At 42.5% G+C, this 72089-nt stretch overlaps 1 protein-coding gene across 1 annotated transcript; it reads left to right on the top strand.

Annotated features, from left to right (window-relative positions):
- The first annotated feature begins 16005 nt into the window (after nt 1-16005).
- On the top strand, nt 16006-63460 carry TMEM178A (transmembrane protein 178A). Its single transcript, XM_066372396.1, has 4 exons — nt 16006-16933; nt 49931-50044; nt 53079-53216; nt 62495-63460. The coding sequence occupies exons 1-4, from the start codon at nt 16534-16536 to the stop codon at nt 62734-62736; spliced, it is 894 nt and encodes a 297-aa protein (XP_066228493.1). The 5' UTR covers nt 16006-16533; the 3' UTR covers nt 62737-63460.
- The last annotated feature ends 8629 nt before the right edge of the window (nt 63461-72089 follow it).

Here is a 72089-nt window from a genome sequence, read left to right as displayed (position 1 = left end):
GCTCCCGGAGATTGTCCATCTGTACTATCTCAGGTGGGCATGGCCCGCCAGAGGCGAATTGTGGTTCTTCTTTCCTGGCCTTGGTAATTTCAGCTCTTCATATAAGGATTCATTTGAATTAGAGTTGAGAGATGGTTCTGATCTAGCTGGTACATGGTAGTTCTAAAACGTTTGCTAAATAACTGAATTTTCAGTGTGAATATTTGGCAATGGGTAAGTTGAGTAAAAAAAAAAAAAGATTCTATTATGTCATCACCTTGGCTTTTTTTAGTACCATCTCTCAAGCAACTGAATTGTAATCTTTGACTAATCCAACTAATTTTCTTGAACCTACACCCACAGAGCTATGTTTTAAGATGTAGGTTTTGTTTTTACTCATGTATGGTAAGGCTTATAGATCAAGGGATGACTGGCATTAAAAAGATAGTTTGTTACCGTTCCCAAGGGGAGGCCTAGGCCATGCCTTGGGGTGGGTGTGGGGCCTACAGGGAAGCACAGGGTCACTCAGAAAGCAGATGGAGCAAAGGGAAAGCATGAGGAAGAGGCCTTACTGTGGCTTCCAGGGAAGAAACAGGTGAGGCAGGGGTACAAGCTTAGGATTGGCTAGTTTGAATAATAGCAGGTATAGCAGATTCTGGGGAGGAGGGACTGTCTAGTTGTGGCACAGGGCCCTAGGGTGATTAGAGCAGGGGGACAGTGGCTCAGCAGTGACAGCCCAATAAAGGAGGTGGTAGGTCCGGTCTCTGCATTGCCTGGTTTGCATATAAAAGATGTGCTCCCAGGGGAGTTAGTTCTACATTATTTCTACGAATTGGCTAGCTCTGCGAGGGGCAGTCCCTCCAGAGTCAACAAGACCCTAGAAGTCAAAACATCAGAATAAAAAGACATGCTTAATACAGGCTGATATAAATTAGGTTAGGACTTAAAAAAAAGCAAAAAATTGGCAAGCAGGAGTATTAATAAAAATTGGATGTATAACCTATCACTGTATAATATTCTGTGTATTAATATATTACACTTTCATTGTAGACCACTGGTTTGGCATTCATAAGTATGAGAAAGGCTTATATGTCATTTTTTCTTCCAAGACCACTAGATTACTTTGTCATTGGAGATAGTTTATTTCTTCAGTTTTCCTGCAATTAAGCTATACAACTTAAGTACCAGGTGACAGTGGGTTCTTAATGGTGGGATTTTCTAACCCCTCCCATCACTCTTATATACATAAACATTATATTAACTCACTTGTCAAGGTGAGAGGTGGTATATATTTATAAGTATGTATGAGTGCAAGTTGATATAAACACACAACTTCCACTGTCTACCTTTTTTCTTTTTCTTTTTTTTTCATTTTTCCTAAGCTGGAAACGGGGAGGCAGTCAGACTCCCGCATGCGCCCTACCGGGATCCATCCGGCACGCCCACCAGGGGCGATGCTCTGCCCCTCTGGGGCATCGCTCTGTTGCATCCAGAGCCATTCTAGTGCCTGAGGCAGAGGCCACAGAGCAATCCTCAGTGCCTGTGCCAACTTTGCTCCAATGGAGCCCTGGCTGCGGGAAGGGAAGAGAGAGACAGAGAGGAAGGAGAGGGGGAGGGGTGGAGAAGCAGACGGGCGCTTCTCCTGTGTGCCCTGGCCAGGAATCGGACCCGGGACCCCTGCATGCCAGGTCGACACTCTACCGCTGAGCCAACTGGCCAGGGCCTGTCTACCTTTTTTCAAGGCACAGGAAGGTACCATAGAATCTCAACAAAAAATGATTCTAAAAGTTGAAAAAGCCCTGGCCGGTTGGCTCAGCAGTAGAGCGTCGGCCTGGTGTGCGGGGGACCCGGGTTCGATTCCCGGCCAGGGCACATAGGAGAAGCGCCCATTTGCTTCTCCACCCCTGCCCCCCCCCCTTCCTCTCTGTCTCTCTCTTCCCCTCCCGCAGCGAGGCTACATTGGAGCAAAGATGGCCCGGGCGCTGGGGATGGCTCCTTGGCCTCTGCCCCAGGCGCTAGAGTGGCTCTGGTCGCGGCAGAGCTACGCCCCGGAGGGGCAGAGCATCGCCCCCTGGTGGGCAGAGCGTCGCCCCCTGGTGGGTGTGCCGGGTGGATCCCGGTCAGGCGCATGCGGGAGTCTGTCTGACTGTCTCTCCCCGTTTCCAGCTTCAGAAAGAAAAAAAAAAAAAAAAAAAAAAGTTGAAAAAGATATATCACATTATTGCCCCTCCTCCCCAATGCCTGCCCTTTTCCTTGTCTGGTTAGAGAGAAAAGGTCCCTGAGAGATGTACAGATAAGCATACATTTTCTTTATTTTTTCAGGAATCATTTACATTCAGATACCAAGATCAATAGATTTGTTGGTTGTCGTACCCTTAAGCAAATCTTCACCAAAAAGCGGTCCACCTATAAACAACTGCACATTGGTTTTGTTTTTGCAGGGAATGATGAGTGCCTGAGTGCCGCTGACTCTGTTCTCTTCCATGTGCACCCGCTGGGGCGGGGTCACCCTCCTGAACACCAGCGAGACAGGGCAAGCCACAGGCTGCCACCAGCGCTTTGTTCTCAGGCTGGACTCCAAAAAGCACGACGACATTGAACTGCTTCCTGGCCTATGTGCCGAAGATCTCCTCCCATGCAGGAGGAACCAGAAAAGACTTACATACAAACACATTTGTTAATGCCTACACCCATTTGTTTGTTCAACCAGAGAAGCAACAGGTCTCCGGGCCAGAACTTCTGCTGCAAACGTCCAAATTAAGCTTTCGACATAATTAATTTCTTTCTCCCATGGCCTTATTCACGGCTGCACAACTGTCCTTCCTCCAAACCTCTACTCAGATCTCCTCTCAGAATGGTGCTGATTAGACACATATAGCTCAGCTTCTGATAACTAACTAGTGCGCTTTTTTCTATCAGAACGTCATTAGCAAGGGAAGTAAGTCCCAGTGTGAGGGCAATAGATACCAGGGCAGGTGCCATTCAACTTCAGCTGAACTCTCTGCATTCTGTGCCTCAACCTCAGCTGTGTTCTTGGCAGCTGTGCCTTCTATGGTGTTATGAATATAAATGTCTTTCAGTTTCTCCTTTTTAAAAAAAATTTTTATTTTTGACTCTTTCTCCATGAACATTCATCATGACCTCTCCCTATTCCCCCAAATTCATTAGTTTAGCTCCTTTTATTTCTACTAGTTAGCCTTGATGTCTTTTCTTCCTCCCGTATAATAAATTCCTCCTCTGATCAATACTGCTCACTCAGTATGTACCTGCCTCATAAGTGACTCGCAGAAAAGTTGGGGTTTTTGTTTTGTTTTGTTTTGTCAGAGTCCATCTTCTGAGTCCAAAGGCAATCTCTAGGGCTTTGAGAACTTGGGTTCAGATAATTAGGGCTATGGCTACATATACTCCATTCTGTGAAACACCAGGTGGAGAGTCGTTCTGATTGAATTCAAAGTGAAATTGAAAGAAAAAAAATCTTCTAAACTCTTTGTTATAGGAAACAGCTCATGGTTCTGCAGGAACCTGAAGAACTCACAGGGCACATCTTTGCTGTGACTGTAACAGACACGATTGTTTGCGCTCAGGCTTCCCTGTGGCTTTCTGGAGCATCCACTACAATCATTTCTATTCCTGGATGGCAGACAGAGTAGCACCTTGGGCAGGGAATGAGTGCTCAGCTGAAATAAACGCCTGAAGAGAAAGGATGCCTGGAGCTCAGGAGGACTGGCTCAGACATGCACTCACCAGCTGTTAGGAATTTTAATTGTCATATCTTCTGGACTTCAGTAGACCCTTGGAGCATGATTAAAGAGTCGTGGTGAGCTGTGGGCTACGTGTCTGGGAAAGGAAGCAGTTTAACCACTGTATTTGTTTCCGATTGCTGCTATAACAAATTACCAACACCTGAAGGACTTAAAACAAGACCATTTATTATCTTACAGTTCTGTGGGTCAGAAGTTCAGAATCAGTCTCACAGGGCTGAAGCCAAAGCATTGGCAGGGCTGAATTCCTTTCTAAATACCCTAGGGGAGAATCTGTTTCCTTGCCCTTTTCGGTTTCTAGAGGCTTCCTGTATTCCTTGGCTCACTTCCTCTTCCTTCAAGGCCAGCAACAATGAATTGCTACCCGTTTGTCCACTGTACGCCTCCTTCTGACTATAGTCAGAAAGGTTTTCTGGTTATAAGAATGCATGGGATACCAGATACTCGCCTTATTTTAAAATCCTTCATCACAGCTGCGAAGTTCCTTTTACCTTGTAAGGTAGCATTTTTATAGGTTCAAAGAAGGGAGACAAGAATTATTCTATCCTACCACAACCACAAAGTTGATAGAAACTGAGATAGAAAAGAGAAGCTTTTACCTTTAGACCTATCATTTTTGTCTCCCTCAGATCTAAAGGGATATCCATAGATTAAAAAAAAATTCTATTATAGGCAAACAATAACAATTTTAATGATGCCATAATTTTTATTTATTCAAATTATCACTTTGATTTCAGTTTTAGGAGTAACGTTGGCCCTCCTTCTCTGTGTCTCTGCTTCAAACCTTTCTCTGCCTTTAAAACATATTGATTCCTGCCCTCTCTGGCTATAGAATAATTCCTCTCCCTCTTTTGACTGTCAAAGTTCTCCAAGACTTAATAGAAATGTATTCCCTAATTTTTCCCTCAGAGGCTGAAAGTTTGATGTGCCCTAATCTCTATTGACACAGACCTGAGGAAGGCCCCAGGGGTCATGTCACTGAGTCACTTTCTCTCTCTTCTGCAGGCAGTTGGATGTTCCTGCAATTCTCAATACATTGACCAGGCCCACCTTGAGAGCCCCCATGGCTGGCTTGTGTGGCCCTCCCGATTCATTCACAACGTGCTGCCAGCCCCTGGGTCCTCATCCTCCACTTAGTCCTAGCTCCACACACCCATGACCTCTGCTCTCCTTTTCTACCCTAAATCTCAAGGCTTCTCAATGCAGTTGTCTCTACGTGGATACTTGACAAATCTCCTTTTCTCACTATCTGGTGGGCATTTTTATACAAATATCCTCTGTTCTCTCAAACAAATGGCGAGAGCTTAAATTTCCAAATTTGTCCTTTCTCCTGATTTATTTATCTACTTGCTTATATAAGGTTATCTATTTTTGTCTACAGACCCATCATCGTCTTAGTCATGTTGGCTTGAATCTCCAGCATTTGTATCTGACTTTTCCTCCCCATTAGTTGACCTATTCACTATTTTCATTCAGGCTGTTTCTGGCATCTCTTCCTTTGCTTCCAATGTCACCATCATGACTGTCATCAACTAGCCCAGGTGATCCATAGGTTTTCTCGCTAATTACCTTATCACCACTGCTAGATTGATACCTAATCTCTCCTCTTATGTCATTCTTCTTTTCTCTATTACCTAAGACCTCACTGTTATTTAAACTCTCTGCAAACTGAATCTAATCAGTATTTTCAAATTTATCCTAAACTTTTCCATTTTTTCAAGCAAACCCTCCATGCTCACTGTCTTGTGAACAAAACTGCCCATTACTATCTCTGGGTTTCCCATTGTTTCCCATCCTGAAACATTCTCTTCCTCTCTAACAATTTATTCTCATAGAACTTTCAAAGCTCAAGTTCCAATTTCTCCATCAATCCTTTTTTGGCCATCTCTATTTATAAGATTTCTCCTTCCTCTGAACACATTAACATTTGCTGAACCCATTATAAACAAGCAGAGAATTTCTATGAAGTCCAGTCATCCACCCACCCATCTTCTCAATTCTTTCCACTGTGATTACAGAGAAACTCTGCATGCACCTACCTGAGATAACTTCTCCACTAGACTACCAGACCCTTCTCTCTTGCCCATTCACCAAAGACCTCCACCTTGCTAAATCCAAAGCTCAATTTTCATGTCCTGTCTTGCTTGACCAATGAGAAACTTTAAGACCTTGATGACTCTCTCTTATTTGAAACACTTTCTTCCCTTGGCTCCAAGACTCTACACTCTTCTATCTCTCTGGCCACTACCCTCAGCTCTGTTTGTTGGTTCTGATTCATCTCCTAGACCTCAGCTTACTGCAGTTTTCCATAGCTCAGCTGTCTATCAACACTTACTCCCTGGGTGACATCATCTAGGCTCATGGTTTAAGGTACCATCATCTATATGTGGATCCTGTTGGCTCTCAAATTTATATCTCTAGCCTCAACACCTCCCCTGCTCACTCAGCATCACCACTTAGATATCTAATAGACACCTTAAATCTATTGCACACAAACAGAGTCCCTGAACTTTTAACAGCCTCCCTCATGTCCACTGGTGACACCTCCAACCAGTCCCCTTTTTTATAACTCACCACATCAGAAAACCCTATTGGCTCTACTTTTCAGTATTGTCCAGAATCCAAACCACTCTTGTCACTCTAGTGTTATCACCTGATCTCTGTCATCTCTCCATAAACGATGTGAATAACAGGAGGAGTGCAGTTCCTGGAGTGACACCCTGCAAGCTTCAATCCGGGCTCTGCCACTTCTTAAAAGTATAACCTTGGGGTAGGTTATTCACCCTCTCTCTGCTTCAGTTTCCTCATTTGTAAAATAATAATAACAGTACTGCTACTACAATTATTACAAGGATTACAAGAGAAAAACATAAAGTGCTTCGCAGAGTGCCTGGCAAATAGTACTATGTGATTAACAAATGTTAGCTATATACTATTATTCTATAAAGCTATAAAAACTCTGTGGCAATAGATGGAAAGTAGTAGGCAAGAAGATCAGGAAGGAAATGTGGAAATGGCTCTTCTACTAAGCATAAGCCATACAAATCTTTTAATACCCAAACCCACACTGAATCAGGCTGCAGAATTATTGTACCATCCCACTTTGACCTGTGCCTACTGCTTAGTATGCTGTTTATTTTGCACAGCTGTTCCCTACAGATTTAGAGAATAATACAGTTGATCTTGGAAGAACCCCAGGGTTAGGTACCAACTCCCATGCAGTCCAAAATCCATATCTAACTTGACTCCCCCACCAGTGATTAGCTCCAGGAGCCTGGTGGATTCCCAAGCCTGCAGATGCTCAAGTCCCTTATATAGAATGGCAGAGCAATGCATACCATTGGCCTTCTTCATCTACAGACTCCTAACTGTGGATAGAAAATATATACTATTTTTTTAAATTTTATTTATTTATTTATTTTTTAGAGAGAGAGGAAGGAGAGAGGAGGAAGAGAGAGAAGGGGGGAGGAGCAGGAACCATCATCTCCCATATGTGTCTTAACCAGGCAAGCCCGGGGTTTCGAACCGGAAACCTCAGTGTTCCAGATTGAGGATTTATCCATTGTGCCACCATAGGTCAGGCCGGAAAGTACTATTTTTAATCTGTGATTGTTTGAACCTGCAGATGCAAGAACCAAGGGTACAGAGAGCCCACTGTATATTCATTGAAAAAAAATTGCGTAAAAAAGTGAACCCATGCAGTTCAAACTTGTGTTATTCCAGGGTCAACTGTAGTGTAACTAACATTTCTTGATCATATATTATTTCCCATTGTCACCTCTTTTTCCTTTGTCTTATGAGTAATTTCTGTAGCTCCTCTTCTCCAAACTTCCCTTCATGTCCCAGAAACCTCAGTCTTAGTCCTGATTCTGGCTGTATTCTGGCTTTACCTCTCCCTTTCAGGACTCAATATTGAGTTCGCTGTCATTGCTACATATGTGATATTTAAATGCGCGCTCTGTAAACCCAGTTAATGATACTGCTGTGAGAGCTGTTCTTCAGTTATTATTTTATTGACACAGAGGAACTGGGATTCCTGGCAAAATTGGTTGACATAGAATAGAGAAGAGTAAACTGCTGAGGATGGAAAAAAACAAATAATAAAAACCATGCCCACAAAATTCAGGACACAAAGAGTCAGACAGTTTTCAGAAAAGGAAATTGAGAAACGAAAGAATTCCCCTAAATTTCCAGAAAGTAACCTCTTGAAATAGAATTAAACTTCAGTGTTTAAAATTGGTGATGGAAGATGTGACCCCGATGGGGAATGTGCCATACAGTGTATACGGATGATGTATTATGGAATGGTACACCCGAAACCTATGCAATTTTATTAATCAATGTCACCACAATAAATTCAATTTTAATGTTAAAAAAGAAAGAAAGAAAAATAGCATTTAACATTGTAGAAGAAAACAAAACCCTAAATTCTCTGAATTGCATTTGACTTAATGGAAAAAAAAAACTTACTGTTTTGAAATGCAGATGTACTCAACATATTTTCTTTTTAAGTATTAAATAAACAAAGCACTCATCAAAAAAAAAACAAACCCAAAACTTTGGGGATTTCTTTTGGATAAATACAAGGATTCTTAAGAGAAAATTTCTTTTTGTTGTGCTTTTGTTTCAGCAGGATTCTCCAGGGCACATGGTGACCTGGTTGGAAAACACTAAGAGACATCTCCCCCACTGCCAATCCCCTCCTTGACTTGCCACTCACATAGTCTACGGCTCTTGATCACATACAGATTGCAGACACCAGATAAATTAGGCAGATGGAACTCATGCATCAAAGCCACCTACTTGGATTCGTTTTGGGCTATTGGTGCATTTCCTTACTCTCTCTTTTTTAATTAGCCTCATAAATCTGACCCTGACAAGGTCCTACCTCTCCATACCAATAGTCGGAGGTGAGATGGTAATTTGTCCTCGGGCTTTCATTTACTTCTCCACTTGAATGACTGTCAGTGCCACGTGGCACCCATTCATTATAGGGGCTCAGGTGCGGCTGTTGGGGAGGTGTATGCCAAGTCCTGCCAAACTGGATACTCCTTCCAAAAGAGCAGGATGGTTCTCCAAGCCCTGTGCACATCAATCAGATCATCATACCCTGCACTGCCTGCTGAAATCTTGGCATGCTGAGTGCTGTAAAGGCTACAACCATTGATATGCATTCTTCAGAGTATCTAATTCATAATAGCTATTCATGTACTGGCTACTGATTACCTGGATTTAAGTAATTCTTCAAGAGGTTTATCCAAATCAAGAATGGAAGATACAAGCAGAGTTGTCCAGGGTGGGGGCCATGCTCTCTGAGGTGGGGGACCATTATTTTCAGGGACATCTGACTCAATCTCTGTCTTCTGATCTTGACAAGGTAAATCTGGAATATTGACCTTGCTCCTGCGGGCAAAGTTTGAATTTCTCATCCTTCATAGAGAGCTGCCTTCTGGCTTCCAGTAGCTGCATCTTGGCTGAGTCTTGGGTCCTTCCTGAGTCTTACCTTCTTCTCTTGTCCCTTCTAAGATAGGGACCTTCTCCTGTCATCCAGAATCTCTCCATAGCTGGTTTAATGTCCCTTTGTCCTCTCAACCCCTTGCATGGGGCGGGCAGGTCCAGGCACTCCCCATATTCCCCTAACATGATTTTTACTCCCCAAAAGGCAGTAACTACGAACAGTCATTTTCTGAAGAGGCTTTTCTATCTAGTCCATTTAAAGTCCTTGAGAAATGGAGATACCTTATCGTACTCTGACAGCTTATTTCGGCGATTCACAAAGCAGCGTTAAACCTCTTTTATGGGCTCATAACAGACTAACGTATTGAGAAAGTGTAATTATCTCTCATACTTTTGAATGCCCACCATTCTGCCAATACTATAGACAGTTTATGTTTTTAGGGGCTTTATGTTAGGCTTCCGTGCTTTAGGGCACAATTCTTGGAAGAATAATGTTCTTTACTGCACTTAAGATCATGGCTTGCAAATGTGAACAGTCACCAAATATTGTTGGTGATGATAAACAACAGTGATGACAGCTGCCACTCATATCTGGAGTACTTATATGCCAGCCTTTACAGTCATAGTGTTGCTAAATGCTGTATATTCACCATTTGATTTTCATAGCAACCCTAAGAAGGATATTATTACTTCTAGCCCCATTTCACAGATGAGGAAGCAGAGGCTTGGAGAGATTAAGTAAATCACTCTTCCCTGCCACACGCATTCACACACACACACACTAGAAATGAACCAAATTCTTTATGACTCCAAATCCCAGACTCTTAATGGTCTTGTCACTATGTCATCATAGCATACCATTAGACTCCCCTGTCTTGGCTTTAGGGATGTGTGTTTTCTTGGTTTCCCTCCTACCTTCTTTCCCAGTCCCCTTTGGCACCTCAGTTGCAATGGAGCTCTTAAGTGCTTGAGTGCCTCAGAGCCTGCCTTGACCTGAACGCCTTAGTTTTTCCATCTGCACTTTCCCCAGGAGTTTAAATATTAGCATACATATAACACCTATATGCCGACATCTCCAAAATCTAAATCTTCATTCCACACTGCATCCCTTACTCTGTTTCATAAATCCAATTGAGATTTCTAAATGGCATCTCAAACTTAAGTCCAAACAGATAGATACGTATATTTACTTCTCCTCCAAGTACGTTCCCATCTCAGTGCATGATGCCACCATCCAAACATCAAACCAGAAGTGTAGGCATGGTCCTTGATGTCTCCTTTCCTTCATGGGGGTTTATAGTAATTCTGTGACTTCAATCTCTACCCACCCCTCTGTTTCTACTGAGGTCTCTTTGGTCTAAATGACTTATATCCCCTTGTCTGGATTGTTACAATGCCTCCTCACTGGCTTCCCTACTTTCCAGCCCCAATTCCTTTTTCACAGTTTTCTGAGTGATATTTAAAACATGAATCAACTCATTCCCTCACTCTGCTTAAAAATCTTGAAGGATTTTCTTTTGACTAAAAGTCCAGGGTCCATAGGATGGCCTTCAAAACCGTATATGATTTGGCCATTGGCTAACTCTGCAACTGAACCTCATACCACTTGCTGCCTCGTTCACTACTCTCTGTCTGTGGTGGTCTTTTTCAGTTCCTCAGTGGTACAAAGCTCTTTCATGCCTCAGGACCTTTGCACTGGATGTTTCCTCTGCCTGGAATACTCTCTCCCTGGACCATAGGAGCTCAATGAATGTTAACTGAACGAACGAGAATAGATTGCCTTTTCTACATGAGTAATATAAATAATTTAAAGAAATACATTATTAATAACTGATTTAGCCATTTGTATTTATGACATTTAAATTATATGGGCTTCATAGAATTAGGCCATGTGTTTTCTAAGGCATGTTTTTATGTTTACATGGATGGAGTAGGGAAGAGAAGGTAGTAGGAATGGCAGTGGGAAGACACATACATAGCATGTGATAATCATGAATCATTAACCTGGTGAGGTAGATGTTTATAACCTTGTTTTTCAGAACTTAGGTAATTCAAAGAGGTTAGGTAACTGGCAAATAGTGAGCAGGTAGGAAGCAGTAGGTCTGGAAGTTACAGGTGGTCTGACTTGGCTCCCATGTGTGGTCCCCAGATCCTGGGGCCTTGGGACAGGCACATCTGAGAGGTGAGATTTGAGGGTAAGAACAAGGGGACACATCTGGAAACATGAGATATTTTATTCCCATGGGAAGCATCACTGACCACTGTAAGTTGGAGAGACTGGACACGTTAGTTATATCTAATTCTGCCTAGATTGTCAAAAACCTCGTGCATGAGCTGAATTCAGTACAGACTTCAAAACCCAGTATCCATACACATGGATAAGGTGGGAATACAGCTAGGTATGACAATTAATAAGCCTCCATCTGTTAAAACATCACACTCTGAGTGGCACTTAACATGGTTATGGGTTTCCTTGAATGTTTTCTTTTTTTTTCCCTTTCCTACCATATGTGCTTAAAGTCTCTGAAAAGGAAACAGCTTAATCTAGGAATGTGAAAAAGAATGGTGACATTCTGTAGTGTGTCAGTGAAATGAGAAACTTATCAGGCACCGTCTATTTTGGGAGTTTTGTGGTATTTTATGGTTCCAGCTTCCAGTTAGTGACAAGATGGCACTGCCAAGATGATGTACCACGTGGCGGGGTAGAAGAGCGCCATGATGGGTGCTACTTCTGAAAGTTGCTTTTGGGTTGGCCCTGGACAAAGCTGACACACATACAGAAAATACCCTTTCTCTCCAGGACCTAAATGAAATATAATCTGCTTGGTTTATATTTATTCTTCCCAATGGAAAGTAATCCGTCTGTACTAGGTTTTCCTGTGCATTCTGTTTACACCTCTGTGGTAGCACGCATCCCCGATAATTCCTCTTTTAACCTCTTGAATTTCTATCTTCCTCTTCCACTGTAGCTTCTCAGGGCCTGGGCCATGGTTTCTTCATCTTTGCATAATCCAGGGGGACCTAGCCCAATAACTTACATTAGAGGGGCTCAACATATGTTGTCAGACTGAAATAAAATTGTTTTAGGAAAACAATTTTCAAATTATGCCTTTAACACAAGATACCTCAATTATTTACAGGCATGACATATTGTAGATGAATAACATAATGGACTATATATATCCTTATGTTAAATGCTAAAAATATTACCAAGGAAAAAAAATCCCCATTCTTTAGAAAAGCCAGTGTGTGGTTTAGGTTAAATTGCATTGTGTAAATTCTGTGGAATCTGAATGTTTGGGATGAAGAAGGGTATTGCTTTTGGTCTTGGCACTGGGGCAAAGGGTGAAAGCCTTTTAGAATATCCTGGTTGGCTTAGCATAGGTATGTCAATAAATCATTGCCATAGCTCTGTAATAATTGATCATCTCTTTCTCTTTGTGTACCTTTTTATAGGGAAATATTCATTTTAAAATTTCCTGCCTGTAAAGAGAAATACAAGGAAAGTCATAAAGCACCTATGTATTATGATAAGTATGTTTAGAGCAGGCAAAGTATTTTGTTTTCTAAATATTTTAAACGTGGCCAACACATCAGTTGGGATGTTAAGATGCTGTGGGAATACTGACAAAAACAAAGGAGGACCCCAGACTAGGATACTAGCTCATCCCCTCTAGCCTAGAAAGAAGAGTTGGAAGATGAGGGGTTACATAATCAAAGTAACATTTGAGGAAGATGCATTTGGCAACAATATACAGGGTAACTGTAGGCAGGGTTGCTCTTGGGATGGTGGGGACCAAGGAGGAAGCTGTAAGAATAATCTCAATGTGAGGCGAGGGAGGCATAGTGACAGCAAGTGGTAGGAATGTAGAGGGAAAAAATGGCTATTAAAAGACCTGTCAAAAGAAAAATCTCCATGACTTTGTGAATGTGATAGCTAATCCTAAAATATCGAGTCTGAGTGACAACGTGAATGACTTGTTAATACGGAGAGAAAGAAGTGGGGGAGGGGCGGCTGAACCGTAGGGAAAGGTTGAGTTCCACCACACAGTGAGACATCCACGTGGAAATTCTCTGGCTCCATCCTTGTCATTTTAGGACATTGTTGTTCACTGAGGGATGCATGGGGGGTATCATATCTGGAGACAGCAAAGAAATATGTAAGACAAGTGAAGAACAAGCTAGGTTTGAAAACGCTGAGGTCACAGCACAGCTTGAGCTGAGACGTACAGTGTTCTGGCTGGATATTTGATCTCGCAGCATGTTGGCTCCCCGCCAGGCTAACTGCCCTCATACATTGACTGTATTCTGGCTTAGACTTCTGCTTCGACTCATCTACAAGTATTTAGCTTGTAGTTAGGCATTAGAACATGATGACTTTATGATTTTAAAAGTGTAGAAAAGAATTCTGATTTTTTAGTGGCCCAAAATAGTGAAGCCTCCAGATTTGTGAGGTAGAAATGTAAATCAAAGAGTTAATATTCTGACTGGAATGACGAGATGCCTGATCAAATCCTCTTGGTAAAGTTTAATATATCCTTGGAGAACTAACTCAAAAGTTACTTCTCTAAGTAGCCTGCTTGACTCCCCAGAGCAATTAATCTTTTTTTTTTTAATTGTCTATGGTCCCAAACACTTCGTACTTATTTCTACTAGAGCACATAGAACGGTGTATGTTTCTGTCTGTTGTCACCAGACTGGTAACATCTTGAAGATGGGAACTATTTATTTATCTCTGTATTCCCCACTCCCCTAACAGAGTAAGGGTTAGTGGGTGGCATTTCATTGTTGGAAAATCCAAAAGAGAAATTTTAAGAACACGTATGGAGCGATGTGCAGTTGCCGTAGCAAAGCCTGTGTACGCATCATATGTCACATTCCTGCTGATGGCGTTAATGCTGCACCAGCAGAGGCAATGCGCTCATTACATGCTGCTGGCCCATATTTGTAATGTGTGACATTTTTTAATGAAATACTGTCAAAGGTAATTCATCATATAGTAACTTTTGGGTTATATGCCGAGACTGATCTTAAACATAGACATGCTGAACTTCAATAATGCTATTTTCTAAGGAGGGTATGAACCAAGGGTTTCAGTTAGGAAAAAGAGGCAAAACATTATGCTCTTTTAAATTCATCAGATATGCCTGAAAAAGAGGTTTTCTTCTGCCTACTCCAGTTGGGGACAGGGTTATTGTATGAAGATAGTCAGGTGACTCTGAAAGGTTGTAGAATATTTCTTTTCTGCGGAACATCAATGATTGAAAAGGGAGTGAAGACTTGCTAAAGATAATCACTATATCTCAAGAGGTATTTTAAAAAATCAAAGGACTCGTGACAACTTGAGTGAATTTCAGATGTCAGTTGTAGGCTCAGAGTTAAAGGTACTCTCTCTGCATATCCATAAAGATCTAAGATTTTATACATATTATAGAGTATAAATAAAAGAAAGCTTCTAAGTCTCATTATTTTTGTGTAAGTCCAGATAAGATTCCTTTGATGAGCTTAGCATTTCCTTTCAAGGGAAAGCTTGTAGGTGAAAGGAACACTAAAATTATAATTCTTTGTCTTCCTTAATTAGACTGTAGCTCACCATAGATCTTGCTGAAGCTGTGAGAAAATCCAGGCAATAATTCACATTGTCAGGTCAGCAGAAATGGACACAGGGGTCCGATGTGATGATTTGCTTAAGTGATCTATCTGTGAACTGAGCAAATCGGAAGAGGTACATGTCTTCATTGGAAATATACCCTCTGACGATACTGAGCACAAACAGCACTGAAAATGAATCAGAACAATAGTCTTATACCCCCTTTACAGATGTCATTCAAGAGGAAATAGATAAATCACAGTAATATCAATTGATGTGGGGCACTAATTAATAAATCCCATTAAATTGTGGAGTAATGACATTTAGCATCTAATGAATGCCTTGTAATCTCTTGATCATTAATATTTCATAGCACAAGAATTGGCAACCCTGGGCTCATGCAGCATGGTTTTATGTTTCTGACATGGCCCCTAGGGCACTAAGTGGCACAAGCTATTGCAACTCTGTTGTAAGAATATACAACAAAAGCAATGAACTCTTTTAGTACCCTGGGTCCTAATATATTCTCACTTTAGAAAATGTGAATCTGTCTGCCATTCTCAAAATTAACATCTGTGACTACTTGGTGCTCTGGAAGAACAGAAAGCAACTGATGTGTTGACTTTGGTGTGTAACATTGCTTTGTTGTTGACACTCCCAGTTTATGCAAGAAACTTGCACAGGAGAAAAATCATTACTTTGATTTATTACCTGGACTTTCTTTATTCAAAGGCAATAATCACCTCACAGAGCAGATGCCATTGCAAGGGTTTATTGATCCTATGCCCTTCTAGAAATTCCAGGAGGATGTCACTCTGGCAGGAGATGGAGATGGTCAATGAAAAAGAAGTCCATCTATGAGCAGACTGAAGTGAAGTAGGAGAAGCTCTCTGGCCATCTGTCTATCCCTCCAGTGACACTCGGTATCTTTCCTTTCAAAGGGGGGCTGCAGCAGAGAGAATGCTCAGAGCTTGCAATGGGCAAGCGACAGAGAGCTGGGAGGGAGGGAGAAAAGGTCTTCAGCAGATCTAGATCCCAAAGAGTTAAATACTACCAATGCAGCCCGACCTGTATGGGGTTTGCTTCTGGGTGCAAAACGGGATACTGATCAAAATCAAGTTGGACAAGTGACAAGACTGAGTTTGATGTTAGTGGATGTCTTTTAACATCATTGGAGGGCAGAGGACGGAAGGCAGTGTGCTCAAGGGTAGGTGGAGAGAAGCATCGAGCCCAGGGCAGGGACATAAAGGGACACGTAGCTATAGCCGGGAAACAGAGGGATAAATGAGCGGGGGGAAAAGAAAGAGAGGAAGAGTTGAAGAAAAGTAAGGGGAAAGTAGGGACAGCGTTTAGGGAAGAAAAGTGAAGACAGCGAAGAGGGATTAAAAAGGGAAGGGGGAATCCCTGGGGAGAAGGACCAATAGTTAGATCTGGGGTTGGGCGAGAGAGGAGTGAGCGAGGGTGGGGGCGCAGAGAGTGAGACGAGGGGGCTGGAGGAGGAGGGCAAGAAAGTGCGATCGGCGCAAGGGTGGGCGAGGAGACAGGGCTGCAGAGGGGAGCAGAGATAAGGAAGGGGGAGAGGCAGCCCACGGGGCCGGCAGCCGGGGCGGGGAGGCGAGGCCGCGGGAGGGAGGTGGGGGGCTGTAGGGGGCTGCGAGAGGGAGCGCGAAGGAGAGCGGAGGCCAAGTGCATTGTGTCTGGCGGCGGCGCGCGATCCCACCGCCGGCTGCGGCGGGGCGGGAAGCCATGGAGCCTCGGGCGCTCATCACGGCGCTCAGCCTCGGCCTCAGCCTCTGCTCCCTGGGGCTGCTCGTCACGGCCATCTTCACAGACCACTGGTACGAGACCGACCCCCGGCGCCACAAGGAGAGCTGTGAGCGCAGCCGCGCGGGCGCTGACCCCCCGGACCAGAAGAACCGCCTGATGCCGCTCTCACACCTGCCGCTGCGGGACTCGCCCCCACTGGGGCGCCGGCTGCTCCCGGGTGGCCCTTTGCGCACCGACCCCGAGTCCTGGCGCTCGCTGCTGGGGCTCGGCGGGCTGGACGCCGAGTGTGGCCGGCCGCTCTTCGCCACCTACTCAGGCCTCTGGAGGAAGTGCTACTTCCTGGGCATCGACCGGGACATCGACACCCTCATCCTGAAAGGTGAGCGGCGGGCGCGCCCTGCGCCCTGGGCGCCCGCGAGTGGAGCGCAGCCCGAGCTCCCCAGGGGCGTGCGGGTCCCCAGTCACCTCCCCGCCGCGTCCCCGCACATTCTTTTATCTTTCCTCGCTGCCTCCTTTATTCTTCTCTCTTTCTTTTCCCGTTCCTCCTTTCGTCTCCCTTTCTCGCACTTCTTTCTTTCTACAACTCTCTTCTTTTCTCCTCATCTTATTCTTTCTTTTCCTTCTTCCTCAAGTCTCTGCTTTAGCCTCCCCTTCTCTGTCCCCCCCCCCCCCTTTCTTTGCCTCCTATTTCCCTCTCCTTTCCCTCTCTCCTCCTCCTCCACTGTCTTTGTACACCTGCCTCACTTGGAATGCACGTATCGATTTTCTTGAAGCTGCTCCCCACTGGGTTAACAATCGAGAAGACCTGACCTTTCCCAGTAGGCTCCTTCCTTCAAGTTGTGCTTTCCTTCCAGAAATACCTTGGGAAGAAAAGTGGTGCAAGCCTCGGAAGAAAGGGAGAGGGGCTTTTTCTTGTATCGAGCTGATGTTGGTAGCATACGGAACTGATGTGGTAGCTAGCTGGTGGGCTCACGGGGACCAAAGGAGGCCTGAGGAACCTCTTAAGTGCATGATTCTTACGGATTAGACCTCAAATATACCATTAGTGCATTGGTGGAGGCAGCGGAACGCACACTGGATATCTACTTTTTTTTCAGCTTTGGTGATGACTCGGCACACCATCCATCCTCCGTGTCTATGCAACCCAGGGCGAGGAGAGGGGCGAATCTGCCCAAGCCCTTGAAAGTAGAGCTTTCTGGGTTTGGGCATGGAATTTCTACACAATCACTCTTTTACTTTCGTGCTGTCTTGTAACACTGTTTTGATTGTTTTGTAATTTGCCCCTGAGTAGAGCATCAATTTGGTCTTCAAATATCTATGCAACACCTGGACCCTATGCATGTAATCAGATAGATAGTTTGACTAAAAAAAATCTTATTCGTGTATAAATATTCGATGTGACAACCTTTCTAACTTTCAGAGTTCCACCCTTAATATATATATAGTTTTTGAGATAAAACAAATAAATAATCCTTTCCTTTGGACTAGCAAAAAAAGAAAAAGTTTGAAATCAATACATTTTACTATTTAGTAGCCATTCAAGAAAAACAAATGAACAGACGTGTTGAATTCCAGTTTGGAATGGAATTGCTTAGAAAGAAGGGGGTTAATAATATTTTGGCCTTCAAAATCTTCTGAGTTGGCATATTCTTTTCTCAAATGTGTCAACTTCCTCCTTCCTAGGGCTAGCTCAGCTGGGGACTGCCATCTGAAACCTGTCTGTTCATGGAAGGACTCCAAAGCTTTTGGGGGGATCACATACAGCAACCTTCCTCTGGGAAGTGTACCCTTTTTTCCCCTCTCCTAACTTGCATCCAAATTTGATTCCTCTTCTTGAAGATACTGCATAATTAATTCTGATAGTAGCATAGTACATGAACAAACTGAAAAAGCTGAATTTGGAGGCTCAGTTTTAGAATACTCATTTAGGCAAGGCAGTTTTGAAAGCTAAGCATTGTAGTCTGTCTTTGAAAATGACAGAGCTGCATTTCCTTACACTCTTTCTATGTCGACTGTATTCGATGGCATGTAAATTGGATATAGAGTATGCCTGTAACATCAGGGCAGAATCCAACTCATCAGGGCAGGACTGGGACCCCCTACAGGACACTCACTGTACATTCCTCATCTCTGCAAGTGCCTTGGCTGGCTGAGGTGCCCTGGTCAGTCCAGACTCAAATAATCCTACAGACAGAAGGGATCTTAGAGGTCGTTGAATCAACCACCCACCCATTGTTCAAACTCTCTTCTTCTACCATCTTTCTGACAAATAGTTGTCTAACCTACTGCTTTCATAAGACGGAGTTTGTGTACATTAAAAATATTCTATTTCTCTAGGCATGACTGTTTTAGATCGAAACAATCTCAGATTTAGAGTATTGATGGCGTTTAGCTAATCCTTTGTGCATAACACGAACATGTCCTAAGTTGTAATCAGAAGACCTGGGCTCCATGACTGGCTCTGCTGCTAAATTGTAGTGTAGCCTCCAACAGGTGGCAGGCCTCTTGGCCTTCAGTTTCTTGTCTATAATGCATATTACGAAAGCTGAATGTTCTTTACAGAATTTTCTAATTCTGAAATCTATCACTGCTGTAATAACAACAACGTAAATTTAGCTTCCTGGGAAGTTAATGAGCTGACATTATTAAAACATGAGGAGTTCAGAAAAAAAATGATAGATTAGTACATTACAGAATCATAATTTGTTGTTTGGGAGATAGCCAAAAATGTCTCAACTACTTTCAGTATTGCTACTCACCTACCTTGGGCTAGTTACCTAAGTCTTCTGAATCTCAGTTTCATCTGTGAAGTGAATGGATAAAATGAACAGCTTTAAAATTCTATAAATAATTTGAGAAATAAAAATGTCAACAACATTTTCTTTTCTCAAACAGATGACTTTGACCCCTATGTTAGGTAAACATTATTACCTTTTGTTTGACATCTGACATTAGTGGGTGTATTTTTAGTTTAGTTTGCTTCGCTTTAGTTGTTCATTGATTGTTTCTCATATATGCTTTAAAGGGGAGGGTGTGGCTCAGGCTGAGCCAATGACTCCTTGCTCAAACTAGCAACCTTTGGGCTTAAGCCAGCAACCATGGGGTCATATGTATGATTCCACACTCAAGCTGGCAACTCTGTGCTTAAGCTGGTGAGCCCACACTCAAGCCGGATGAGCCAATGCTCAATCTGGTAACCTCAGGTTTTTGAACCTGGAAGCTCAGTGTGCTAGGTCAGTGCTCTATCTACTGCATCACCACTGGTCAGGTGTATTAATTTCATTTCTTAAATAAATCATATATAATTAGAAATTGATATCACATTCAATTAAAAAAATTGTATAACTAGGGTCCCAAGTTTTATTCTTACTTTCTTCTCTGAATTACCTTGTCTATGACTCCTAAGATTTAGAAATGTTAATAATAGAAAATGAAAAAAAGTAGACTGAGATTGGAAAGTGAGGAAGGGTGGGAAAAAGCTCCAAGAACCACCTTGCACATTTAGGAAGCTTTTGAGGGAAAAAAGAGGCCAGCATTTCCTCATTTGGACTTAGAGGACAAAGCCAGGAGGTGTTTGACAGTTGCAGAGGTAAAGGTAGAATTGATGGTATAGGAAACATTCTCACGATTGGAATTGGTTGCATTTCCTGTTAATGGAGGCAAGTATTTTTGAGAGCTGTATAGGAGATACAGTCAATGTGGACAGTTAGAAATTAGTTTAGAATGGCATGTGTAGACTCTATAGTCTACTTAAGAGAAATCACAAGAGCCAGAAAACCATTGATCTCAATAGAACAAGTTGTTGGGAAAAATCATCAAATTCTAATTGTTAGTCTTTTCTTTTTTTTAATTTTTATTTATTTATTTATTTTAGTCTTTTCATTATGATTCTTGTTTACTTCTAGCCCAGAGTGATCCTTGGAGGTCTAGGTTGGACCTTCATCCAGAACCTTCAGTGAGAATGGAGGTGAACTTATTTATCAATCCATTAAGAACTAAAACTAGAATCCTATGCTACTCCATTAGGCTGACTTTTAGGTTCTAAGGAAGCTTTGCTGGTCAAAGTGAGGGCTGTCTCTGACAAGTATGCAAATGAACTTTCCCTCTACTTAGCAATAAAAGGGTAGAAATTTTGAGGGAACCTAGGGCTAGAAACTTGAGAGAATGAACTTAAAGCAGGGGTAGTCAACCTTTTTATACCTAATGAGCACTTTTGTATCTCTGTTAGTAGTAAAATTTTCTAACCGCCCACTGGTTCCACAGTAATGGTGATTTATAAAGTAGGGAAGTGAATTCACTTTATAAAATTTATAAAGCAGAGTTACAGCAAGTTAAAGCATATAATAATAATTACTTACCAAGTACTTTATGTCAGATTTTCGCTAAGTTTGGCAGAATAAATCTTTATAAAACAACTTACTATAGTTAAATCTATCTTTTTATTTATACTTTGGTTGCTCTGCTACCGTCCACCATGAAAGCTGGAATGCCCACTAGTGGGCAGTAGTGACCAGGTTGACTACCACTGACTTAAAGCATGGAGGCTTAGACCCTTCAGTGCCACTGGGGCTGTCAGCAGTTTGAAAGAAGCTTTTATAAGTAAAAGTCACAGAAAAACAGAGAGGTAGGAATGTGGCATGGATTGTATAAGGAGCCTAGGACATGAGAGAAGGTGATTTAAAGTTAGGTTCCCTATTCCATATCACCTTCTTATCCTGGAGGTTGACTTAACATTAAATCATGGCCCTATCACTGCTACATCTATGAAATTCTCTGAGTCTTAGTTAATCTGTACAATGGGACTGATAATACTTTAGTCATTCATTCATTCATCTATTTATTCACCCAATTTATTTACTCAACAAATATATAGTGAGTATCAGCAATTGTTCCAGGTATACAAGATACAGGAGTGGACAAATGGATAAGAATGCCTGCCCTCATAGAGTTTATATTAAGTAATGGAGTTATTTTTCTAGTGGATTTTACAATAACTACTATTAGTACGTTATGGGATAAGCACTTTGGGAAGACTGATGATGGCATTGGTAAGCAAATGACAGAAAATCCAGTGCAACATAATGGATGGAGCTCTGTACCCTTTGAGGGATGTTCGGGCATTCTGTTCCAAGTGCAATTCTTATGTTGAAACTACTGGATAAACAATAAAATAAGAGGACAGATGGAAAGAAACTCAGTTAGAAACATTATATAATGCTGCTTTCAGTTCCTAAAAACACCGACTTTAATAAATAAACATTGTTGAGACTAGTGAATACATTATGTAGAACTTTGTAGAAATTAATTTTGAACAGGAATTTGTCATTGAAATTGTATCAGTAGTTCCAACTGTTGTTGCTAGCCTCTACTTTTTAAAAATTTTTAATTAAAAATTTTCATTAACACAATTAACATTACTTTTCAAATATGTGTCCCTTGTTTATGTAAATCAAATTCAAATATTATATATTGCCTGCAATAAAAATGGAAAATTAATGCTGTAGTGTTTTGTTTTTATAAAATTTAAAATGATAGAATTTCCGAAATGTGAAGATTATAATTCTGTATGCCTGATGTTAACTTGTATAAATCATTTGGGACTGAATTCTTGAAAGTTGAAATGAAACATGTCCTTGTGGTTTCAGAAGCATTTTTCCTTTAATGAGATAAACAGAGATATCAAAGACAGTGGGACATAAATACTTTGTCATTTTGCTCTCTGCAAGAAAAAGAAAGTGGAAGAATTGGTAAGAATTCTCTGGGTCTGCTCTTCACTCTGCTAATGATTTATGTTTCCCCTGTTGCTTATTTTCCATGAAATTAATAGTCTGTACAGGACCCACCAAGTTCTACCTGACACGGAAATAGATTGATGATTTTCTTCAGCTCATTTGTAGACCAAAGTATCATTTGTGTTGGAATAATTATCTTCCAAGAGCAGATATATCTAGGAAAGCTGAGAAGCTAGCACCTTCTCTTGGACCAGAGGATACTGCTGGCAAAGGGATTTCTCAGTTTTGGAGGCACTGGGGACATTATTAAAACCTCCTTTTTCTTTCTTCTTGAAGCAAGTGGTCTCTGAAATTATTCTGAATACCACCCTATATAATTTATTTATTTACTTTTTTGATTTGAGAGAAAGAGACAGAGACAGAAAGGGAGAGAGTGGGGGGGGGGAGAGAGATGAGAAGCATCGACTCATAATTGCAGCACTTTAGTTGTTCATTGATAGCTTCTCATACATGCCTTGACCGGAGGCTCAAGCTGAGCCAGTGACCCCTTGCCCAAGCCAGAGACCTTGACTCAATCCAGTGACAGTGGGCTTTAAGCCAGTGACCTTGGGATCATGTCTGTGATCCTACACTTAAATCAGTGACCCCAAGTTCAAGCTGGCAAGCCCATGCTCAAGCTGACAAGCTTGTGCTCGAGCTGGTGACCTCAAGGAGTTTTAAACTGAGGACTTCAGCATCCCAGGTCAATGCTCTATCCACTGCACAATCACCAGTCAGTCTATTTATTCATTTTTAAATTATATGCATGGACTGTGCTAACATAGACATCATAAAACACAGACAAAAGCCATTTTGAAGGGATGTGGTCATAAATAGACATAAATGGAAATTCAATTATTTCAACCTACATTCCCAAAGGATTGCTTGTGTACCTCCAGCATGTACACACTCCATTTTGAAGACCATTTTTATCGCTGCTAATTAAAGGAGCCAAGTTTCTCACCTGAGCAGAGGAAGCAGTGATTTTTCCTGTCATGGCTGAAATTTATAGTGGGTCTCCCAGTGTACTGTTACATCACACACATTTAGCTTGCACAGGGGAGAGGAGAAGATACATTTTATTCCTTTATCACTTCTGACATTAGACACAGGATTCAATGAATCCTTTCCAGTTAAACAACTGCCAGCTCGTACCATACAACTCATAATGATTAGATTTGTCCTTTTGTCCTTCTCAGTGTTTTGAGGCTCACCATACCCAAGAGTGATACTCTGTTTCAACACATTCTCTTGCTACCATTCCTGAAGGTCACAGTCAGAAATTAAATTCTTCTTTGCCATTCTGAGCTCAAAAAAAGATACTTGCTCCCATTCTTTTCATCTGAATACAAGATTTTCTTTTAAAAGTAATTTATAAACACAAACATAAATCGTGATTTGAGTGGTTTGTGATTAAAATTGCCAGTCAATGAATGACATTTGTGTCTACCATGCTTCAAGCATAACATTTAGCAATGGCCTTGAAGAAGAAAAAAGAAGAGTTTTTGCTATGTCATAGAAAGTTCACAACCAATTATACCCAAGTTGCTGTGGTTTTCTTCCTTAGCTACTGATTTTCCTGCTTCAAAGCTCAAAAAGAGCCCTCAAACCCCATCAGGCAGACTGCTCATAATTGCAAGTATTCTTGACTGCCATAGAAGATAAGCTTTTATTGGGGAAGTATCTGGATGTTACAAGGAATAACCGAGACCCCTGCTCCCGTGTCAATGCAAATGGGAGACCACAAGGCGTGGCAACATTGAAGGAATTTAGGTTGGTCATAGGGTTTTCCCAACTATTACCAAGAATGGACTCTCCTTCCATCTTTGAGGACACCTGCAGTGTAACCCGGATTACTGATCTGTGACCTCTGCCTAGCAAGCTGTGACCTTGGATGGGCGGTCTCCTTATTCCCTGAGCCTGCCTTTTCAGACTCACCTTCTCTTTCAGGGAGAGTCCACTGTCTTGCTTTAATACTCAACTGTGAACGTCTGGGATTTTTTTCTCATAGTTTTTGCTGGTTAAAAATAATAAAAGTAATCAGATTTGGTCCTCCTCCTCAATTCCCACTGCCTTACAAAAACAACTGGTAAAATAGAAGGAACTGGTTGAAGACAGCCAAACTGGAGGAATGGCAAATAATACAGATAGCAAATATGCCCATTTTAGATAGAGCATTAGCTCAATATTTTGGAGGCAATTCAGATAAGATCATTTTATCCATGTAGACTTGCTTTAAGTTAAAAATTGTTTTTTTTTTCTACAGTTACTACTTTTTAAAAAAGACACCACACCATTAATATTGTCTAAAGCTTTACACAACTGGTTGAAAAGATTGGTATCTAAATAAAGGCATTTGTAAATAGAAAATGGTCTTTATCTTCAAAATCTGGTAAAATTCATGACAGTTTATTTATTTTTTTCACTCTCTTGTAGTGTTTTCCTGTGGCTAAAAGTGATTGCAGTGATTAGTCTATTTCATTGCAAGTTTTAACTAAAGGGAAAGTAACTGAACTTGGAGCTGGAGAGCTCCGGCAGGAAGCCGACAGCCTTTGTTGGCGGCAGAGTAATGGGAAACTGCATGCTGCACTCCATCTTTCTTGTGACTCAGCCAGATAAGCTGATTGCAGACCAAACAATAATGTCATGGGGATGCCCACCAGGGAATTCATTAGCAAGGGAAAAAAGGGGAGCAGTGCAAACCATATTTTAGTTCCCACTATTTGAATTACTGAGGACACGCTGAATTATTTTCTGTAACTTGCTGGATGTCTCCCAGTGTTTAGACTTTTATATTTAGTTCATTAGTAAAAATCAATCAGCTCATTCCCCCTCTACAGATCTAAAGGATATAATATGTTCCCTTTTGGTTCTCCAAGTTATTTGATACTCTGCAGGTAGATAGGGAAGAGATTCCAGAAATATGAGTGTATAGATAATTCCAGAAGGCTTAACTGTCCCTTTACAACAAAGGTCACTCAATGGCAAACTAACACTGATGGTTCCATCTGCCTTGCCAATAGGTATTGATTGGCAGACTTAGAGTCTATAATAGTGGAACAGGCAGGGTAGGGGGGACAGGGTGTGGGAGCCTATATTTGGCTTGGATCTCTTTTTAGCTACATTTTAAGGAATTTTTATTTGGTGTAGGGGATGTGAGCGATTGCTTTCACTCAACAATCAGCTGACAAATGTTACTACTGAGTGTTGGGCATGCAATGCTTTTGAGAATAAGAGGCTGCTTAGTGAAAAACATGGTGCTCTGTCCCTCTTGTCTTGCAAGGTTGTGCTTCCCCTAACCACACCCAGAGCAGTGAGGAAGGGGGTCTGAGATGGTGGCAGAAAGCTGTTGGTTAATTTGAGTTTGAATGCCATGTCTTAAGCTCTCACAATTTTGAAAGCTTATAGTAATGTGTACAGTTGTTATGGAATTTTAAGTACAATATGTGTGTCCTGTGAAATGGTACTCAACAGATCACTTGTCTGTGATGTGACTGAAAAATTATGAAACAGGTCATCAGAGTGACAATTTGACATAGCAGATAAATTGCTGAGGAAAACAACCCCAACAATATAATGGCCAATGGGAATAACTGAGTCTAGGCCAATTGGAGCTTATTATTTGTTCTATGCCATTGATATTTAAGAATCACTTATCCCAGGTGATTTAATTCTTAGCATCTAACATGTTATAAAGAACATTTTGTTTGGTGTTCAGACAGTGCTGATATTGGTTGAAGGAACCTAAAACTAACAAGTACTAGAAAATAAAAGATAGGCTGAACTAAAGAATGACAGGAAAAACAACAGGAACGTTTCTGAGAAATGCTATCTTTTTGTTCAGGTGTTTGAAACAAACAGAACAAAAGACACAAGGAAGTTCTTTACTATTCAGCAGTAAAGGATAAAATCCAGCCAGAAGATGTCCACCAAAGAAGCATCAAAGTCGTGTTGTATTTCTTTCTTTTTTTTCTGAAAGAAACTCAAATTGGTAGGAGGAAAATGGGTAAGCACATGTAGAATCAAAGAAATGCTAAGCAGTGATCCTTACCGGTTTATATTTTTACTATGATGCCCTTGATAGATGATTTTCACTTGCTCTACAAATTCCTGTCAATTACATGCATTTTCAAGCGTGCCAACTCTAACCTCCATCCTTTTCTTTCTGAAAGCGTATTATCAGAATGCCTGTGAGGAAAGGGATGCTATTAGCATAATCTCAAATTGGTTTTAATTTATAAAACAGACTCTATCATTTGGACAGGGGTGGCCCTTTAATCTTGTGCAGAAGAGGTTAAGAGACAGCAGTCTGATTGGCAGTGTGGATGGGGACTTAAATAGACTGTGTATTTTTAGGGGTGGGAGGCAGAAGGGAAGCTGATAGGTGTTGTGAGGATGGGTGCCTCAGAACTCAAAGCCATCCTCAGGTGTGGATGACTTTGGAAAATTGGGAGATATGAATAACTTATTGCCTGTTAGTCTTCTGATCCCAACACACCTGATTTGGAATTTTTTTTTTTTTAATGATAGGAGAAATCATAAAAGGCCATAGTTTTATATGCCCTCCAAATATGACAGAGTTATTAAACTATGTCTGAGAGGCCCTGAGAGGCATTAAACAGACTAGTTCCCTATACTCGAAAATACACACAGATGATTCTGCAGTAATATTTTGATTATGCCATGGGGGAAATTGAATGCTTCTTGCTAATATGACCCAGATTTTCATTTTGGAAGTTTGTGGCATGGGTATTCTTTTAGAATTTTTTTTTTCTTTTTACAGGGATAGAGAGTCAGAGAGAGTGATAGATAGAGACAGACAGACAGGAACAAAGAGAGATGAGAAGCATCAATCATCAGTTTTTCGTTGCGATGCCTTAGTTGTTCATTGATTGCTTTCTCATATGTGCCTTGACCATGGGCCTTCAGCAGACTGAGTAACCCCTTGCTCGAGCCAGCGACCTTGGGTCCAAGCTGGTGAGCTTTTTGCTCAAGCCAGATGAGCCCACGTTCAAGCTGGCAACCTCGGGGTCTCGAACCTGGGTCCTCCGCATCCCAGTCTGACACTCTATCCACTGTGCCACCACTGGTCAGGCTGGTTTTATTTCTAAATTATCACAGAGTTATTACTTTAGTATTCTTCAAGTTTTACTTGTAGGTTAGAATGGCAGTCTTGTGTTCTTCCCTCCTGCCCACACCCCAACCAAGTATTCTATGTATGTAGTTTTCTGAAGTTGTTATTATGCCTGGGAAAGTCAGGTACAGGAGCATTTCTGATTAAGTATGAAACGTTGTAATTTAGATTGTCAGTCTAATTTTTTTTAAATGCCATTGATAAAGTGCTTGATAAACATTTTATCCACTCATGTGGGTTAAGTTTATCAGTTAAGGATCTTTTAGTACCAAATAACAGAATGACTAAATAAAAATGGCTTAACCTACAGGAAAAATATATTATCTCTCATAACAAGACATCTGGGGGAAGCATGAACCTGGGCTGATGGAAGATTCAACACTGTTGTACTTCAGTTGTCCTAACATGGGTAGTTTGCCTTCGGGCTTGTCTCTTCTCGTTCACAGCAGTGCCGTGAGTCACTGCCTCACATAGCAACAGTTCAAAGGCTAGGAAGCTAGAGAGGCCATGCCCATTTTTTGTTGAAACTTTTTACGATAAAGTCAATTTCCCAGAAGTACCAGCAGACATTCCACAGGTTTCATTGGTTAGAATTATGTCATATGACCATTTCTAAACCAATCCCTGACAAGTTAAATGGAATCATCATAATTCCCTCAGACCAATCAACTTCCTCCCAGGGGCTGGGGAAGGCTTTCCCCTCCCAGGAAGCACTTGGATGCCTGGCACCAGAACAAAACTGGTTTCTGTTAGCTAAGAACACCTGGCTATTGTGTATAGAACCCTGGTGCCTGCCATGGCAGAGAAGCCTGTGTGGCAGTCCTGTCCTACCTGTGGTGATTCCATAGGGAAGATGGGATTGAGAGGAGAATTTCAACTTCCTGCTAGCTCTTCCAGATTTACTGTGTTCTTTTTCTACATCCTACCCTGATAAAGGGGAGGGAAAACATCTTTTTCCCCTCTATGCTCCTAGATTCCCTGGCTGTGACCCTATAAATTAGACTGACAAAAGACAGATTAACAAAAGAGAGACAAAACATATATACATGGAAGCACTCAGAGATGAGTAACTCAAATAGGTGGTTAAAGCTTAGGCTTATATAACATTTTAACAAAAGAGCAATACATTTGTAGAGAAGTGACAAGACAAAGGAAGAGGACTTGGAGTTTTTAAAGCTGGCAAAGTGTGTGGGAAGGCAAATATATGGGGGAAAGTAATGGAAGATAAGGATTAATTTCAGCAATGCTTTTTAATGTAGATCCCTTTGGTACTGTCTCTGGGCTGATAAGGGTCTCGAGTTGTCACCAATGATTAATTTCTATCTTTACTCTTAGAGAGGGGAGGTGGGGCACCTTTACAAATTTATGTTCTGCTTTTCAATTGCCTTCAGCTCACATTACTCCTTGTATTAACACGGCCTATTTTGGGGTGGCCTATTCTGCTACCCTTCCTGAGCCCTCGAAAGTTTCCTGAATACCCCATGCTTAGCTTTGGTGACTCTTTAATCTCTAGTTGACCCAGAGACTGCATGGCTGTTTCTAAGGAGGCTTATTTATAATTTTATTTTTAAACTTAAATGGAATGTGAAATTTGAAAAATTGTGTATTTTAAGGGATATCCGTGTAGTCTAAGATGTGATAGTGCAGTTGCTGTAAATTCCAGACATGCTGGTTGGGTGAGCTCGGTGAGGCAGTGCTTCCTGGCTGCATGGCCTCGCCTGCCCTCTTGCCCCCAGTGCAAATGCAGTGTGCTCCAGTGACAGCTTCGTGGAGATCATTATCTGAATGTGCCCCCCTCACCCATCCCCACCCCGAAGCCAGTTTATAAAAATCTGTTTTCCTCACAATTTGACTTGCTTTAATTTTTTTGTAGGAAAACAAAAGTGACAACACCATATTTCATGCCCATCCCTTGACTGCAACTTCCATGTGCACTTAAACTGTAACAACTTTGAGAAAGAAAATTAGCGAGTTACTCTCTGCTATTGCCTGTGTCCTGATGTGTGGATGGAGGCACATATTCAAAATTTGAGAAACTAACCAATTCTGGTTTGAAGAAAAGCCAGTTTACTTGCTTCTGTATTGGGCTCCAACACTTTAAAATTTTTGTAAAGAACTGTTTGCTTTTGAAATGACAAAACCTGGAAGGCCACCTGAGAACGTGGTTTGTTGAGCAGTATGTGATTCTGTGTTTGCATGGGTGGGGATGGAGGGGGAGGGTGTTAAGGTGAAGCCCAGACATCTCAGCGGGAATGTGCACATCAGACCGGTCCAGCGCGCCTTATGTTCCCTGATGGCGTTGCCGAGCTCCTCCTGGACCTCATTTGAAACTAAGAGGCCTATTTAGTGAAGCTTGATGCCTCTTCAGAGCAGGAATATCTCAGCAGGAAAACAATCAGAACTGCTGCAGATGGGCTGAGCCAGCAGGAGTTTAGCACAGACGCCTCAGAAGATGGTATAGAGCCACAAGGTATGTGGGTGGACATATATTTGGGCCACCAGACTGCATACCAATTTGAAAGCTCAAACAGAAAAAAGAAGAAGAAGAAGAAAGTAGGCAGGAAAGAAAGGAAAGCAGGAAGGAGCAAATGAGCAGCTATTTGGTGGATCTTTGGGGCATCATGTCTATGAGACCTTATTTTTTTAAATAACTATTAGGTACATTTATCTTTCTAAAATATGATCAATATCTTTCCTTTTAATACAAATCTGTCTAAGGGTTGGGTCAATAACTTAAACAATTCCCAATGATACAGCAAATCCATCCAAAGGAAGATACCCAGAAGAATTTGCATACAAAACTAGCAATATCTGCATGAATGTTCATAACAGCACTAGTCACATTAGGCAAAAGGTGAATACAACTCAAATGTCCGTGAACAGATAAATGGATAAACCAAATGTGGTACATCTATATCATGGAACAGTATTCAGCCATAGAAAAGGAATGATGTGAGCCCTGGCCGGTTGGCTCAGCGGTAGAGCATCCGCCTAGCGTGCGGAGGACCCAGGTTCGATTCCCGGCCAGGGCACACAGGAGAAGCGCCCGTTTGCTTCTCCACCCCTCCGCCGCGCTTTCCTCTCTGTCTCTCTCTTCCCCTCCCGCAGCCAAGGCTCCATTGGAGCAAAGATGGCCCGGGCACTGGGGATGGCTCCTTGGCCTCTGCCCCAGGCGCTAGAGTGGCTCTGGTCGCAACATGGCGATGCCCAGGATGGGCAGAGCATCGCCCCCTGGTGGGCAGAGCGTCGCCCCTAGTGGGCGTGCCGGGTGGATCCCGGTCGGGCGCATGCGGGAGTCTGTCTGACTGTCTCTCCCTGTTTCCAGCTTCAGAAAAATGAAAAAAAAAAAAAAAAGAAAAGGAATGATGTGTTAATATATGCTGCAATGTGGATAAGCCTTGAAAACATTATAGTAAGTGAAAGGAATCAGACACAAACGGCCATGTATTGTAAGATTCTGTTTGTAGAAATATACAGAATAAGCCAATCCACAGAGACAAAAAACAAGGATGGAAGAATGGGAAGTGTCTGCTTACTGGGTACAGGGTTTTCTTTTGGGCTGGTAAAAATGTTCTGGAAATAGATGGTGGGAATGACTGCATGATGTACTAAATAAAATTGAGATTGTACACTTTAAAGTGGTTAAAATAAAATAAAAAATCTCTAATGGTTTCCCATTGCCCACAGCTACAGGTCTAAACTTCTGAGCAGGTCATGACATAGCCTTCGCTGTGTGGCTACAGCTACACACGCATACCCTGGCCACTTCTCCCTGACATCTAGGATCAGGCTATGCCAGATTCCTTCAAAACATAAGCCTTTCACTCTCCGTGTCATGTGTATCCTATTTCTTCTGCCAGGCATACCAATCATCCACCCCCATCTGAGCATTCTTCCTTGAAAGCTTAGTGCCATTGTTATTTTCTGTCTAAATTTCCTTGACTCTCTCCATAGCCCCTCATTCTTTGCAGAATTAATTACTTTGTTAGCTGGGACCCCAATATGCCTTATACATACTTCTATTATGTTACTTTCGACATTGTCCTGTGCTTTGTTTTCTTGTTTAGTTTCCTCTCTACCTTGATGCCAGGGACAGATGCCTGTATTTGACACATAGCTATCTTTCTATAGAATGTTGAAAAAATTGCATTGGATTGATTCAAATCAGTCATATCTGGTCCATTTTCTTCTTATCCACTTCAGTGTTTTTTATTCAATTCAAGGGCAAGGAGAAGGGAGAATTATTCTGTTTTCAAAGACTAAGACACTAATAATTCAAAGAAGACAAAGTACTTGGCATTTGAAAAAGTAACAATAGTAGTGAAAGTAAAATAAACATTTTGTTTATGCCTTTAGTTTTGAAGTATTAAAAATCAGTGTAGAAATAATGGAGTGCTTCTTTTTCTTCTAATTTTATTTAGACAATTAATTTTAATGGGGCAACATTGATCAATTAGAGTACATAGATTCAGAGAAAACATCTCCAGATCATTTTTGACATTTGATTATGTTGTATACCCATTACCCCAAGTCAAATTGTCATCTGTCACCTTTTATTTGGTTTTCTTTATGCCCCTCTCCTCCTCCTCACCCCTTCCCTCTCCTCCCTTCCCCTCCCCTTGGTAACCACTGCACTCTTATGCATGTCCATGAGTCTCAATTTTGTGTCCCACCTATGTTTGGAATTATACAATTCTTAGTTTTTTCTGATTTACTTATTTCACTCAGTATAAGATTATCAAGGTCCATCCATATTGTCATAAATCATCCTATGTCATAATTTCTTATGGCTGAGTAGTATTCCATCGTATATATGCACCACATTTTCTTTATCCTGTCTTCTATTGAAGAGCTTTTTGGTAGTTTCCATGTCTTGGCCACTGTGAACAGTGATTCAATGAACATGGGGCTGCATGTGTCTTTATGTATCAATGTTTTTGAGTTTGGGGGGTATGTACCCAGTAGAGGGATTGCTGGGTCATATGGTAGTTCTATTCTTAATTTTTTGAGGAACCACCATACTTTCTTCCATAATAGTTGTACTACTTTACATTCTCACCAACAATGAATGAGGGTTCTTTTTTCTCCACAGCCTCTCCAACACTTATTGTTACCTGTCTTGTTGATAATAGCTAAAACAGAGTGCTTCTTAATGCAGGATTTCCTCATACAATGTTCTCAATCCCTAACTAAAGGACTCTATTATTATTGAAGTCTTTTTGTCTTGTGCTCATCTCCATAGGAAGTCTCTACCTCCAAAGAACTGTTCCTTTGTCTCGGTTCTTTACAAGGTCCCGTAAGGTGGTTTTCAAATACTAGGAACTCAATACATAGGTAGTGTTTTGTCAAGTTCATTTTAAGTATTTCTATGTACAGTTTTGACATATTAAATATTTTTTTATTTTCAATTACATTGTTGCAATTCCAATGACATACGTCCTTTGGCCAGAAAGCAGAATCCCTGGGATGAAGTGCTGGAAGACCCTGGGTCACTGCCCTGCCTCTGGCTCTTCCCTGGGCTCTTCTGCTGTGTCAGCCTTGTGTCCAGGGAGGCTCTTGCATGCTGAGAAAACCTGAAGAATCACTGGGAGCAAGAGTGTTCTTTGTCTCTTCTAGCAGAGCTAACTCTCCAAGAGACCAGTGGCTTTGCTGGCATTCTGGTGTGAGCTCCCTCCCAGCAAGTTTATTTTGCAATTTATTGAGGTGAAAGAAGTCAGTAGACTTGGAGCATCTTCTTCCTCTGCTATTCACTAGCTCTGTGACCTTGGGCAAGTCGCCTCACCTCTCCAGATCTTCATTTTCTCATTTGTAAATATAGAGGTTGGATCTGTGTAACCTGTTGGGTCTCTGGCAGCATTAACTGGCTGTAATTACAGGATGCCCAGAAAGCAGCAGCTTAATTAACTCAGCAAAGTGTAAGGAGAGAAAAAGGTCAGCTCTCTCCAGAAGCAGGTAAGCATATGCACAATCCAAGTTTGAGAGTCTTTTCCTGTTTCACATTGTTCACCCAACATGTCTTTTCTTCGCCCTTTTAAATGTGACATGCTTTCTTATTGCTAATTTTTTTTTCATTTCCTGAGGGTTTCAAAAAAGAAAGCAGGACTTTCTACATTATTCCAGGAATTCTCTGCTGTGGGAACAATGTTTGCCATTTGGTTGGAAGCACTCAACTGTATAAATTTTTTTTCTTAGGTGATTTCACAGGGAATTGGTAATAATAAGTTATATCTGGTTTTAGGAACTGGAGTTAGAGCTTATAATAGACAGCAAAAAGTAAGACTCTAGAAAATTTCATAGCATAAGTTAAATTTTGCCTACTTGCTCGTATAAAATTTCTTTGAAGAAGTTTTGAAATGATCTTGATGAAAAAAAAATCATATACTTCTTTTGTTACTACAGGAAAAAATTCTAGGTTTATTCTTTCTTTTCTTCAAAAGAGTATTTAATATTCATAATCTATGTGAAGTGAATGAGAAGTCTACAACTATGTGTTATGCTTCATTTTGTTAAAAGTTTTAGAGATGTGCTTTCTGAATCTAATAACCCACTAGAAGTTATAGCTGATCACTTTGGTTTAATTTGTATTATACATCTTGATTATTCATTATACTTTTTTTCCTCCTCAAAGATCTTTTAGGTGGCTTGCTACATAGTGTAATTAGCATAGCAGTTAATTTCATTGAAAGCTCTATTCAAAAAATTTGAACATGCTATACCTTTCTTGACCCCCAATTTCCACCTTTATGCAGAGAAGCAGCTACATCCAGGTAACCTTTTTAGTCATCCATGGTAATGATTATGATGGTAGGTAGCTCTAGTGCTCAAGTTCTGATGCCTGATGGGAGCAGTTGTTTTTACTTAAATCCTTCCACACAAAGCAGAGATTAGGTGGACAGGTCAGTCATCTACACCATCCCCATCAGGGTCAAGCTGGTTCTTACTGAGGGAACAAGAGTGTGGCTTCCAGAAACAGATTGTGTATGTCAAGATATTGCACTTATGGTCTTACCTTTGCCCCTCATAAGCATTTTGGTCATTTGGAAGATTTACTTAGATTATCTAAGAGAAGGAAAATAAACCTGTTCGAAGAAAATTAACTAACCTACACCAAAACAGTGATGGGGAAGATGGGGGAGGGACAATGAGAGGAGAGCCATCACATAATGGTCTTAACTTTGGTCTCTTGATTTGGGATATATTTCTTAAGCATTTCTTCATTCTCTAGGGATTTTGTTTGTTTCCTTTTACAGACAGTAATAGTAGAGAAGAGCTTTACGAAATCTGTGGGAGATTATGAACTAAGGAAGTGAAATTACTCTAGAGGAACCATATGACCAAGACTTCAACACTCATGGAATATGAGAAAAAGCACCCTACTGCACACAGTACATTTCTTTTACACAATTCAAACTAGCTTTTACAAAGAGGAAAAGGAGCAAGGCTCCTTGACTAAGCATATGTGATGGAGGAGAATAACATTAGAACTGCTGGTGATGACCATTTGTGTACAAAAAGGCTTGTGTTCATATGGTCAGGTGGGGAAGATGAGGGACGCTGGGCACCAGAAGCTACAGGCCTGGTTCTGGCTCTTCCTGCTACAGACAGGAGCTTGGCAAGTCATCTAAACTTCTCTAGATCTCAGTTTCTCATTGTATAAGTGAAAGGTCAGACTTCATGATTTCTAAGAATTTCCCAAGTTATAACATGCTATAGTTTCTTTAGAGCATCAGAAAATGAAGGGTGAGTTTTCTAGAGAGCTAAAACCTACCTTTCTCTGTCTCCAAACATGTTTGTTGTTGATTTGTTTTTGTTTTGTTTTTTTGACTGAGACAGAGAGAGACAAAGAGAGGGACAGACAGGGACAGACAGACAGGAAGGGAGAGAGATGAGAAGCATCAATTCTTTGTTGCGGCACCTTAGTTGTTCATTGACTGCTTTCTCATATATTCCTTGACTAGGGGTGGGGATGAGGACTACAGCAGAGTACGTGACCCTTTGCTCAAGTCAGTGACCTTGGGATCAAGCCAGCAACCATGGGGTCATGTCTGTGATCCCACGGTCAAGCTGGTGAACTTGTGCTCAAGTCGGCAATCTTGGGGTTTCGAAGTTGGGTCCTCTGTGTCCCAGGCAGATGCTGTATCCACTGTGCCACCACCTGGTCAGGCTCAAAACTCGTTTTAATTTAACTGGATAGATATATTTATTCAAAGCATTTAGGCACATCTCTGCTTTTGAATAAGAGAAGACTAAGTTTAACTTTGCTTAATGACTCATGCAAACTATGATATGATATCTAGAACCATAGGGAATGTAGAGGTGTGTAGAACTATCTGCCTTGAAACTAAATGATGACCTACTGCCCTTAAAAAATGATTGTGCTTGTTCTGTTTTTCTGTGCTTGCTGCTTTTCTAAATATCACTTTCTTCTGCTTCCTTTGTCTGCCTCTAACTGTCCCTTTTCATATTCCGCTTTGCTGCTTCTAATGGGCCAGGAACTGGGGGCCAGAGGGGAAGCAAGTTGGAATTAGGTCTGAAATTAGAGCAGATAGTCTTGAGGTGAGGTTTCAGGAGGTACTCCTGGGAGTGAGGACTTCGGGACATTGTTGTCGTTGCCTGTGGCCTTTGGGGTGTTCTGTGCTGCAACAAGTGAGTCTTAGATCAGCCCAGGGTCCAGGAATGTGGCACTTCTTGTTTACCGAATGATGTCAAGTTTGTGGCCATCTGTACTAGAGGAGGAAATGAGAGGGAGAGCAGGGTCAGAATGGCTTAAGCCAGGAGGGCACAAAGAGAGGCGGTCACCAGATGGGCGGGTCTCTAAGAGTGTCCAGATGATTGACAGGCACAGTCAGGTCTCATTTGCAGGGCATCCTAGTAGCCATCTTGTTCACCGCCTTGGCTTGCCAACCAGGGCCTTTCATGACAGCCCATTATTACCTCCTTTAGAAAAAGCAAATACAGGGGGACTGGCTGTAGCAAGGTTGAAATAGAACCCATGGATGCTGAACTTCTAGTTAATGGTTATCCTATTGATCCTCAGGGCCTCTTGCAGTAGATTAAGAAAATGTAAATTGGTTATTCATTTTCTGTGTATTTACATGTAAATGCCACTTTATTGGCTTGCAAAATACAGTATTGTCCACTTCAGCATAAATTTGGACACTGACTAATTTGCACTTGTTTAATTTGCAAGCTTGCCATTTTTGGGAACCTCCCACTTCTTTATTTCTTCCTCCCCATAGCCTCACCTCACCCATCCAACAAAGCCGAGAGTAGAATTTTAGGCTATACAAACAGCACTGGATTTCTCTAAACTTTTCTGAAGTTTTAAAATAAATAAGTGAAAATAAGTGTCACGCAGGCCAGTCTTCCATGGGGCATTCTTTGCTGTGTTTGCGGGCTACACACAGAAGAAAGGCGGCCAGGCCTCGCGCCATCCTGGGACCACAGCTCCCCTGCCCAGGACGGGGACAGGAGGGTCTAATATCTGCAACTGTGGCTTTTTCCAGGACTGCGTTTATGCAGCTCTTAAAGAAGCAGGACTGTGTGTATGACTGCTTTTGCACGGGCGTGGAGTGTGCCAAAACTGTGTGTCGATTGTGGGTCGCTTGCTAGCTTTCTCCTCTTTTTCCCCCACAGTCCCCGTGGCAAAGGATGGGCAGGCGCAGTGTGGAAACAACTTCTGCTTTCTTCCCTTCTCCTGCTGGCCCCTCCTCGCTTGTAGAAAAATACTGTCATAACCGAGCTCTGCTGGGTTCTGGAATTACAATGCCTGCAGCAGTGTAGCCTGTGGCCTTATTTATTCAAGGGTGAGGATCCACTGTTTTTATTGATCTAGGCTGCTAATCATGCAGTCTGTTGGGCTGTCTCTAATTATTTTGGCTATCTTAATTATTGGATTGTTCATGATCTGTTCTGTTCAAATAATTTCTCAGCAAAAATAATTGAAACGGTTGAGGAGTGCATGCATCTCTACCTAGTTCCTCTCCGCTTCTGCCTCCAGCCCCTTGTGTCGCGTTAAATGAATCATTTTGCTTCCCTGTTTTTCATTTTCCTCTCTGTGAACACAGGGAGCATGGTATTTATCTTGTGGCTTAAGATTTAGGGTCACTAAATATCAGGCACTAGCAACATGTAAATTGTCGCTGTCAGTTTGGGGGGGCCATTCCTGCTGACCGCATGTCGTTGAAATCTCTATTTTTTTCTGATTACGAACTTTCCCAAACACATGCTCATTGTAGAAAATGCAGAAAACTGCAAAGGAAGAAACAAAAATTATCTATAAACTCACAACATCGTGATATAACCCTGTTAAAAGTTTGATTTTTTTTTTACATCCAGCCTTTATGCAAATATATACACAAGCACCTATTCTGAGATGATAAGATATATGCTGCTTTGCCTCTGGGATTAAACCATGAGAATTTTCCAATTTTAATCATTTGTCATACCCACATCATATATGAACTATGGGTGCATAGCCTGCTGGTTAAGGAATCTTTCTAGCTCTCCTATCTCCTCACAGGCCTTTTTTTTTGCCCAACTGACAGAACCATCTCTCTAAAATGAAACTTGATCTTATCATTGCTCTGCCTAAACCCTTCTGTAGCTCCTGATAATGTCCTGGTTGAGGCCTTGGAGTGTCAGGCAAGGACCTCCTCCTGCCTCATCTCTGCCGAACTTCCTTCTTAGGGCTTTATTTATCACCACTTTCCCTCTCACGCTTCAAACTCCAGCCCAGCGATACAGACCTCCTCCTGCTCAGCAGGCCCTGTGAACACTCCTTACTTCTGTAACTTCGCTTTCGCTGTTCCGCTGTCTGGAATGCCCATTTCTTCTCGGAATGTCACCCACCTCCTGCTTCTCAACCTGGCTGACTCAGACTCAGTTTTCAAATTGACTCCAGGGAGCCTTCTCTGGCCTCCCCTCCCTGAAACCTGCCTCTCTGGGCTGTTCTGTTGTGGTCTGCTTGTGTTTCCATCACTTAAACGACCCTGGCCCTCTCCAGTCTGTTCTCCATGCAGGGGCAAGAGTGAAGTGTTTTTATGCTTGTTTGTTTTAAAGTATATATTTTGATTATGTCTTCTTTTTTACCTTCTGTGCTGACATCCACTGAGGCTCGGGATAGAGACCAAGTCTCAACCCGCTCTCAGGCCCGCTGCGGTCTAGCCCTCAGTTTCCTCCCTAGCTACATCTTCCCTGACACCCTTCACACTCTGTACCCCACTTCTGCAGGCCTTCTCTGTACAGCCCTCTACCTGCCCTTCCTTTGCCCCACAGGGATAGTGCTGTGCACCCGAGGGACCCAGCCTTCTTGGACTGCCTCCTGTGCTCTGGTGTCCTTTATGTCAGAGCTGTGATTGTACATCTCTTAGTGCTGTATTTTGGTAATGCCACCATCCTTCGCTAGACTCCCAACTATTTGAGGGCAGGTCTGTGTTCATTTTTATCCAGCTTGTAGGTGGAATCGGATTGGGGGAAAACCACAAGGTCCAATAACAAGTTCTTCAACAAACCAGGCCAGATGAGACCAGTTAGTTCACGTGGGGTGATTAAAGGTGATCCTTGGAGCATCGTATGAAATTAATATTACCAGTCCCATTTTATAGATGAATTAAGACTCAAAGAGTTTCATAAAGGTAGCAGGTGATAGGGCCATAATTTAACGTTAAGCCAACATCCAGGATAGGGAGGTGGTGTGGAGTGAAGAGCACGCTGGTCCAGGCTGTTTGTTAGGAAGTGGTGGACCTCCTGGTGTGCAGGTTGGAGAGTCCTTCTGTTCAGTTGTGTGTCTCAGGAAGTGTTTTGGCCCATGGTGTGGCCTTACATCAGCCAGGAAGCCAAATAGTGCAGCAGAGCAGAGAGCACTGCAGAGGCTGATCTCATCTCTGCACATTTGTGCTCTGGTAATTAATGGTGCTCTTGGAGAACTTCTTCATTGCTCTGCACAAGCAAGGACAGCTGCTGGCCGGACTGCCAGGATCCTCAGAGGGCACTGTGCTCAGTCCCGGGCAGGAAGTCACCAGGTGCTCAGCCTTCAGAAAACTCAGGTACTTGAGCCCTGCAGGGAAATGGAGGTGCCTTTCTGCTTCCAGCCCAGGGCTTTTTATGTTGCCCCCAGATTTTGCCAAGGATAGGGGGGTGCTCTGGAACATTGGTTATCCAGCTCCAGGCTTTGAAAACCAAACAAAATAAAACAAAAGTTGCTGGCACAAAAAGAATAACCCATAAAGGACCTTGCCAGAGAGTTTAAAAGAATTTCCTCAGAGCCTGACCAGGCAGTGGCACAGTGAATAGAGCGTCGGACTGGAACACGGAGGACCCAGGTTCAAAACCTCGAGGTCGCCAGCTTGAGTATGGGCTCATCTGGTTTGAGCAAGGCTCATCAGTTTGAGCTCAAGGTCGTTGGCTTGAGCAAGGGGTCACTCGGTCTGCTGTAGCCCCCAGTCAAGGCACATATGAGAAAGCAATCAATGAACAACTAAGGTGCCTCAATGAAGAACTGATGCTTCTCATCTCTCTCCCTCCCTGTCTGTCTGTCCCTATCTGTCCCTTTCTCTGTCTCTGTCAAAAAAAAAAAAAAAAGAATTTCCTCAGAAATTGGAATTTTTTTAAAATTACCTAGTCATCCTTCAGATACTTGGGATAGTCCCATTTCTTATCAGCACAGTTCTTGTCAATTATGTTCAGGCTCAGGTATATGGTGCTGACGGTGATGCTTAAGTACAGTACATTAAGTATAAGGCTTCTGGAAGTTTACCCCTAGGCTTGAGGGGAATGACAAGAATGCTAATGAGCTGTACTGGGCTGAACTGGTGGGAGGGTCCTGGGGACAGGGTGGGGAGCTGAGGGGTGGCTCTGAGGGGCAGGGGGCAGAGTGGGCTGGGTGAACCTTTCATTTTTGTGATTCGGCTAAACTTGGCCTGCCCTCTGGATCTTCATGCTGTATCCCCAAATAGCTGATTTAAGTAGTGCTTAAGTAAAAGTGCTTATTGGCACTTTTTTCTGCCCACTTGTTTATGTCATTCATGCTGCTTGATGTAAAATTAGGGCTGGAAACATTTTGTGGGCATGTTGTGATGAGATGTAAGCTGAAATGTGGTGGTGGTGTGTGTGTATGTGTATGTGGTTAAGATGGTCATGTGTGTGTGTGTGTATGTGTGTGGTAAGATGGTCGTGTGTGTGTATGTGTGTATGGTAAGATGGTCATGTATGTGTATGTGTGTGTGGTAAGCTGGTTCTGTGTGTGGGTATGTGTGTATGGTAAGATGGTCATGTGTACGTGTATGTGTGTGGTAAGATGGTCGTGTGTGTGGTAAGATGGTCATGTGTGTGTATGTGTGTGTGGTAAAATGGTCGTGTGTATGTATGTGTGTGGTAAGATGGTCATGTGTGTGTGTGTATGTGTGTGTGGTAAGATGGTCGTGTGCGTGTGTATGTATGTGTGTGTGGTAAGATGGTTGTGTGTGTATGTGTGTGTGGTTAGATGGTCGTGTGTGTGTGTATGTATGTGGTAAGATGCAATGAGAATGGTAGTACAGTATAGCTCTGAACTATATATGTGCAAGTTGTCTCGTCCTCTGTCCTCCAAAAAGGACTTGTTAGGACTAGATGTGATAAGCACAGGTGGTAAACAGAAAGAGGATTACAGCTCCCGTTCACGCTGTCATTGGAACCCAACCAGAGGTACATTTATATTTCAGGCTGAAGCACCTGGTGGTTATTTTGACTGTTTGAACTATATGGTTAGGTTGGTGAGTTCTGGTAGGAGGAAGACTGAAGACTTCAGTTTAGAAGATGCTATTGGGGTGGAGGTCTTTTTCCCCACACAGAGAGATGTCTGTCAGGAGATGGCAGCTCCACTAGGAGAAGGGTGAAGTTTTCCCTTCCTAGCCTCACTTTAGGTGTGAACCACTCCTCTACCCCCACCCCCAACCTTCCATCTGGGTCTCATGGGTGTCCAGGGCTCTGGGGTTACAGAGAGGTGGAATCTCTTCCCCTTGTGGCCCTTTCCCCCTCCCATTCTTCCAGCACCTTCTTCTCTTCCCAGAGCCATTTCTCTGCCCCTTCTGGTTTTCCTTGGCCTTGGTCAGGGGTTTAGACACGTGATAACCTGCTCACGTGGAAGCAAGCAGGGAAGGAAATCTGCATTCAGCGCCTTGGACAGGGCTTTAGTGAAATCTTTGTTTCTGCTTCCCAGTGGGTGGAGGGCAGTGTGAGAGTACTGGAAAGACACAGAACAATGTTATGATAGAAGCAGTGCCACATGTCACCCAGACTCGCCTGCTTTGTCCTTGTCCACTTACGGGGAATAATTAGGCATGATCAGATATAGTCATAGTAATGCTCCTCTGACAAAGTGTGTTAAGATATCTATGAATTGGTTTTCAGAGGCAGATGCCAGCTCCGTCACTTGTCGGACATGTGACTTCAGGCAGATCATTTAACCTCTAAGCCTCAGTTTTCTCCTCTGTGAAATACAAGTAACGATAGGACCTGTCTCATGCGGGAAATGTGAGCAAAGCTCTCAGCATAGCGCCCGGTGTGTAGTGCGCCCTCAGTAAATGCTCGTGACTATTTAGACGACTAAGTGGTCTGTGCCTTGTTCTCCTTATTTTTATAAAAGGGAGACTGCCTTGTGTAACTTACAGAGATGTGTGAGAAGGCCTAAGAGGCTTTCTAATACATAAGAGTATGACTATCCTTTTCCTATAACTATACTAACACAATTCTGGTGGCCTCAGAAGTGTGCTTATCTGCTGCACATTTCTGTCATGGTTTAGTCATGCCTGGGGAGCTGTGGGAGGGAGCAGACACCCGGGAACTTGATAAAGGCTGCCAAGGACCAAGGGTCCTGCCCCGGAATCTTTCGAGGCTGCCGCAGATGGCTTTGGGATTTGGCTTCTTTCTGCTATAAGGTTCTTGCCCCTGGAAGGTGGGGAGTGCCATCCTCTGCTCCCGTTGGAGTGAACTCTTGATCATCCATTCGATCTGGAGGTTTCACTTCTTGTCTCAGGGACCTACCAGCCCGCCTAACCGTGGGAGGGTGGGCTGAGGACTTTAAATGAAATTAAATTCAGACTTGTCAGTTTTGCTTGATGATGGCTTAGCCTTTATCGTAACTTAGAAAAAGTAGGAAATATTGTGTAAAATCAGTTTATGTTGTTTCTTTAAAAATTGATTTCTATAACCTACCAAAGCCCAGGAATACAGCCATCAATTGTGGAGCAGCTACAGAATAGTCTCTCTGTAGGTCCTGCAGGCTGCTTGAAAGCAGCTCCCAGTTTCCATGTATCTTGATATGTATCTGTGACCCATCCCCTCATAAATCCAGGAGCCCATCTGGTATGGGGACATGAGAGCATTGTTCACAGTAGCAAATATGTTTGAATTTGTTTTCACAGCCTGAGCTGTTGCCCTCGCCTATATTTTCATACATTAGCCCTACCAAACATTGCTTTCCTGATCTCTATATACAGTACTAATCAGTCAGTTCAGCTAGACCCAGGGTTCATTTTCATAAAGGAAACAAACTTCTGAAAGTGTAACTCAATTAGAAGGGTTCTCTCAAAACACCTGCAAGGGGCCAACAGTGCATTGTTTTAAAGGGTAATTTACCCAGAACACTGCCAACCCATTCTAAAATGGGCAGCCTTTCTCCAGTAAGTTGCTCTTTTTTGAGTAGTATTTGGGAACTTGCTAAAGAAATCAGCATTTATAGGTCATCATGTGGCAAGTGAGCATGTGGTGGGTAGGAGACCTCTCCCAACCCTCTCCCTCTTTCCCCCCATTTTAGAGTTATAGTTTACTTTCATTTTGTTCATTTTTTTTGTTTTTGTGGCATCATATTCTAGATTTGGAAAATAGGACCTTTGTCTAAAAGGCACTTGCTAAATAGACTTTTGTTGAACAAATGAATAAATAAATGAGTAAAAGAAAGAATAAGTGATTGACTTATGATGGCAAATAGTGATGGAGACTTGGCAACTAACTTCCTCCCAAATGACGGAGATGAGGATGAAATTTCCAGTATAGTTGACCTTGAACAACACAGGTTCGAACTGCTCAGGTCCACTTATATGCTAATCCTTTTCCCAGTAAATATATTTGGCCCTGCCATCCACAGGATTCCCATCTGTGAATTCAACCAGTCTCGGAATGGAAACAGTATTTCTGTGTTTTCAAATGAGGTTTCTCAATGACAGAAGGACAATGCTGTTTTGCACTGGGTCTGAGATAGTTTGAATTGGGATGCGAAGGGCCCACTATCGAGTCAACAGTAACATGTGGATTTTCAAATGGTAGGAGTTCAGAGCCCTAAGCTTCCCACCCCTTTCTCCATCCCCCACTATGCATGTTTAAAAGTCAACTATACAGTCAATCCTCCTGACAATTCTATGAGATTGTATTACCCTTATTTTACAAATGTGGAAATGGAGGCTCAGAGTGGTTGAGTGTAGTGCTCTAAGTCACACAGCTGGTTCCAAAGCCAATATTCTAGTTTACACTCTTGCCTGCTGCTTCTTATACACACATATTAAATGCAGAAAAAAAATCCCCATATTACCAAGTTTCTCCCAGTGTTTGAGGGCACACAGGCTTAAGGTTTTGGGTAAAAAAAATTATATTCATTGATGTTTACACTAATTGAAAACAACATGTTGAAGAGAGAAAAAAGCTCAGCATCACTTCCCACACCGACTGGATGCCTCCCCGACCCGGGAGAATTTCACTTCCGGTATGTATTCACAACAGCTTTAAACCCATGTACGATTAAGACAGCTTTTATTCTGACTGTATCGATCCCTCTGAGTCAGCATGTTGTGACCAGAGCAAGAATAACCACCAGCGACTGTCGCTCTATCCCTGTAACTTGGTATACCCCGTGGGAAAGAAATCCCACAGTTGTTGTGGTCGAGCATCTACTGAGTGGATGGCTGTATTCAGTTTCACGTGGGTGGGGGCTCGGGGAACCAAGTGTGGGACAAGTGTCTGTTCCAGCCCGTGTCTGCCTTCCACAGAAGGAATGGCATCATCCGATGGCATAATAATATAATAATATACTCTTTCCTGCTGGAACTCTGAGGCTGGCAACTCTGAGATGGGAAAATACCACAGGGAACTGTTTCCACACAATGGTTCTCCCATCTCCTGCTAGGGAGGGAAGGTAAACCAAAGGAGGGAAAAAATGTGGAGGGAGGAAGAAGCAGAGAGCCCTCAGCTGGGCTGAAAGCCCCAGATCCTCTCCAGTCACAAATGCCCATTCCATCAGCTAAGTCACCGAATATAGAGCCATGATGGTTCTGAGAAGCTGAGAATCTCTGGTTTTAAAGTTTAAATACTTTATTCCATTTTACTGTAGATATAAAAAAAATTTAACTACATTAAAGGAAATTTAAACCTTAATTCAGGGAAACCAGTGATCATCCATTACCCTAAACGAATAACAATTTCCACTTTCGTACAAGATTGTGACTATTTGAGCACCATTATTCCTGGTTTTCTCCACTGCCACTTAAAAAAAACAAACACAAAACTTCCAGTGATAATGTTTATTATCTCTGCAATTGGCTGAATCAGTCAGACTTGTCATTGAATCCTTTATCTTTGGCCCTAGAGATCATCTGTTTATAGTTCAAGCAATTTGCGTGAGTCTTGCCTTTAACAAATAGTCCCGTTACCTGGGTTTGTTCAGGTAAATAAACTGGCAGTAGGAATAATAGTAGTAGCAGTAATAATAATAGAAGCTAATACTAATGTATGATATGAGTGTCTCATTTAATTCCATGAGACAGATGAACTATCACTGTCCATGTATTACAGCTGAGGAAACTGATGCCCAGAGAGGTTAAGTAACTTGCCAGGGAAACACAGCTAGTGAGCAGTAAAGCTGGAATGCAAATCCAGGCTGTCTTGCTCCAAAGTAATGCTCCACATTATTAAGACGCTGACTGTGCATTAGTAATGTGACAGTTATAGCAGAACAAGCTAGTATATTGCGGAGAGAGAATCTAAATAAAGAGGAACTTTCACACCTTTCAGGCACTTCCTATATCAAACCTTCTTGCTTTCTGTTGCTTTAACTTTAATTGGAATGTTATTCACTTTCACCTGGGAACTTCATCTCTTTAGTACAATAGCCACCAGCCACATGAGATGACCGAGCACTTGAAATTAGACTTGTCCAAAAGGAGATGTACTGATTTCAAAGACAGTGTGTGTGTGTGTGTGTGTGTGTATGTAGATATATATATATAAAATATCAATAATTTTTGAAATATTGCTTATGTGTTAAATGAAAATATTAGTGTGACATTTAGAATATTTAAAACTGTGTGTGCGATTTGCAGTGTATTTCTACTGTACAGTGCCCCTCCGTTTTACTCGTTTTGTACCTAGCTCCTTTCAAATTCTGGAGACTTGATAAGGGGCCTGCCCTCCTGGGGTTTCGTTTTCAGGACTCATTTTGGTCATCTGAGGCTTCAAAGACAGCATTGAGCCGCTAAACTGACTGAACTGGGTTTATATAAGCGAGGGCTGTTCAGACCCGTGAAAGGAGGTGATGAGGAAAACATTTCCTTTGTCCGCTTAGCACCCGACTCCTCTGAAATTAAATCTCTCTGACAAGAACATGGCAGCTGTTCTGCCCTGTGACCCCATGCTTGATCTTGCCTTTTGAACCGGGGTGTGTGTGGACAGAGCTGGTGGGAAAATTTCTGCCCACGGGTCAGATACGGAATTCCAAGCTGCCTTTGAAATTCAGTTTTAGGAAACGATGCAGACTGTTCACGGATCCTTTCATCTGCTAGAGAATTCGAAGCCTTGGCTATACTGCTACTGTCAGCAACTGTTGTTGGTATGTCTCTTAACTGTCACAGGCCCAGGACAAGGTCATGGCCTCAGCTCTTAAGGAATTTGGGAAACCCAAAGGGAGGCAGACTTTCTGATCTATTAGGAAATGACAAACACTGAGTAATCGAGAGCTAGATTGATTGTGTGGCTCAGCCTCTAACATCCAAATAAAGCCAGAGAAGGGAGTAAGCTGCAGGGGCTACTATGTTTGGGGAAGGCCTTTTGGATTAAGTCAGTGGGCCTGGAGGCTTAGTAGGTATTGGATTGTTTTAAGATGTGGGTGTAGGTAGAGGAAGAAATGGATACCACATGGCCAGGGCGTGAGTCTGGGAGGTGTGGGGTATCCCCTGGGGATTAGTCACTCACAGGTAAGTGTGAGTGAGGTGGGGGCAGGGATAGATGCTAGGTACTGGGAGTCTGAGTTTGATTGAGGGGGAAGCCAATGGTGTGCTCTTGTACAGGGGCAGGGCAGCTGGATGATGAAAACCCAGGCTGACTGCTCTCAGGGACCCCCAGGGACGTTCTCACCTTCTATTTGATTACGTGAGGAAGTTGGCCCATTGGCACAGCATTAATGATGAACACATGTTTGATGAACCATTATGTAGCACTTTATTTTTAAATAAATACATTAATTGTTAAACAAATACACAATGACATTATGGCAAGAACCCATTTCCAACTTACAGTAATCTTTAAAGAAACATAGTAAGTTGATGATATGTAGATGTCAGGTAGATGTGGTAAAATCCTGAAGGCTTTCACATTACACATTACAGAGGCTCCAGAGGCCCTGAGTCTTCGTGGAGTGAATTTATCCAGTGGAGGCATGCAGGGGGGGTCGGACGGTGGAGCGCACAGCCGCAAGGAGGCCACTTAGCCAACTTTCAGGAGTGACAGCAGAGAAGAAACGTGAGAACCCTCCTTTGGGCCATTGTTCAGGCAGCTGTTTCATGTGTCAGCCTGGGTTCATCTGTGATGCCCATGTTGGATACAGACTCCTAGTGTGTGGCAATGGCTGTGTACGTTGAATGTGAGCAGGTACCAAGAGGTAACTCATGATCGAATGCTGACAATTATTGAGTGCTGAGAGTGGACCACATCCTATATACTAAGTCTCTGAATTACCTCTTTTATTCTTCACAATAACCCCATAAAATATCTATCATTATTCCCCCTCTTTTACAGATGAGGGAACTGACGCTTCGAGAGGTTAAGTAATTTGCCATAAGTCACACAGCTGAGATTCAAACCTAACTTTGTCTGACTGCAAGGCTTTTGGCTACCGTAGACTGCCTCATCACTGATTGGCGCTAATGACATTTTACAGCATGTTCTGCTGTCTCTCACATTTCTTCCTCATTTAACCGAGAATATGGGTTTCTGTGACTAAGCTTGGGATTTGATTCATCTCTCTAAGCACCAGAAACAACAGAAATGCACCAACTCATAAACTCCATCCCTAACCCCAGTGCAGCATATTAATAGACCTTATTCTGTGGTTTATATCACCATCAAAGTGGCTCTACTTGGCCCTTTAAGAAGCTCATTAATCACTAAATATAGACCACCACTTGTTCTTTTCAACCCTCTGCATGTTTCTTCCCCCCATTGTGTGATGCCATCTGGTGCTATGAGATCATGCTTTTTGTGTTCCTTTTCAGAGAGCGAGATTCATGGCTCTCTAAACCCAGAAAGCCAGTTAATTTCAAAGTTTGCAAGCATGGCTTTGAAAAAATTTGAATCTAATGCCTCCTTGTGGATTTTCACAGTATCACTCTTTACCAAAGCATCACATGGAACCTCTATCTTTTACCACCATCGATGTACATACATATACTCATCTTTTTATCAAAAGGACCTAATTTGTCTTTTGTAAGCCATCAAGAAATTGCAGGTCTTTTCCTGTGCGGTTTGTGTCAGGTTTCATTGTACCAGTTGTACGTGTAGGTTGTAGGAAGCCAAACCTTAACAGTATACTTTCCTCTTTCAATCTATCAGAATTCCCGCTATGACAACGGAACAAGTGTTTAAGAACAAGGAGATAAAACAGCAAATGGCAGGCCTCTGACACGGCCGCCTATCTGTCCTTCATTCCCACTTTCTCTCCTAATTCTCTCCAAGGGAGTGGAGTGCTGCCGTTGTAGAACATTTTCTTGCAAATTCAGCTAAGGAGCTCTGGGCTCACTAGACTCCCAGTCTTAGCGATCTTTGAGAGCAGCTTGTTAGTACTGTCCAGGGCAGACCTTGCCATTCTTCCACCTCCTTTCTCCTGTCATTTCAGGGATCCTGCCTGTTTAGATGTAGCTTGGGAGCCTGGTGGGGGAAGAAAGGTAACGTGGTGATATGTGCACTGCTTACCTCATTCCTGGCACCAGCCAGACTCCCTTGGGGAAGGGGAGAGCACAGGACAGGCTGCTCACCTCCTCTCTGCTTCTCTCCCTGCCTACTGGGATCCGTGCCTGTTCCCAGCAAGGGGCAGAGGAGGAGTGTGCCCTGAGAATATTTGCAAGGATGTAAAAGGGACCCACACATTTCCTAGCACAGGAGTTGTTCCAAGTCCAGCCCTTCTGAGTCGAGAAGAAAAATGTCTCCCCAGTCCACACCCCATTGTCAGCAGGAAGTATTATACTTACTGAAATTCCACTGATTAGAGATTTATTTTCATCTATAAGGATTTTTCTTAACAGCTGCCAGGATTAAAGGATTAACATTCACCCACATCTCTCTGAAATCAATCTAATCAGATTGCATTTATCCCGAAGCCCGACCAAGATGATTTACAATGACAGCAGGAAGTTCTGTTGTGTTTTAATTTAAAGGGAGGGTAGATACTTGTACGGGATTCAGGAGATTTTAAGGGGCAGATAGGCCCATATTAATTTATGCAATAACAGTATGGGTTGGGAGGGAGGGTAGGAGAAGGTATTAGATAAAGCAATGGGTACCCGTGCCCATTTCAGAATATTGTGCCTCGGGCTGGCCATGCAACCAGGAAAGGGAGGGAATTTTTCAGTATTACCCTTTTTCTCAGGACCCAGAATCCAGGTCAGTGAAATTCATATAAAGGACTTGCATCAGCTGGCCTGGGGTTAGACGGGCTCTGTGGGTGGTCTGGAGACCCAATCACCATCTAAGCCACCACGTAGAAGTTGCCTTTATGGAAAAATGTCTTCTGGTTTCCAGATAACACACTTCCTAATGAACTTTTTGATGCAACCCATTTGTGAGTTAGAGATTGGATTCGATTCAGGCACGTGTAATTTATCTGTGTTAGCTTCATGTTTCAGGCTGGTTTCTCCCAAACATTTGTATATGCTTAGGCCATTTCTCTTTTGAGGAGTTTTGCGTTTAGTTAATACAAACTCGGTGTCATAACACAATTAGGGGAGTGTAGCTCCTTATCAAATTTAATACGTTAAAAAATGAAACACGATTTAGAAAACTATTTCACGTTTTAGGTTTTTACCATTCTGACTGGCCTCTGTCTAATGAGAGTGATCAAGAGATTCCCAGCCCCTCCCTCCTGCCGCCCAGCTGTAGAATGCATCGCTCGGCCTCAGGTCTCCAGGATTCTATCAGGAATGCAGACTAGTACATCACATTTCTTATTTCCTACCAGGGATCGCGCAGCGGTGCACGGCTATCAAGTACCACTTTTCTCAGCCAATCCGCCTACGCAACATACCTTTCAATTTGACCAAGACAATACAGCAAGATGAATGGCACCTGCTTCGTGAGTATTTCCTGAAGGGGGTCAGGGAGGAACGGGTATCTCTCTTAACAACAACAAAAAGTATTCCCACCAGCCTTCGCAGGTTTGGACTGAAAGAGGCTGTGCTGATCATGCCTGGACCCCTGAGCCAATATGTCAGAGACTCAGGGAGTCATCTCACTGTCCCTTGGTCACAACTCCTTTGCACATCAAATGTGTGAAAATCAGGCACAAGGCTGTGTGAGACGGTGCGCCGTGTGTGTATCTGCCCTGGTGGCATCTGTTCACAACTGGCTTCCTAAGTCTTTTCTTTAGCAAGCCCTCAGGTATTAGGACCTGCAGGTGTAAGGACATGCTCCACCACTCGTCTCAGTAAACCAAAGGCGATCACCCCTAAGGTACTCCTATCTTCATTTTGTTTATACAGTATTAATGTTAGCTACTGTGTCTATTTCTGACCTTGTATTTCTGCTAAAATATTTTTATGAGTATATGTCATAGTTTTCTCAGAGGGTATCTGTTACCTCTTCATTCCAACAGCAGATGCTAACCTTTTACACTGTTAGGAAAATGTAGAACCCTAGAAAAGATCACGTCACGAGATGCTTAAGAGGGCTGATATTAATATTTACTTGATAACTGTTGATTTATGCTACTTGGTGATAGATAACTCAGGAAAGCAAAAACTAGACTGAGTTCTTTACAGTGTTTACCCTAATCAGGTGTTGACATTGTTGTTTTCCAGTGAAATAAATAGCAAAGACTTCAGTGATCTTGTTTGGTGACTAAAACCGCTGCAGAAAACCAACCAAGCAGGGTCTCATTTTCTAAGTAAATCTCTCTGCGGATCAGAAGGATCTGTTTTGAATCTCAAATGCATAAATGGAAGCTCCATTGCCGTGTCTAATAAACAAATGTTATGATTGGAAAATTTAGAACTGGGAAAGTGATTGGTTAAAATGGGGTTTATTTCTTAATAGTGTGACTTCCTGAAAGTTTGTTCTTACTGGCTGATCTTTTTTTTTTTTTTGTATTTTTCTGAAGTTAGAATCTGGGAGGCAGACAGACAAACTCCCACATGCTTCTGACGGGAATCCACGCAGCATGCCCACTAGAGGGCGATTGTCTGCCCATCTGGGGCGTTGCTCCATTACAGCCGGAGCCATGCTAGCACCTGAGGTGGAGGCCACTGACGCTCTACTGCTGAGCCAACCGGCCAGGGCCCTTACTGGCTGTTCTTAACAATCATTTCTCAGCAGATCTGAGTTAGTCTAATCTAAGCCTTCTTATACCTTAATTCTTTATGAGCATGTTTGGAGTTCTTCAGTCATCTGTCTAGAAAGCCCTGTAGTCACCAGTTTTAGATCAGAAAAGATTATCCTGACAAAGAACCTCATCTCTTTAACAGTTTGTATTCTGTTATTCCCAGCAAGACAATATTTGAGCATTCTCTCTTAGTCCTTTGTGAGCTTCTCATGGAAAGATGCTTTTAGCAGTCTTGTGCATGGCTCTTTCTAAGAAAATCATACTTGCTGATCTGTGCCATGGTTAGCAGAGAAGCTTTAACATGCCTCGTACCAGCACGAATCCCATGCAGATTACAGCTGACCCTTATGCCTTTGAATGGTCATAGAAAATAACACTTGACCCACAGGGAATTTAGGGGGTTGTGAGATATATACTGACTGACCTATATTATTCCATTTCCCCTGCTCAGATGTGGATGTCTTAAAAATACCCTTCACATTAAACTCAGTCCCTTTAAATTATCACTGCTCCTGGCCCCTTGCTTTCTGTCTACTATTCCTTTAAGGAAGCAATGTTCTGCTCTGAGTTGGAAATGAAAAATGTCCTTAGAAGAAAGGGCTGGTTTATCCATGTATGACTAGGAGCTAGACTAGCTCTACTATCAGCAGCTACTATAATCTACCCTCGATGGAGCACCCCTCAGATGGCCAACAGCCACATGAACATATAATGAGGTGGCAGCTGCCTGGTCACTCCCCCCTCAGTAGAGCAACTCACACATCAAATGGTGGGGTACGCCCCTTGTCTAAGCCCCATGTGCGCACAGGTGTGCCCATACTTGTTGACTGTCCCCAGGGACTAAAGACCTATCTTTAGGATCTATTGTTTTAAGAAGGGGGTCATAGAAATTTAGCTAACAATTTTTAAAATTAGCTTTGTTAAAAACAAAACAACCTCCCCCCCCCCCCCCAAAAAAAAAAACACACAGAAAGAATTAAAGATAGCAGGACGATTAGGATAGCAGTCAGAGTGGAAGGGTGTCCAAGTATTGATACATGCAGTCGGTCCATCCTTTGGTTTTGCCCAGAAGGCGGCTATGTTCCTGGCCCAGTGATCACAACTGTGATCTTGTGAGAGACCAAACCTGGCAGTGGTGTATACAGTGGGAACAGCCCCTCCTTAACCTGGCAAATGGGTGCTTGGGTGTAGGGCCCGTGTTTAAGGGGAGAGGGCAGTTGTGAGCAGATGTCACATATGTGCACTTGGGCTCTATTTCCATCACCACAGTTGCCTTTACTTCATCAAATCCTTTTTAAAAAATCGGCAGGAATAGATATAAATAAAGAAAAGAACGTGTCCCCGCGGTGCTCAAGTGAAACTGTATTTCACTATAGCTCACTTTTAGGCTCCTTCTCTAAAGTCATGAATTACAGCCCTTGCAGTGGTGGTAACCTACATGTCTATTGCTCTTTATAGGATAATAAAGATCTTTTGCAAACCTACCTTGCTCTCAGTTTACTAAGTAACTCGCTGTCTGTTACCAGAGTTGACCCTGCGCTGTCCTCGACTTGGTGTGGACTTCTCCATGGACTCACAGAGGGTGACTCTGACCCCTCGAGTTGTTACACCCCATGTACCCTCTTAGGAAACACCTGGGAAGACAATGCCCTAAACCACCTCAGCTTTGTCGCCCTACGCCTGTCCGTGTTCCTTATTAATATTCATGACATACATGAAACTCTTCATTCCCAGTGCCTTTCCTTCCTCTGCTTCTTATGCTGGATGTCTGTTTGTGTTTCGAGATTAGATTTGAGAAGAATCACTGCCGGCTTCCTGGGCATGGCTGTGGCTGTCCTGCTCTGTGGCTGCATCGTGGCCATGGTCAGTTTCTTCTGGGAGGAAAGCCTGACCCAGCACGTGGCCGGCCTGCTTTTCCTCATGACAGGTAGGCGAAACCCCTCAGCTGTCTCTTCCAGCAAGAGCGCAGGCGGCTCTGTAGGCAGTGAAATTCACATTGTTATCTCGCCATTTATTTTGTTTTCATTTGACAGAAAAGTGACCAATGGTCGATGGTCGTTTGGCTTGGGTGGGTAATACAGCGTTTAAAGAAAGAACAGTGTTAAAAATGCTTCCCCGGTTTCTTCAGTGAGGCCCGTTAGAAGGTTAGGTGGAAATGTCTTGGGGTTGATCCCCATGTGTCAGCTCTCATTTTTCTGTTCCATTTTTTCACACTGCAGCCCAACCCTGACCCAGACTCTTGGCAAACAAGGAGCCTCAAGGAGAGAGAGGGGGATAGATCAGCACAGCCCATCCCCCCAGGCTGAAAGTCAACCTCAATTACATCTCTTAGCGATGGTGTCATTGGTGTCAGTTTTACACACAAAACATTCACTCATTTCACTCCACAGTGAGTTTCTGAGGACTTACCATGTAGCGGACACTGCTTTAGGTACTAGAGACACAAAATGAAGTAGGTAGACAAAATCCTTCTCCATTTTTTGCTGAGGTGAGACATAAACAGTTTATGAGAGTGAGAAGAGCTATGAGGAAAATAAACAGGGTGGACTAGGGGACCCAGGGAGGCCTTGCGGAGGAGGGGCTTTCTGAGCTGCATTGTGAGAAGCAGTAAGAAGACTGGAATGGCTTAGGGGAGGGAGGGCAGACAGGGGAGGAAGGGAGAGTATCAGACGAGAAGCAGGATGTAGCTTGGATTTTAATCGACAGGTGATGGAAGCCACCAGAATGTTTTAAGCAGGAGATTGGAAAGGGAGTGCTGTAGTGGGGGGTAGTTGGAGACAGGACCCTGGCTTTTTTGATGGGCAGGTGAAGGACATTGTTGTCTAAAAAGGAGTCAGGATCTGAATTGATGGCTAACACTGACTGCAGGGAAGAACTCTTTCTTTCTGTTCCTTGATAAAAAAATTAGTATATTCATGATCAGTGAATGCCAAATTAAGTTTCACGAAGTATGCTCAGTATCAGAACTAGTATGACTCTAGGTGTGCAGCCACTTTGAATAAGCTTATTTCTACTAACCTGGACTTCTGTTACTCAAGTGATGGCAACTGGGTTTTCTAGCACTTGTCACTCGAGCCTTGTTAACAGAAGGCAGCAGCGCCCCTCTGTGGCTGAACCGTTTTCTTGATGTCTTCTTTTCAGGGCTGACAGGTAGGTGGTGCTTTGTTTTCTGGCATGGTCAACCAATCAACCTAAGAAACTCCCATCTGCCCCTTTCCCACCCTGTGAGTAACGTGGGTCATCATTGCATGCATCCCGACAGAGCATTTAGAAGTCTTATGGCCCCTGAAGAGTTAGTTGTGAGCAGAAAGCCAGCTGAGGTCTTCCAGATAACACCATAGCACAGGGAGGCCAAAATTCCAGTTCCTGCGGTTAGGGAGGAGGATTTGAACTCTTAAGACCAGTCATCCGGTGCTTGCTGAAGGGATTGACTGAAAATCCAAATTATAGAATAAGTGGTTGGGCAGCAAAGAATCAGAGGCTGTGCTGCCCAGAGGATTCCTGGTGGGGCTCAGTGGTCATTAAAAATCTTCCCCATTTTCTTCCCTCCCTTTATTAGTTGAGTTTCCATTTTCCTGACTCTTAGCCCCTTCCCGCTGCAAGAGTGGTTAGGCCCATATCACATCTGCTGGTCAGGAAAATGAGAGAAGCTTGGACAACAAAAGCCTCAGAAGTAGTTCAGATATACCTCGTTGTATTGCTCTTCACTTGATTGCGCTCCACAGATGTTGCTCTTCTTACAAATTTAAAGGCAAGACCCTCCACTGGCCAAAAGATTACAGCTCACTTTATTGTGACACTCACTTTATTGTGGTGGCCTGGAACTAACCTATAGTATCTCCCAGGTATATCTTCAGTTTTTAAAGGACACTTTTAATATGAGTAATACATGAATAATTTGGAATGCTCTTAGCATATAAAACAACTGTTAGCGAGAAAAAAAATCACAGAGTCATAAAAGCCAGGTCTAGTAAGTTTTCCCTGGGAGGTCGAGGGGCTGGTTTGGTATTAAGTGAACGGAGGCCTGGAGTTCAGCATTGGGTTGACTCTGAGAGCAAGGAGCCACGTTTCCTGAGACCTTTCTGGCTTTCCTGCTCAGCCCTTATCTCTGATCTACATGTGGACTGATCTACATGTGGACTGCCAGGCTAGCGCAGGGTCCAGAGGCTTTGTCATCGCAAGCTCCTGTGAAATTGTTAAACCAAACCAAGCAACAGCCACAAAACAAACAAACAAACAAACAAACAAAAAAAAACTATAACAATCAAAACAACCCTAGAAAACAAAAAACCAACACAAACTTATAAACTTGAAGTTGATAGTCCAGAAGGACTAAGAAACACAACGTTTTTGGAATAAAGGGGGGAAATTCACTTATAGATCCCACCACCTGAGAAATTAGATAGTTTAATTATTTTTGTTGCCCATGTGCTTGCCTCATTAAAAGAGAGAGTGAGAGAGAGAGAGAGAGGGAGGGAGAAATGTTTGCAACCATCATCACATGGATAGTATTTAGTGTTTTGGGCTTCCACTTAACATCATAACGTCACCATTCCCCATGTCACTACATTGTTCTCCACTCAGTTTTAAATAGCTGCGTGAAGTGGATATGCTGTGTTGTATTCATCTGTTCCCTTACTGTGGGTTGTTTTATTTTTCTACTACAGATGCCTCTTCATTACCTTTGTAAACACCAAGATAATGACATTAATCCACTGCATGAGATAAATTAGCTGTAGGATGTTCACATGCAATAATGGGGAAGGAGAATCATAAGGGTTAAAAGGAAGAAATTGATTTTAATTAAGCAGAAGTGTCTTCAGCAGCCCTTGTCAGCATCACTCCCACAGATTGTCGATGCTAAACTTAGCCCCTTCTGATGTGCTGGCATCTTCATTCTCCACCTGAACTTATTAGCCAGACCTTGGATGGGGAGCACTGGCGATGTGACAGTCTGAGGTCTTTTTCCTTTTGCTTTATTGCATACAGACCAGACTGCTCTTAATTACCCACAAGTGGAACTGCTGCTGCCAACAGTCAGTTCTCATCAGGGAGCCAGGTTCTCTGCTCTTTCCTGCCCCCTTTCTCCTTTCTGGGGCCTCTCACGTGTCCTCCATGAGGACCAGGGCTAGGCCTCACACCCCCTAGGGCTCCAAATGTAGCTCTTTGACTTCATGTCCTCTGAGGTAGCACACGTGGCCACAGAGGCATCAAAGGACAGAGGGAGCAAGCCACTCACCTTCCAACTGTAAGCTGCTGCCCGTTACTAGAACACGCTGCTTTCAGGGCAGTGTATTTTCATCCACGTTAAATGATGCGTTTCATTAGATAGCCATAGTCATAATTATGATAATTTGTTATAGATATAAATATTTTAAATGCTTAATTTATTCAATGCAAACTTTTTTTTTATTTTTTCAATTACAGTTTATAACCCACATTGTTTTGTATTGGTTCCAGGTGTACGATATAGTGGTGAGACAATCACATACTTTACAGAGTGCCCCTCCCCCCCATATTTCTAGTACCCACCTGGCACCACACACAATATTGATTCTTTTCCCCCGCGCTGTACTTTACGTCCCCATGACTGTCTTGTAACCGCCAATTTGTGCGTCTTAATCCCTTCACCTTTTCCGTCCAGCCCCCAACCCTCCTCCTCTTTGGCAGCTGTCAAGTTTGTCCTTTGTGTCTGTGAAGTCTGTTTCCATTTCAGTGCCAATATTTTTAAATCCAAGTTTCCTGTCTTGTTCTCGGGTCTTTATTATCTTTTAATCTACTGGTCCTCCTTGGATGAGGTCTCACTGCCCAGTGGACTCATTCACCTTCACAGGCTGTGCCCGGGGCAGCACTCTCAAGGAGGTGGGGCGGTCCAGCCAGTGTCCTGACAACAGATAAAGTAGAGACAGAGCACAGGATGCCCCAGGAAAGCTCAGGGACAATTAACACCCAAATTAGGCTATTCATTGCTTTGCTTCAATGCATTAAAAAAAAAAAAAAAAAAAAAAAAGACTGGGCTGTAGTAGCTGTATTGAATTATCTAGGGTTATCCGTTGATTATGCTTAAAACTACAGGTCCTTAATGCCTTATCGGAAACCCTTGGGGTCTTGTACGTTTTGGAATTCAGGATTTTAAAGTTTTCTTTTTGTAAGGTAACATGGTGCATATATTATCTGCTACCTTCAGCAAGGTCTGAAATCAAACACATTAACATGTCTGCAGCAAAGCACATCCTAAGCTGGATCGATAAGGACTATGAATGGTCCTTTATCCTTCTGTCCCATCAGGTCAGGTTTTGCCTTTTAATGAGATTGTTGCACACTTTCAGGAAAAGAGTGGATGTTTTGGGGACTTAATAATTGCAATTGTGGGTGTTTTATTTACTTTTTTTCTTTGGTTAAGTTTTGTCTGTCTCTATTACGCCCGCCCCGTCATTAGTTGAGATGATTTAGGAATGGCTTTTTAAGCCATTTGTGTGAAAAGTAGCATGAAGCATTTTTTTCTTCTTCTGGAATTGCAAAGAGACCAGAATGATGGGCAGGTCATAGTTGGAAGGAATGAAAAAATAAATAAATAAAGTCAATGTTTATACCTTTGGGCATTGCAATTATGTTATTTATCAAGCAGGCTAACCCCGGTGAAGTAAGTTGCTTCTTTCAGCCTTTTAAGTACATCAAAGGAGGGTGGTCCAGAGAATGGGCTCAGTTACCCTAATTACATGTTACCAGCTGGCCACAGGCACCATGGAGATTTGGGGGAAGGAAATTAGGTGCATGATGTTGGATGGCAGCATACATTTCCTTCTGTCTTGACTCCAAAATATCTTTTCCAGCCCTATAATTTTGTGAGATCATGGTATTTTCTCATTAAGAATATTGGCAGAAAACCTTTTAATATTTTATAAGAAAAGTAGCTGCATCCCTGGCTTTTCAGAACCAGCTATTATTCACCCTTTTGAAGATGCCACCAGCAATAGCTGGGACTGAGCTTGGGACTCAGGGAGCTCTCTCCCTGGGTGCCACAAGCTGGGCTGAAAGGTATCAGTGGTGGCCACCCCTCGCAAACTAATACACATGAGTACCGCAGGGTGTACGTAGGGAACCAAAATGGAGTTCCACAGTATAGAATTGATCTAAGATTTATAACCCAGGTACAACGAAGATGCTTCCATCAAACAACACTTTTTCTTGGTGTCTCTGAAGTTAGATGGTTTTATTTTTATTTTTTAAAAATATCTTGAGTGGCTCAGGCCTCTTTGACAAAGGTTTTGGGAATGATAGAAACAATGCTTTGCCTATGCTCAGTTTGTTTTCTGGAAGTGATCTGAACAGCCCTGCCCATCCCACAAATGATGGCTGTGGTGGCTATGGATTTGTGGACTCGTTAGAGACATGGGCCTCTGAAAAGGAGGAGCTCTCAGATATGCTTTTTTGTTTATCCTGGCTTCCCTCTCACTCACAACAACTTCAGGGACATCTAAGAAAAAGGAAAAAATGACACTAAAGAACAGCCTGAAGGGGCATTTTTGGGAAGTGGGAAGCGCAGGTGGGGGCATATTTGTGGGCTCATTGTAACCCTTTCTATGACCTTCAGCTGAGCAAGTGAAGACCTCAGAAAATAAAGCAGGTTTTTTTTAACAAAGTTTGATGAGTGCACCATTCAAAAAAGAACTTAAGTGGCACAAAAATGCACATAATATTGCAGGATAAAATCAATGCAAGTAAATCATAAAAATAAGACAAGCAATCAGATCCGCAGGGCAAGATGGATCCAAAGGTGAGCTTAGTTGCAAAAAAGCATGCCGTTCGGGTCCTGCCTTCTGCCCATGGTGGGCCACAGATGTAGTTTGAGGGAGTTCCAGCTTTCTGGCAACTTGGTCAAAGAAAGACATTGTAGTAGTGACCTCATCCACAGTGCCCATGAAGTGAGCACAAACCAAGTGCCCAGGAAAAGCATAGCCACTCATGACACCGAGGGCAGAGAAAATTAGCCTCTTGGCTAAATTCTCAGGTTACACTGTGTTTTTTTTTGTTTTTTTTTTATAATCCTTTCTATTCAGTTATGAACTGGAGGTGTTATGCTAAACTTCATTTCACCAAAAGCAATTTCATGGAGTTTACAGGGGAGAGGTGCTAATAAAATCAACGTTTAGAGTAAAATCAAAGGGAGTATGCAGAGAATGAAAAACCCATGACAATTGTTTTTCATTTAGTTGCATGTTACCAGATCTGAAATCACTAGGCTGTTTTGGGACATGTTCTTGCTCTATGCTGTATTTCGGAATAACCGAATCACAGATATTTGACATGGTAAGGGACTTCAGTAACCAAGTCTTCCATTAAAAAAATATTTTTTTAAATTTTATTTGTTGATTTAAAAGAGAGAGAGAGACCTAGCTGTTGTTCCACTTAGTTGTGCATTCATTGGTTGGTTCTTGTATATGCCCTTCTTGTATGCATACTGAACCCGCAACCTTGTCATATCGGGACAATGCTCCAACCACCTGAGCTACCAAGCCAAAGCTCCCAATTTTTCCTAGATGAAGAAACTAAGGCACAGTAAGGCTAGATAATGTCAAGGTCACACAGTGATTAGTAATGGATTTGGGGACCAGAAAACACATTTCCTGTGCCCCATCCCAATGCTTTTGGACATCAAAGGATACTTAAAAGTCCAAGTTTGAACTCAAGCTTTCAGAGGTCATTAGAACCACATTACTTGTACAAAGCCTTGCTTTTGCCTTGCTTTTAGTCCTTCAGCTGGGTGCAGGCAGTTAAATGCAGAATAGAGTTGCTTTTCTTGCGAACAGGTCATTTTTCTATTATTATATTGTACCTGTTAATACTCCAAAGGTCAGTTTTTTTCTAGCTGCCTTATTATTCTATTTCCAGAATTCATTAGAAGGACCTTGTTATATATAAACACTGTCTTTGTTTCGGTGCCAGTGAAAACATTCATGTAGATGTAAAAACATTTGCTCTTCACAAGATTTGAAAAGAGCAGGGGAGTATTCTTTTCTGCCTGGTTCATTCCTTTATGAAAGAATTATTTCTATCATGATCTTTCTTCAGAGAACTCAAAGGGATGTGTTTGCCATTATATTCTTGAGTAAGAAATCAGAAGATAAGATTGTATCCTTTGTAGAAAAGTAATCACTTTAGAGTTTAAAAACAGAATTAGGCAGAGTAGGAAATATCAAATTATCTCAGATCGAGCATCTCTTTAAAACATTTCTAAATGAACTTTTGGAAAAGGATTCAGGTGATGTGCTCTTAGGTGACTTGAGTGGAGGCAGAATCCCAGCACTTAAAAAAAGTTGCCTTCATGCGGTCTTTATTTCTTCCCAATTACTGCCTGCTCTGAGTTTGCTTTTCTGGTAGTGTTGCTGATCCCTAAAGCTCTATTTCTAACGCTTTCTGTAGTTTTAATGCTTTTTTTTCAGTTCCCAAATCTGTGTCTCTGTTTACTATGGAAAGGCTGAACAGATCCCTAAGGTTACCAAAACAATTCAGTAGCAAATAGGTGCAGCCTCCACTGTGCACACAGATAAACCAAAGAAGGGAGAGGAGATGTGTAAGACTCGGACCAGAACTGGGCATGCCCAGACGTCACTGGGGGCCAGTTTCTGTTTTCATTACCTGTCTTCAGCTTAGCAGCAGCCTCATTCTGATGCCCTGCCCGTGCAAGAGAAGCATCCCTCGGGGTCCATTGTGGTGGAATAGGAGCATCTACATCCTTGGAGGATAACTGGAATACTAAAAAGCCTGTGCTTTGGGATATTTTTTAAGTCAGAGTCCTGATTTTAGTGGAAGGACAATTAAACATGCACGTGTTTGTATAAAAAAGTAAAATGTTGGGTCTTTCCCTTTTCATCACACAAATTCTGAGTGGTTTAAGTATATGATCTCCTTGCTCAGCTATTTTTTACATCGTTTCCAACTTCCTGGATTTGATTTGTATTATTTAAAAGCTTTTATTCATTCATTAAAAAAGCAAAAAAACCCCCACATAATTTGTTAATGCTCTGGTATGGGCCAGGCTCTGTGGCTTAAAACATGATTTAGCACTAGTAAAAATTAATTTTAAATATTATTTACAGGCAACATGACAATACTAATGCTAATGATAACTGAAAAAGAAAGCGGAATTTGTATGATGATTGCAACTATATAAAAATATGGCAGATCAAGGTATAGAACGAAGCAAAATGAAGACTTAGGTTTGAGTGGTTATAAAAGAGTTTTGTCCTTACAAATAATTAGAATTTTTATTGTTTTTAATAACAAAAAACAAATATAAATTTAAATATACATATTATTTGAGCCTGACCGGGTGGTTCAGTGGATAAAGTGTCAACTCAGTGCACCAGAGGTTGTGGGTTCGTCCCCCGGTCAGGGTCTGTCTGAGAAGCAATCAGTGGGTACACAATTAAATAGAACAACTAAGTGGAACAATGAGTTGGTGCTTCTTTTCCCTCCCCATCCCTTCCCATCTCTCTCTCTCAAATCAATGGAAAAACAAATTTTAATTACATATACATACCATTCAAGCAAGATAATTCGGAATAACTCAAGCTATTAGAATTTTCCCTGTGCTCTTTGCTCCTTTATCTCCACTGCCTTGCCTACGATCTGGCACATTAAGGTTTTGCCAATCATTGCTGAATGAAGTCATTCAAGTAAAAAAATTGTAGATCCTGTCCTGGCCGGTTGGCTCAGTGGTAGAGCGTCGGCCTGGTGTGCAGAAGTCCTGGGTTCGATTCCCGGCCAGGGCACACAGGAGAAGCGCCCATCTGCTTCTCCACCCCTCCCCCTCTCCTTCTTCTCTGTCTCTCTCTTCCCCTCCCGCAGCCGAGGCTCCATTGGAGCAAAGATGGCCCAGGCGCTGGGGATGGCTCCTTGGCCTCTGCCCCAGGCACTAGAGTGGCTCTGGTCACAACAGAGCGATGCCCCGGATGGGCAGAGCATCGCCCCCTGGTGGGCGTGCCTGGTGGATCCCGGTCGGGCGCATGCGGGAGTCTGTCTGACTGTCTCTCCCCGTTTCTAGCTTCAGAAAAATACAAAAAAAAAAAAAAAATTGTAGATCCTTTATAAATTTGGAATGATTACCCCGTTAATCTGATTGTCACAAAGGCCTGTCTGGCATTTTCCTTGTAGCAGGCAAAACTGTAATTGATCATTCTGTTCTCTTTGTATTATTTATAGGAATATTTTGCACCATTTCTCTCTGCACTTACGCGGCCAGCATCTCCTATGACTTGAACCGTCTCCCGAAGCTAATTTATAGCCTGCCTGATGATGTGGAACATGGCTACAGCTGGTCTATCTTTTGCGCCTGGTGCAGTTTAGGCTTTATTGTGGCAGCTGGAGGTCTCTGCATCGCTTATCCATTTATTAGCCGGACGAAGATTGCACATCTAAAGTCTGGCAGGGACTCCACGGTATGACTGTCCACACTCAAGTTCACTGCTCGGTGGCCTGTCAACAATGCGGACAACCCCTGAGGGGAACAGAGTGGAGTTCGCCTTAGGATCCCAAGCACAAAGCGGTCTTTTACATTCCAACCTGTTGCCTGCCAGCCCTCTCTGGATGACTGATAGAAACTCATGCAAAACCTCCATACCTTTCTAAGGACAAGACTACTGTGGATTCAAGTGCTTTAATGACTATTTATGCTTTGACTGTGAGATATAGGGAGCTGTGCCATGGAACATTTCTAGGTTTAGAAAAAGAGGAAATTGCAATGGAAAAATTTGTACGATTTCCACTTATTTCAGAAAGTTTGTATATAACAATTACCTGAGAGTCATTTCTATTTGCAAAAGGAATCATAATGAAGCAAGCATAATTTTCTTGTCATTGCACCATGCTTGTTAAATTTTAATGCAGCGTCTTCAGAACTTGTCCTCATGGTGTCTTGATGTGTCAGCACCAAGTGTTTGTGGATGTTCCTTGTCACAGGAAGATGCTTCTGTTGCCTTATTTATTTATTTTTTAATTGAAGTCTCTTCTCTGTCTTTGTACTGGAATCAAAATCATAAGGAAAACAGATCAACCATGTAAGAGCTAATCCGTGATACTATGCAGGATTGTTGGAAGTCCTCCTTGTTGTCCATCCTCTGTCTTTTTATGTTACCTGGATTTCTGCATTAAATGACTGCCCCCTTGTTACCCTGGGTGTGTTTTCCTGTCTCTCAGTTGCTGTGGCAGCCGGTGTCCCAGCCATACAGACAGAGGAGAACCTTGTTTCAATAAGACTATTATTATGCCTTACTAATTTGCTCTACTTCGATTAGGTTGGTCATTATTATTTATCTTTTTGTAAGTCACAGCCACACACTTACTATGGAAAAAAGATGTCATTTTCAAATTTCTTTTAAAACCTTACCATAGTATTTAAAAGTTTCTTATCTCTCTCTCTCTCTCTCTCTCTCTCTCTCTCTCTCTCTCTTTAATCATCTGGCTGTCTTTAGCCAGTAATGAGAATATAAAGTCTCTGCCTTTCTCCCTGGACCACCTAGGCCAGTAGATTTTAACCGTGGCTGCCCATTAGAATCATCTATACCTGATTTCTTCAATGTACCTAAACTAGACCCCATCCCAGACTGGTTGACTCAGAATGTCTGCAGCAGGCCCTGGGCTTGAGCATTTTTAATTTTTTTTTTTTTTTACTCAGTGAGAGGAGGGGAGGCAGAGACAGATTCCTGCCGGCACCTGGACCGGGATCCACCCAGCAAGCCCACTAGGAGGCTTGAGTATTTTTTGAAAAAAACATCCCAGATAATTCTTATGTGCAGCCGGGAATGAGAGCCACTGCTCTGGGCCAGAGGCTGCTGTTACTGCTTTAGCAACTAACATTTGTTTAGCTCTTACTTATGTCCCAGTAACGGGGCTATTTTTTTCCAGGTATAATTTCATTTAATCCTTTCCACCTCTGAGGTAGGTACTATGATTTCATTTCCCTAATAAGGAAGCAGAGAATCAGACTCAGAACGTTTGCTTCATTTTGGTCTTCAGTCCTTTTTACGTGTGCGGATGGATATAGTTGAAACGTTTAAATCCTTCCATTGTGTTTCTGTATCTTTAAATGGGAGGGTGGGCCCTGGCTCACTTCTAAGCTTTTCCTTTTAACTCCAACATTATCCTCTATTCTAATAATAAATTGCTCTTTAAAACAGGGGAAGATGCCAAACTCAGAAGTAAGTGGATTTTAATTTCACAAAAGAGACATCTTTTCTTCGTTTTAAAAACTGATTAGGTAATCATAAAAGGATAATGATAAGCTACCTTCTCCCTTTCCAAATAAAGTGTGATTTCCAAGTGACAGTGTCCATATAATGTGACGTAGGCCCTTTGGAAGAGGTTAGATCCCAGAGACACAGGAGCTCTCCCCGAGGCCGGTGGGTATCTCCCTGCCAATCACTCAGGCCGGTTTAATAAACCTGTCCCTCTGGTTGAGATCAGAGATATACAAAAAGGGGCAATTATTTTTATTTATTGCTTATGTGGGAAATTCTCAAAGCAGGAGAGCTGTTTCTTTGAAGTCTTCTTTAAAGATTCCCCTAGAAGATGTCGAGACTCTCAAACATTTATATTCCAGCCGACAAAGCAGTGTCTGAGGGACTGACTTTTGAAGTTTCTGAGAAGCTACCAAGGGGTTTGGGGTGAGAATGGAAGAAAGCCTCTGAGTGACAGAAGGTTGAAGGGTTCACGCACCAGAAAGATTTGCCCAGAAGGGGAGAAAGTTCAATTAGGATTCAAACGTGCTGGTGAGAACAGAACCGAAGTGAGCTCAGAGCCAGAAGCTCTGTAGGTCCCTGGCTTTCTATCTACTGTCAGAGAAATGTGATCAATGTTTCCTAAGACCAGCGTTTGGCCCCCAGTCCTCGGGCTTCTCTTAGGGTTATTTTCTTCATTGGCATGTGAATGAAGACAATTGAAGTGGCCGCCCCAGTCCTGCCTGGGGCAGAATAATTTATTGAGACCATTTGTTTTTCCTCCTGCTCCTTGTCCCACTTCTACTTTGCACACCTGTAGCCAGACTGTATTTCTTTGCCTGGGTTTGTGTGTGTGTGTTTTGTTTGTTTGATTTTGCAGGGCAGAAAGCAGGGGCAGCCGAGCTCATTTAAGTGAAGACACAGTGGGTCTGGAAGGGAGGATGAGCCAGGCTGACTTGTGGACTAGCAGAGCTCAAGGGCATCCCAGAGACTGGTAAGAGAAAGGGGTGGCCCCGGCCAGTTGGCTCAGTGGTAGAATGTCAGCCCTGCGTGTGGAAGTCCCGGGTTGGATTCCTGGTCAAGGACACTCAAGAGAAATGACCATCTGCTTCTCCCTCCCCCTTTTCTCTCTCTCCTTCCCCTCCTTCTCCTCCCGCAGCCATGGCACAAATGGTTAGAGCAATTTGGTCCCCATCAGCTGCTGAAGATGCCTCCATGGCCTCTGCCTAGTTCCCAGCAACAGAGCAGTGGCCCCATATGGGCAGAGCATCGCCCCCTAGTGGGCTTGTCTGTCTCTCTGCCTTCCTGCCTCTCACTTAATTAAAAAAAAAAAAGTAAGAGAAATGTGTGGCAACCACATGATTAGCGGGGCCTCTGAAGGTATCAGTGAGGCAGGATAGGCAGACGTTAGAATTTTTGACAAGTGCAAAAAGGGAAACTGAGACAGTCAAATAGGGCCAAACAAGTCAAGCAATTTACAGCCAGCTTAGTGGATCGATCTTATCTTTCCTAAACCGAGGACCCTTGAGAGCAAATGGTCCACACTTCTCTTCCCTAACCTGACAGTAAACAGCTTAGATCACCCTGGTCAGGGAGATAGATAACAGAGACCCCATCATTGCCATTAGTGCCAACCAAACCCAAGGATGGATAAAGTCAGGGGGGAAAATACCAAAGAAACCCAATTAGAACCAAACAAATCCAAGGTAGAGGCAAAGCTGACCAGAAAATGACTCTGGTCCCTGTATGTACTCATTTTGGTACATGAATATATTATTAAAAACCACTTGGAGAACTGATAAATATTGTGTTGAAACCCTGCCCTGAGACGTCCCCTAGGCTTTCCTTTCAAAAAAGAGAGAGAAAAACCCTCAAGACAAAGGCTGCCAACTCAGGCTCTCCTAGGATCACGCCCATGCCTTTTTGTTCTCAGGCATGAACTTACTCTTAAACGCTACGGGTTCTCACAGGACTTAACTAGGGGAACAACCAGCGGCAGCAGCTCGTCCTGGGCTAACATCCTGAACCTGTCCCCAGGCCCCCTTTTCTGTGACATTTCTAGAGAGCCAAAGCAGCCCTGCCTAGACTCTTTCCTGTGACTTTTTCTATCCTAAGCCCTTTGTTTCACTATTCCCAGCTTTTATTTTATTTTATTTTTATTTGTTTATTTATTTAAGTTGGGGGAGAGAGAGAGAGAGAGAGAGTAAGGGAGATGAGAAGCATCAACTTGTAGTCGCGGCACTTTAGGCATTCATTGTTGCTTCTCATATGTGCCTTGACTGGTGGGTTCTAGTTGAGTCAGTGACCCTTTGCTCAAGCCAGCAACCTTGGGCTTCAAGCCAGTGTCCATGGGGTCATGTCAATGATCTCACACTCAAGCCTGTGACCCCATGCTCAAGCTGATGAGCCTGTGCTCAAGCCAGATGAGCCCATGCTCAAGCTGGCAACCTCAAGGTTTTGAACCTGGGACCACCCCAGATTGATGCTCTATCTACTGCACAACCACTGGTCAGGCTCACTATCCCCAGCTTTAATAAACATACTCTCAAAATCACCTGGACTCATTATTGTGAATTCTTTCTTGCACTAAGTCAAGAACCCACACACTACAGGCCAGCCTGAAGCAGACCTGCTCTGGGCCCGGTCCCTTTCCAGTGACATCAGGACCTTAGAGAGAATGACTGTGTGGGACGTACAGGAGTACTGAGGTCCTTGGTACAAGGCTCTCATGCTCCAACCACGAGCAGCAGAATGAATGGGCTGGGAGGGACCAAGCATCGGAGTAAAGGGTTCTTCAGTGATAGCCAGTCTGACCCTTGGAAGGCTCAGGGACATTGGCACAAGTCTGTATGTGTGTGTCCTGAGTAACAAACGGGGACAAATTCCCCCCAGTCCTGCAATATAGAGTTTTGAATAGAAAGTGGATCTACACCTGGGATTGTAAAGTAAGTATCATGTCCATCTTCTACATTAGACAATATTTACAGAAAAAAGAGGGCTTTATAGTAGGCCCCACAGGCCCCTCCTCTTAGCAATGTCGTTCTAGGTTTGTTTGCAATGTTGGAACCATTGCTGCGCACTCTGAGGGAACCCTACCCCCTCCTTCTTTGGAGCACCACGGACCCTTAATAATCAACAGTCCAGGATGTGGAAAACTTGCATAGAATGTAATTTTTCCATAAAAGTTATTATATCTTTCTACAAATATTTACTGAATGCCTACTATGTGCCTGGTACTATTCTAGGCACTTGGGAACCAGCAAAGAAGCAAAACAGACAAGGGTTCTAGCCTTAGTGAAGCTTATTCTAGTAAAATGCACTAAAGTACAAGAAAAAAAATCAAACACTCTTTCAAACCCTAAGTGTTTTCATAAATCCAGAATTTATTTGATATTACATTTTCATTGGCTGTACATTTTACTTCATATCATTCTTACTAGACTTTATCCTCGGCAACATAAAAAGTACATTTTTTTTTTAATTTTTGCCCCTTAAAAGACTTCCATTTGAAACTTAAATCTGCAAACAACAAAGGTATACTTCACAGGTAAGCCTCAGTTACCTGAGCTCAAAATGAAGAGGATCCTGGAGACTGAGGAGGCCACAAGGTCAAAAGAAACAACTCAATGGGGGTCTGGTGAACGTGGGGTGCTAACGCTGCCTGGTCACTGCCTCTGGGGCTCCGTTCAGACTGTTCCCTCTGCTGGGTGTGCCCACTTCTCTGCCTGGCTCAGGCTGACTTTCCCTTGTGACTCAGCTTCAACACAGCGCTCCTGGAAGCCTGCCTTGAATGTGTTACACTGTTTTAACCTTTTTCCTAACTGGTTATGCTGAATCCTGATCACCCGTTCACCCCTAATTGAATCAAAGACTGTTCTAAGGTAGAGACTCTGTTTTGTTCGTATATTGTCTCCAGTGCTTAGCCCTGGAAAACGGGTGCTCATAAATCTTTGTGGAACAAGTGCATGAATTCAGAGTCACAGAGATAAACTCTCATCTTCCCTGGACTGAACACCTTCTCTTAGCATTAATTTTAGGGAGCCCATAAAATATATAGAGTAGTAAAATAGGCTAAATAGAATGAGAATATGACTTGGTAAGCAAATAAGCCTCATTAGAATAATCAAAGGGGCTATTAACCCAAACCCAGATATAACTTGGAATGCATTATGAACTAAGCACTATGGAACATTTATCTGATGGCTTACAGAGCATTCAGTTAGTAACCCCAATATGGTTTTACACCTCAATTTAAAGCATACCATTTATGTTCAGGTATATTTTAAATCTCTAATTGAAATTCTGAAAGGACTGCTTTGAAAATGACTTCCTTAAAATGCAAATAGCTATACTGACCAAGAACCCTTTTAAATTGAATATTTGAACTTCTCTGAGCCCCTGTCCTTTCACCAGAAGGAGAGGAAGTTCTCTCTGCTTCAGGGCAACCACCAATGCTTGAAGATGCTCAGGGAGCCCCATTGCATACTGGGAACATGGCTAGCCAATATATTTCCTCTCCATATGCAACCTGTATTTTGCCAGCCTTCAAAGCAAGATTTCTAATGGTTTTCAAGTCTATTAGAATATGTCTTCCTGAAGCTTCCATAGAGGAAAACAAATTGGTTGGCTATAAAATAATTTTCTGTCTTTATTGCCTATTTTTTTTCCCTATCAACGTGTAAGGATTATAAAATACTTCCTGCTATGTGTAAGGCCTTGGCCTATTCATGGGTGTCCCTCAGGTCCTCAGGTCTTCTCTTAGGGTCCCTCTGCAGATCAGAACTAAGAGGAGACGGTGGGGCTGGAGTGGGAAGAGTAGTGGGAAGAGTAGTGGGCAGTGGAGCCGGTGAGATGGCCACGAGGCTGAGCCTGCTGACTGCTGTAGGAAAGCTGGGCTCTATTCTGGCAAGAGGAAGCGGTGAGAGTATTTATAGAAGCACAACGACATGATCTGATTCCCACTTTAAGAATGTCAGTGTTGTACCTGATAGAAAAGGATTGGAAGAAGCCAAGAATGGATGTGAAGAAGCCAGTTAGGACGAGGGTGTTATAGAAATCCAGGAAACAAAATTGTGGCCTGGACCAGAGGTGGATTTAATGGTGGGTGCAACAGGCTCATACCCTGAGCCCCAGCTTCTGAAGGACCCTGCAACCCCAACTTTACACTTTTTTCTAATGACACCAAGTTTGGTTTCTTTTGTTTCATTAATAGTACATAATATTTTTTATTTATTTAAAAATATAGTTAACATGTATTACTATTTCCCCTGTCTCTCTCTTTTTCTTAAGGGGCCCAATATTGTCTTCTGTGCCCAGGGCCTCAAGTGACCTTAATTTTCCTCTGGCCTGGACCGAGAAGATGGAGAGGAAGGAGAGAGAAGTGGGCGGATGTATACATTTTGGAGATGGAATTGACAGACCCGCTGGTAAATTGGATGGAGCTGTTATGTTTAATAGCTTCAACAGGTGTGATAAGATGTGACGTGAATTACCCGTGAGGAATGAGTTTGAAGTTTCCTGGAGCCACAGCTGAGGGAAGGCATGGCCACGTTAAGAATTACTAAGGATGGCAACTGAGCAGTTCTTAGAATTTGGTCATTTAATAAGGCAATTATGGTTCTTGTATAAAAGAGGTCATTAGATAACTTGAAAAAAATGAAAAAAATACTCGTTTCATGGTAAATCTAGTGTCACATAGGATAGCATTTATCCTTACTGAGTGGAGCCCAGGATTGAAAAGCCATAGTTGAGAATATGGTCCAATGACCCCAATGCTTCTAATTTTTCTTTCAGTCTCACCCTCTTTGGTTTCTAGTTGTTTTCCAGAAGCTGCCTCTACCAGGGTTGGCAAACAGGAGTCAGTTTGAATGTGAACTTGGTCAATTACTGGTGACTGGGAAGATTTCAGTCTAAGCATGGAGGAAAGAACGTAGTGATTGTAGGTGAATGGGAAAGGCATATGCCGCACACTGGCCACCCCCAGCTTAAATCCCGCTGGATAGATGATTAAATATAAGAATGCAAAAGGAATCCAGAGACCTGAATTAATTGCTAAGGTTTTTTCATTTCTCCCTAAGCCTTGGTTTTCCATTTGTTAGTTCTAGACTCTATTGGGTACATGAAACAACCAACCAACCAACCAAACAACACCCACCTCTCTCTTTTTAAAGCACTTGATTCTAAGAGATGGTGCTAGAATCCCATTCTTGTCAATCTCTAGGTCTCCTTCATTCTTGCAAAGGAAGATATAAATAAGTGGAAAAGAAAGCTCTAATTCTCAAGTCCTCTCCAGTTCTGTCTCTCGGCATTGAAGAGAAGCCAAAGGGACTGACTCAGCGTTTCGTCTGTAACTATTGCGAGCCATGCTCTTTACAAACACTCCTACTTCATAGGTGGAGAAGTAAGACTCTCAGAGGTTAAATAACCTTCCCTAATGTACTACATGGCAGAGCCAAGGTTTGGCTGCTCACTCCGAAGTCATTACTCTTTCTACTGTCTCCACTTTCTCGGGTGAAAGATATGGATCACTTACCTGAGACCCAGTAAAAATACCAATCGTGCATTTTAAAACAGTGTCTGAGCTCATGTCTCAAAATTTTAGATATCTGGATAGGTTCACATTCCTCTTCATTTTTCATGGTTCCCCTTGGAAGTTACTGCTCTGCAGTTTTTAATCAAGCTGCTGAATTTCTAAACTAGAGCACACACGGCCCTTTGTAATTCTGTAAAGAATGCCAGACCTATTTTTATAAGCACAGAACCTCTTCTTAACTTGCCTGACCTTCAGGAGACCCTGCACTCTGCAGTAGCCTAAAGGTATGACAGCAATTTTAATTAACTTCTTGGCACTCCCCTTCCAAAGCATTTTAACAAATTCCCATGTCACCGGGGCTGCTCAAAGATTAATATTTAAGTGGGTAGGTCCCCCTTATTTTGTCCTGTGAAAACATTCCCAACGGCTTTTTAAAAAAAATTATTTAAATGGAAGCAATTATACGAAAAAGGAGGCTAGATAACTTTGCAGTTAGAGAGAGGATGAGAACTCAGAGACTGATGAATTTCAGTCCTTGTTTTGTAACTGTCTTGATATGTGGCCCTGAAAAGTCAGTCATCTCTTCCTCATCTCTGGAGAGGTTCATGAGCTAAGGTGCTCTCTGGGCACGCTAGCTATCACCCTACATTTAAGTAGCACACAAAATACTTCGAAGACCTCTATAGACTTTTTATTACCTTTCTCCAAATTGAATGTAAACTAATTTTAAAAACATAGCATGTAAATTGCACATACAATGTAATACAACCATCTGATGTTGAGCCAATGCAAGGGCATCTTCCCAGTTTTTATTATGCATCAAGGAGAGTACTTCATTTTATATTTTCTCTTCGAGAGGCGGGTTACTGAGCAGTGACTTAAGAACAAAACAAAACAACACCTCGAGACAGGGAGGCGTGTGAAGGTTCTGACGGCCATCCCTGTTGACAGTAGAGGACACTGAGACTGAACATTAACCCATGATCTCTCATCCTGTCTCTAGCAAGGTGTGTAACTCTACAGCAAGTGAGCTAACTCGGGCTTGGGGGTG

This window comes from Saccopteryx leptura, chromosome 3 (assembly GCF_036850995.1).
Source record: "Saccopteryx leptura isolate mSacLep1 chromosome 3, mSacLep1_pri_phased_curated, whole genome shotgun sequence".
NCBI classification, from domain to species: domain Eukaryota; kingdom Metazoa; phylum Chordata; class Mammalia; order Chiroptera; family Emballonuridae; genus Saccopteryx; species Saccopteryx leptura.
Note: the sequence above shows the minus strand (reverse complement) of the source record. Positions and strands in the feature narration are given on the sequence as shown.

What these genes read in the sequence shown, in the direction of transcription:
- TMEM178A (XM_066372396.1), top strand. Translation starts at nt 16,534, where the DNA reads ATGGAGCCTCGGGCGCTCATCACGGCGCTCAGCCTCGGCCTCAGCCTC. An exon ending in AGATGAATGGCACCTGCTTC is followed by an intron (nt 50,045 to 53,078) that starts GTGAGTATTTCC and finishes TTTCGAGATTAG; the next exon opens with ATTTGAGAAGAATCACTGCC. An exon ending in CCTGCTTTTCCTCATGACAG is followed by an intron (nt 53,217 to 62,494) that starts GTAGGCGAAACC and finishes TATTATTTATAG; the next exon opens with GAATATTTTGCACCATTTCT.